We start from the raw sequence: 72,089 nt of genomic DNA on the forward strand, positions 1-72,089 counted from the left end.
CTTGTTACACTACTTTCTTTGGACTTACAGAAGGCATTTCAGCAGCTCAGCTTGAAGTCACAAGCATGAGAAAGAGAATGGCTAAAACTCTGGGGCACGGTACTTTGGAAGTCTTATGCTTACTACAATTTTATTGTATACAGAAATGCAAGTAAAATTCGCCACATATTTATCCTATACGCAGATCCCATTCACTGACAGCTAACACCACCTTCATGAAGAGCTTATCAGATTGAGGATTGAGTGAATTCTATATCAAATCAGGTACTAATAAAACTGGACTAAGTCTAGGATCAGAAGCAGAGTCACCTAGGAGTACATTTCTTATCACAGGCACCTATGGTTTGATGGGCCACATGCCTTGCATGAAGCTCACAGCCAAAGCTCTGCAGACTTTGGATCTGACAGCCTCTTTCTACCAAAAAAAAAAAAATCTCAGATGTGGGAAAGGACTTATTGGAAGATTTCTCTGAGGTTCACTCAATGGAGCTGTTTTTCCCCCTCTTCCCTTCTCAAATGAGAGAAATATATAATACAGTAACCATAACTATTTAAAGTTTGGTCTGCTCCGGTCTGAACACCCACCGTGTCTATTTCTAAACCATTTGCCCTTCCCTAATTCTTACAAACCACTTTACAACTCAAATCTAATCAATAACAACTGTGTGAAACAGCACTCAGACAGTAAAGAAGTTGGAATTCCCCTTAATAGCCCTTTAAAGGAGTTTTAATTAATTCCATGCGCTTCTGTAGGATTATCAACTTTACAGTACGACTGCATGTGAAAGCTTTAAGACATTTCACTTATGTCTGCAGGATGTTATGCTACAAAAACTGGTTTTCATGGCTTGTCGCCGCTTACCATTAGCTTCTTGATTAATCCTAAATTCCCCCTCCACTTTACTAGCTGTCTCTGCAGTTTCTCCTACTGGTCACTCTTACTTCCCTTCTCCAAGAGCTTTATCCAGCTCTTCGCAAAGGAAATTGAAGGATTTTCACAGATGGCACTGGGAGCTCGGCAGGATCATTCCCTTCCTTCTGCTACTCCTTGAAGAAGCGATTTAGCTGAGACTGTACAACAAACGTACTGTACAACTCCAGTTAGAAGTCAGCAAATCTTTTTTCTTATCCAGATGCCCGAGTTTCCAATACATCCAACGCATCTCTTCTCTTTCATCACCCTCAACACCTCTGAACTCCTGCCTCTCTTCAGTCCTCATATTCTCTCCATTCCTTCAATTGCTTAACTTAGGTCCCTTTTCTAGGATCTCTTGTACCTGACTTCCTGCACCTTTTCTCCCTTGCCTTCTTCCAGCTCTTAGTATTGCTGAGCAATTAATTTCATTTTCATTAATCACACAAGACTTGCACTAATTATTGCTCAGACAAGAAGATCTGAAATAGCATCAGAGATGAAAAAGAGGAAAGAAAGGAGAGGAAGAGAGAAAAGATTTGCCTTCCCCCTCTACCCCCCCCATCATATTTACAGCCAGTGATTTTTCTTAATGAGCTTATGGAAGGAAGGCAAGTGATGTTAACGCAGGAAGCCTGAGCACAGTGTGTAGTTAGAGGCTAGAGTTCATGAGCTGTCCAGAGCATGTTTTATCAGGTCACCGAGTCAGCTGCACTACAGGGCAATTTCTCTTTCTCAGCATTAACCCTCAACTCCGAGTCCCTGCTGGAAAGGCCTCCCCCTTCACAAACACTCCAGGATAAGATGATAAGAAGATTACAAGTAAAGCCTCTCTTTAGCAATTCCACATCTCCTGTCAGACACAGCAAGTTAAATTACAGTGCAGGCTGCAAATGCATTGATCATCCACTCAGCTCCTACAACCCAGGGGTGAAAAGATCCATGCCGAGGATAAGTGAAGTAATTTCAGGAAAGTTTATTTTAGCTGGGAGGGGTTAAACAAGTTCAACGAGGCAAGGCTTAGGGAGGGCGCTGGAGCCAAGTTCAGCAATGTCTTGTTTGTGCAGGTACAGGCTGCGGGTTATACATGCCACAGGTGTTTGGGTCTCCTCTGGCACACTTGTACCATGCCATGCAAGCCGCAAAACCTCAGTGATGATGGAAAGCCCTCCCGTCATTCCAATAAAAGCCTCCACACCTTTGCCATAGCCAGAGAACCTTCGATAGAGTAACCGCCGCTTTATTACAGTAAATGTCTGCTGCTGAATCAGAAGAGGACTTCTTACATTCACAAGAGCTCCCCTTTTTAAATAGGTGGCAATAGTATTCATTTTACCTATAAAAACTATAGTGTTTTATGACAGAAGAAATAAACCTCCCTGAGCAGTTTTGATAGAGAAGGCAGGATCGTCCATTTTAAAGATTAAAAAAAAAAGATTATAAATCATTAGGAGTGCTTATGAATTCTATTCATGACTGCCTTCTTTATTAAAAAGACCCATTGTAAAATGGAAAGTTCAGAAGGCTTGGTGGTGAGCGAAAATGAATTATAATGACATCACTGGGTCATGAACTAGGCCCACTGGCTACTTTCCAGAATAAAATTGACTGGAGAGATCAGATGAGCCCATTTGTACTGAGAGACATCTGGGTGGCAGCCAGAGAATCTGGGTTCAAGCTCCCTATTTACAGAACATGCTTCCCCTTCCCCCTTCACTACCAGGAGTAATCTGGATTTCCCAGGCACAATGTGTGGGATAACAATGTCACTCAATTCAGATTCCAGGAGGATTTTCACCCAGAAAAGTTCATTATACTCCTCACTTGGTGAAAGGCCTTGTGAAGAAAACTAACGTGTCAACATCTGGCTGATGTGTATAGTGCATTCTCATTGCACTGGTGATGGGAAGGTTTTACCTTCAAATAAGCATAATTTGTCAGACTTTTTCCATCATATTTTCCTCCTCATCTCCTTCTGAGATAATAAACAGTGCCTGGAACTGAAGAGAAACTCATTTTTGCCAAGAAATCATTTGTAAACCTTTGAGGGTGTCTGCTAAAAACACAAAGGGACAGCATCTTCCCCTTTTTTTTTGTCTTAACTTCTTCAGTTGTCTTTCTAAATGCAAAATGAATCTCAATCAAAGCTTTCTAGTGTCATCTTCACCTTTCCTATTCCACAGTTCACACTTCTTTTGATATTTCTTGAGACTTCAAGGAAGCTTTTACCTAATACTGTAATACCTATTATCTGAAATACTTAGGTGCACAGATAGTTGCCAAAAAGCAATTGGATGTGAGCAGTCCAATAAGGTGGAATGGTATATATTCAGGGGAAGAAAAGATGTCTGACCATCTGACCTTAGCTATGGCACCACCTCAATATTAATATATTTTACACATGCATATGATAACATTTTACCTTCCTTATGATCCTGCAGGGAAGTTTCTCCTCTCCCCATTGAGGATTATTACCTATTCAGAGGCGGTTATGATTATAGATACTTATGAAGACAAGAATAATTGACCATAAAAAACCTTTTATATTCCCACAATTATTTTTGCATTGACTAAAAGTGTCAAGAAAATCTAGTTTTATTAGCAGGTCCTTAATTTTGCTTTCACTTAACTTACAACTAGATTTTCTTTCCCACCCAAAGCATGTTTTCATTTAGATGTGTTTAGCAATGACGCAGAAGAGCAATTTGTCACAAGATTCCAACTGGGAGTAAATGGATCAACTATCAAAGCAGATAAGATACATCAGCAAGGGTGGGAGGGAGGGGGCTTAAGGAAGGTATTGGTATCAAGACCTCATACACGGAGGAGCATCAGAAAACACCTTTCAGAAAGTTTCATAATGGTCATAAACAAGTCCACACAAAAACAGTAGTCTGACAGAGACAGAAGTAATAAACAGCTCAATTCCACAATGCTTTTGGAAAAGAGGAACTGAAAAGCTAGTTCTGTTTACCGATCGGACACGCAGCAGATACAGTTGCTTTAAACCAGTTTCAAATCACCCAAGAAAGATAGCAGTCACAATCCAATAATAAAGAAGGAATCACTTACCCTTTTCCAAGGATCATGGTTCACCAAACACTCCGAAGGAGGCAATCTCTAAGTAGAAAAGCTTCTCTTGTGACTGCCAGCCCTTAAATGAGGTTAGGGATTGCACAGGTGAATTGCTTCCACCTGTGCTCCCAGGGCTGGCTCCACCCCTTCACCAGGTGCTTAATCACTGGTTGAGGCCATGACCTAACAGTTCCCATACAAGAAGACAGTAACTAAACTAACATTAACAGGGACTACATATGATATATGAGTGGTCAGTAATAAATTTCAGAAGTGTGACAGCAGAATAGCAGATTCTCAAGCACACATCTTAGAATCATAGAATCACCAAGGTTGGAAAAGACCTACAAGATCATCCAATCCAACTGTCTGCCTATCACCAATAGTTCTCACTAAACCATGTCCCTCAACACAACGTCTAAACACTCCTTGAACAACTTCAGGGTCAGTGACTCCACCACCTCCCTGGGCAGCCCATTGCATAGCCTGACCACTCTTTCAGAAAAGTAGTATTTCCTAATATCCAGCCTGAATCTCCCCATAGGTGAATTAACAGCATTCTTCTAACAGATCTTTATTTAAAAAAAAAAAAAAAGGCAAAAACAACACCCAAAACAAATCAAAGCAAACCATTCTGCCCTTGCAGTAAGTTGGAGATGGTAACTGATAGCCAGACGCACTGGGTCCTGTCTTAGTTTGAGGAAACATTCTGGCAGCTCACTAAAAGGGAAAGAAGCCTGGGCAGAATCTTCATGCTTCATTTATTATGAGAAGCACTTTATCCTTCAAGTCAGCCCCAATGTTTTCTAAAATCCAAATCTCAAAGAATGCGATTTTTAAAGACACTCTCAAGTCTCTGAAAAAAAGTGTAGCCCATTTAGGTCCTTTTGAAAATCCAATACAAAGACAGGATTCTTTCTGAAAATATCCTCTCTATTGTGCAGATTTGGCTGCAGCCTATAACTCATTACACTGGGGCCCTCAAAAATTTAGTGATAAGAAATCCTTATTTGCCAGGATCTTGATAAATGGCTGGCCTAACCTCTATAGAGCTTCATGGAGGCTCTGAAAGCAATCTACAAAAGCATTTCCACACTAATGGCAGTACAGAAGTACTTGATATGGCTCCAGTAGAAAGCAAGTGTGGTTTTCTTCTAATTCAGGCCTGAGGTTTGGTCCAAGTACATCTCTCCATCCGATACCTACTGAGCTCACCATAGAAGCCACTCTATACTATCATTCACTTTTTACTTGAATACAGGATTTTAGGTCTTGGCCTGATACTAATGCAACTAACTGGAAACACTTCAGTAAAATATGCTATTTCAAAGCCAAAATGATTTGTGGAAAGACTTTATTTACTCCTAAGTCAACCATAGTAACATTCCCTGCCTTGGAATTTGGTTCACTTTCTGCCTCTGCTATAGGTTTACTGTGCCAAACTTCTTTACTATCTCTACACTTTGTCTGCTCTTTCCTTTAAAATTTACAGTCCTCAAAGGCAGACCATTCAAATTTCTTAAGCTTCTGTTATTTTATGAGTCACTGCAGAAACACTTGTAAGCTCACGATGTTCCATGGTCAGCCAAGACAAGGCTGAAAACTGACTTCCAGCTGCTGTGCTTGCTCAGTGCAACTGGGCACATACCCTTGACTCTTCCCGAGGTCAAACTTGAAGATTTGCCAATAGTCTGGAAAATGAGACTGGTCTTGAAGTTACCCTTGGACAGGTCCTTGAGATAAAGAGCAGGTGTACTCTGGGCCTTCGTAAAACAGAGATAAATATCCCTTTTCTAATTTCCAAGATGTGTTGCTCCCAGCTAAGAAAATGCAGCTGCTGAGGTTGCAAAAAAAAAAAAAATTCTATCTTTTACCACGCAGGGACATAGTGTGAGTCATTTTTGAGAGCTACCGTCCTATAGGGTTTTATTTTCCTAAAACATTTATAAAGCTAATTTGGATATTTTCTTCATCAAGGGCATAAAACAATGTGACAGAAGAATTTCTTCCTATTAGATTATATCCATGAATGAAAGCTTAATTGTTTAGTTTAAAACTATTTAAGGAAACCTGCACATGAATAGGAAGTCAGGCTTTTAAAGAAACTCGGTCATAAATATAAACAAAAACGTGATGCCAAATAGCAATTACTACTTTGTTTCTTTTTTGAATGACAGCATATCTTAAACTCATTCATTTCCAGTTCTGACGCTGCAATGTGTAAAAATACTACTGCAAATCCAGTAAATAAGCTTTGTCTTTCTCTCTTGAACTTCTTTGGTTTATGCCAACTTTCCTTGCTGTTTTCCCTTTATCTTGTGGAGCACAAAGGTCTCCACCTCTTTTTTAACTTTGTTTGGAACAGCAATTATTCATAACTGCCTTACCTGGAAATGTTTCACAGATAGAGACAGAGATTGTGCTCACCAGTGGGAGTGCTAACAAACTGACTGACGGTGTTTTAAATGCTGTGGCATGTAGAGTCAATGCAGATCTAGATGGTTCTAATTGCTTGCAGTTGTTGAGTGACTGTCAAAACCATTTATTCTTACCGCTGATGGTAAATTTTCAGGGAAATGTCACTGCAGACAAGGAGGTAGATTTTTCAAATGCACAAATGGTAGTCAGGCATCTCACTGCCATTTGCTTCTTTGAAAATCTTGCCCAGCTCTTTAGACAAGCTGCCTGGCAAACAGATGTGCAAGGATGGATTGGACATTTAGGTATCAACACCATCTTTGAACTCCTTAGATGAAGAGTCTGCCAACAATTTTTTGGCCTTTCCTCTAACAGTTAATGTCTTCTAAGATGAAACACTAGCAAGTTCTTTAAGCTCATGTTATTTTAAATACAGGCCAAGACCTTTAACGAATTTGCTTAGTGGTGGCAGAGGAGGAAGAAAGATTTGGTCCTAAGTGTTGTTCAATAGCGTGTCTTGGTTTTCACTGGATGGTAGCCAGGACTGATATTTAAGAGGTGTTTTGCTGATGGACTATCCTACCTCAGTGACAATAACAGAGTAACACAGTCCCCGGCAGCCTATCCATCTTGCTAAATCTAAGAATAGATTCATAAAATCAGACAAAAATCACAGAAGACACTGCAAGAATTTAACTCACCATTATTAAAAGCGAAATAAATATAATCCTCTTCTAGAGCATAGGTTCTCACACTCTGGGGGCAAACAGAGCAGTGTCAGCACTCTAAATTCGTCATGAACCACCAAGCATACTTAATCAAACTTTTAATTGAAAAAACACCAAGAAGACAATAGAAGTTTGACCACAAAGATCATAGCACTTTGAAGGCCACCTGCCGTAATCTCACAGACCACTGATTGCCCTCGAATTTGAAAGTGTTTTTTATGAAGTTTCTCAAACTATCTGAGCAGCACCGTAAATAAAGTATGTCAAGAATTAGTGAAATATTAGAGAAAATTCATTGACTGTTTAGCTTCTAATATTTTTTTTAAAGGCCTGTATTAAGGAAGGGTTTTTGCTATATCTGTTCTCAGCAGAAGCCCAGAATTGCTGTTGAAAGCTTATGACAGTATCTAAGAGAAAAAACAGAGAAAACAGAGAAGGAGAAGGAGAAACAGAGAAACTTCCAAAACAGTTGTCAAATAATGTTGCAGAACTAGAAATGTGACATGGTGATCGGACTATTAAGAAACCGACTGAGAGAGCAAAACTCAATTCATTTATAATTTTGTAATTCACAATATAAATTGAATTTTGAAGATTAAAAAAACCCTAAGATCCTGCTAATGGAAAGACAGCTAGAATATTTTGGTCTACATTTTCTTCAGAATGAAATGACATGTTCTTGCTAGAACAATAACATTTGAATTTTTCATGTTATTTTCACAATACCTGACAAAAGCTTCACTGATCACTGATAGGCTTTTTGATGTCATGAATAAAATCTTCCAATTTCACTGCAATTCAAAATGAATATCTATAAAGTAAGTCTCAGTTTCAGCCAATATTTCTGTTTAATAAAAGGCTCAAAACAAAATCACAGAAATTTTGGTTGAAAACAAGTAGGACTCAGAGCCGGGAAAATAAGTAGAAACTAGAAGCAACTTTAAAGCATCAACAGTGCCTCAAAACTAGTTTTTTTATTGCTTTTTCATCATGTTTCTTTGGTGCTGTTGACAGTGATACAGGGTTGATGCTCTAAGGAACATGCTGAGAACATGACATAGTAGGAAAGAGGGCTTAACACACCTTATTTCCATACCTGAAGACCTTGATGTAGACCCTAGTGCTAGAAACATACTGAATTGTATTGACTACAGTGAGCATTTACGTAGGCCTATAGCACCAAAGATTCAACTTAAGACTTCAATTAAGCAAAATTAACCCCATAATCTATTGGCGGCCTCCACAGCACCTTCTGTGTTCTGAAGATAAAGAAATAAATAAAGAAAAAACATTAATGCTCCAGGAGAGGTGAAAAATCAGCAGGAATATGAAAGTACTGATTAATAAAAATACTAAGCTTTCTGGTGAGACTTCAAAAATCCACTTTAACTGTCCTGAACTTTGGAGGAGGTTTTAGCTTCCACCAACTCTGATGCTACACTGAATTTCAGCAATGAGACAAAAAAACGGAGGAAAACTTACCCTCCAGTTACTCATCTAATAAAGTCCAGCTACTTATTTTTTGGAGGCTGAGATAGGCAAATTTTATCTGGAATAAGCATCTGAACTTCTGGGACGACCTCCAAACCTTTTATGATACCTCTAAAATACACCCTTCTTTTAATAGTCTGTGTGCTCCTTGCCAGTCTTCTACCACCAAACACAGATACTGTACAGCCAGCTCTTTAAATATATTAAATCCCCTGGGAGACACTCATATTCGGAAATAAAGTGGCCTTGATCTACTGTAGCTTTTTCCTCGCAGACCACTTTAGTCTCTCAAATTTGAGAGTTCACCAGTGCTTATATAAAGACTGCATGAGTGTAACAGAGCAATAACTTATGTTCTGATTTCTGCACTTTTTCTCCATTTTCCTAACTCTCCCAAGTGTCCCTGTAAAGAAAAATCTCTGGGAAATTAATAAAAAATAAAAGAAAGAAAGCAAAAAAAGAGAGAGAGACTTGAAATACCCTGAACTGTAAAAGCAGGGCTGCAAGAGACCTTTTGCCTCTGTCTCTGCCCTCTTATGCTTTACATGCAGCCTCATTCTCTTTCATGTAATTAATCCAACAAGTTTTTGAACAACTGTCTAACTTGTTCCCTGAGCCTCGGGTAGAAAATTTTTATCTTTGCTAAGAACAGCATGGAAAACTTTTCCAAGTCAGTTAACAGTTTGTCTCACTGTGGGTTTTCAAAGTCTGAGTACAGATTTACAGCATGTTTTATGTATATTTTTTTAGTCCCAAGGTCCCTTCTCTTCACAGATACATACACAATGTGTCATGTAGAAAATATAAATTGTTGATTGTACAGGCACTTTCCTCCTTTTTAAACCTTTCCAAAGGTCTTTTTGTTAAATACACCCAGACACCGTTTGACAGATGAGGGGCTAATTGCTCTGTGAATTACCTCTATCGATTCCTGTTTCATGTTGAGCCAAACAAACAAAAGATATTAATGCTTCGAAAAAAATGAATGATGACCTTTCTCTGCAAACACAGCTTGCGGCCTCTGATTATTGGTGATTCCAAAGAGCAGCGGTCAATCGCAATAGCTGTAACGCTATGATCACTATAATAAGCTTGCCTGACCTTCTCTGCCATGTTAAGTGGTTTAAATTTATTTGCCCAACAACAGTGGAGCTTTCATTTAAAGTCACAGAACATTCAATTCTACCTAAAGATCCAGGGTATTTTTTTAAAGCTTTACCTGCTTTAAAAAAAAAAAAAAAAAGTGCCCCGCTTGGAAGTGATAATAAAAGTGGATAGAAGGCACAGCCACAAAGTTATTTTAACCTGCATAATCGAGAGTCCTTGTTATGGCTCTAACAAGGAGAATTTTTCTTGATCATTTTGCCTTCCCACTGCTCCACTCGTCATAGAAGCGCAATCTGTTTTGCACTCTCCCTTCGATGGAGTTGCAGTTGGGCACTATCTTTGCACTTATCCCAGCTGGACTAAAAGAAAATCATTATCATTGAATGCAAATGCAGTGCTAAACTCCAGTCCCTGTAAACAAAATTTCCTGAGAAGTGGTTGATAGCAGAATATAGCTACAAGGAAAACTCCTGCAAGTCCTTCATCAATGTTCTCTGCCTTTTCCTGGCTGAGGTTAATCTGTGAAATCAAGTGGAGGCAAACCACAGAAGATGGAGCGCTTATCTTTTTGCTGGAAGCAGTCTACAAATTTGCTGGAATATCCTTTATCTTGAGATTTCCACCTCTCTGGTTTCCTATGTACAAGAAATACGTGCAAGACAATCCTTCGTCTTGATGTCTGCAATAATATTACACTGTATCCATAAAATGGGAATAATAATCCTTAGTCCCCTTTTCAAAATACTTTTCTAAGTGTTGGATACAGCAACCTCAGTAAAGTCCTTGGGAATTCAACATTCATTTTGATCACTGTTATAAGCCACTGTAGCCTGGTATCAAATGAAGGTTGAAATACAGCAACAGGAAAATACGGTCTAAATTTGTTAGAAACAAAACTACAGGATCAGAAATGATTCCTGGGGGAAAGAACGCCAGCAGAATGCTACTCACTTCTCTCAGCCTCATTTTTAAAATTCTATTTACCTGTCCTCTTTCTCTGCAAGGAAGGCAAAATCACTGTTTCTTCTGAAATTCTCTTTTTCCACATATAATAAGTATCAGCTTGGGATCGGGGCTCAGCCCAAACTCATCCATGAGTTGTCCTGCACCCTCCTCTTTCCCCACCCATGGTGCTCAATGAGAATCCGGATTCAGCCTATGTCAGCTCTGTGCATCTCACTTCCAGCCTGCTTTCTAATTCTTCTCTCTGTATCCCCCCAGATAAAAGGGATGCTGGGGAGAAGCAACAAAAAGTCATCAAGGTGATTTTACAGGTAGCACTCAGCACTGCTATGAAAAAGAGACTAAGATTAAGAGGTGAAAAGGAGGCTCAGATGTATTGGCATCCTCCAAGGCAGATTTAAGGAGTGATGTAGACATGCTTAGCTTGGGAAAACTTGGAAGTGCAATAAAGCTAAGTCAAGTGCGGGAAGGTATTACCTGCCAAAAGAAGTGGTGAATCAGGTAGGCAAACTATAGAACAGAATACAGGAAGAAGAAATGTGGGGAAAGTACCCTGAAATTTTCTGTGCAGATATACTGGCACAGAGCATGGCTGCAGAGGATGTTTGTGTCTGTGAAAGAAACTTCTCCCCTAAATGAATTTATTATCAAAATGCCCCTGAGGCTGGAATTTAATTTCAAATAGAGCTTAAGTAATCAGACATCTATGTCTTGGAGCTGTGAAAGTCTGAGGCCTGTTGTGTTGCGAGAGACAGCTCTATCTTTAACATCAAAAATTGTGAGAAAGAGTGCGTTTCAGACTTAACAAAATTCTGATGCATTTATGCATCTATATCAGAGCTGCACCCAAGGAAGGAACAGTCCTTTTAAACTGTTATGTTGTAGATAGCCCTGAGTCAGAATAGTGGTGTAAAGGATGAAATACCAGTGATAGGAACAAGAAAGTGTTCCTTTCTCCCCAGGTGAGCAGCCAAATCTTCATAAATCTTCATTGCAGTTCCTATTCAGCTTGACCATGACAGAAAAGAACAGTTCTTGGAACTAGAACGAAAATACATTTTAGGTTTTGACTTTCAGCATGCATACTACATGGCTAATGTTTCCCCAGAAGTATGTGAATACACTGCGGTGTGTGGAGGATTCTAGAAACTTCCCAGAGCATAGATGATTATTTGGAAACTTTGATTTCCCCTGATGAAGCATTATAATGCAGCTGAATTAAGCTTGGCCTTTTACAACAATAATAATAGTAATAAAGAATAAATACATAAATTGGAGGTATTCTTTTTCTCAGTAAGAATATCCAGCACTTGTAGAACCACATTGTATCAGCAGAGCACAGTGAAGAACAAGTCCTGAAAGAGAAGCACTTTAAATAGACAGGAAACTAAGGCACAGAGACTGAGAGAAGCAAGGAAGAAAGAAAAGGAGGCAGCTTGTACATCTGATCCATGAAACTTCGCTTTCTGAATTCATAATGGCGATTGGGATAAGGAACTTTCACAAACTCCTCCTCTTGCCATCATTCATCATGCCTTAAGCCCAAAGTAGTGAACAAGCAGGTAAATATTCCCAAACCTTGAAATAAAGAGCCATCGGGGTAAGTATTTGTCATGGTTTTATGATTTTCGGTTATTGGTATTCCAGATCATAACATCATGTAGTGAATGTACCTGGTTCTCAGAAGAGAGAACAACCATTTCCCACACGCTTCTGCAGGGGTCCCAAGTCAGACCTGTACCTGTTGATGTAAGAATTTAGAATTTGCATGCAGTCACTCTATCCCTTTATAAGTTACTTTCCACTGCATTTTCCTCAGCAGTAAACCAGGATTTTAAAAAGGAGATGGAAGTAAAAGGAAATTCTCGAGGTCTATTTCTGACCCTAAAAATCACATATTGTGCACACTTTCCTCAGCCTAAAAGTCTCTTTGATTTGAAATAACATCACTGTTTCTGGGTAAAGTAAAACATACTTTGGCCCGGAGACTGGTTTCTGAGCAATGGGCTCCATCAGTGTGGCAGGCTTTAGGACTAGATTTTCACACAAGAGTAGCTCTTCTGAAATGCCATTTCACACCAGCTGGCGATCTGCTCCTTAAGAACAAAGGAAACAAGTTACAGCTAGTCCCCGAAGGCAGATAGCTGGCATTTCCTCCCACTTGTGCCTCGACCAAGTCAAAAATAGCTTCTGTTCAGGAGACATCACACACAGATGCGGATTCAAACCATTCTCAAAAGGAGGATGCTGCTCTACCCAAAACTGTTTCTCTGAGAACACCGATATGCCACAGTTCTGACTTGAACAGGCCGGATGAGATAAAATATGGATCTCCAAGTACTTTGGATTTTATAGGACATCTCCCAGAGGAATGTCTGCAGTTGTTAGCTCATGGGATGAAAAGCTTGTGAAGCTGCATTCCTGCAGCCAGATGGGATATAAGACTTTCTCCCTCAACTGAGTACCTTGCATTTCAAATCCTGTCTAGGTAAATTACCTTTCCAGGGCTGGTTATTTCCTTTCTGGAGACTCCTTGGAAGTAACCTTTAGGGAACTGACTAACTTCTTAATGGCTTGGTCAGACAAGAAGGAAGGAAACTTGCAGTGGTCCAGCGGGAGGCACCACTTCAGGCAGTCAGCATCCTGCAATTCTTCCAAGTCGGTGAATCACAGCAGTTTAACTCTCTTTCAAGGGCAAACTTCTTCCTTTCAGATAGGGCCAAGGTAGCAAAGAGAAGACCTAAAATAGTTTTAGCCAACGTTTGCCTTTGAAAACAATTTCAAAGAATCTCTGTCTGTGGCTAGGAAGAAGTCTAGCCTTGGTCTAGAACAACTGGACAGAGTATATCTCTTTGAGTGTAAAATCTGGAAAATAAGGACCTATTGAAAAAAAAGAAAAATCAGCCAGTAGATTTATTTAATATCTCCATGTAGAGTGACAAGAAAATGCTCAAATAACAAGGCTTTGCTTTTCCTTGTGGTTGCTGGAAATTAGAAGTAGTCTTGATACCTGCCTGATTTCCTTTCAGTATATTGAAACTAAAAGCACCTACAGACCTTGCTAACAAAGAAAGTTCATGCTAGTACCTTAATCAACAGGGCCATGGCTCCAGGGGCTGTTGTGTGCTTTTCTTTACAAAGCAGTGCTTCACCTCCTCACTCAGATGAGTTCACATTTACATTTTGCTGTAGGTTCTCTCTGTTTCCAGTTCAGAGCTATGCTTTTCCAGGTTAACTATAGCCTCCAGACATTTTGTGAAGCTAATGTCTAGTGGCCAGACATTCACAATAAGTTAGGGCATCCTATCCATCAGGATTTGGATCTAGTAGAATAAGGGAAGAAAATAGCTGTGTGTTCCAGTGTTTTTTCAAGTTCCTCAAAGGAGTTTAGAATATTGTAGTGGGTCAAACAGATGTCTGTGGAAAATAAGATATATATAATGGGAAGAAATTCAAAATAAGTTCAGGTGATAGGTGCTTAGAGTTGCAATTCAGATGCCAAAACCAGAAAAAGGCATCAGTTTAGTCTGACCTCCACATAAGAGGCAATGGCTAAGATTACTCTTGAGTCAGTGGTAATGATGGTGGCAAGTAGTAGCCAAAGGGACAAACCTTGTCCTTAGACAGACTTTTTGCTGGTTTTGTTTTGTTTTGTTTTAATCACAGAATCACATAAATATTTCTCCTAAGACAGAATCCAGATTCTTCTCATCTTGATTAGTTATATCCCCTGATAAAGTTCTGTAAAAGCTTTATATTTCTTCCCTACACTCCAGTGATAACTCCAGAGTAATTCACTCAAAAAAGCTGCGCTTCATTCCTGGTAAGACCACTGTGAACCAGGAGGATTCTATACAAAAAGATGTTTGCAAATGAATTATGAGAGAAGTTCAGGAATAACAGAGCTAACTTTCTTTTAAAAAAAAAAAAAAGAGTAAGGAGTAAGGAAAGAAGAATATTGGGTTAAAACTCAGATGACTGAATCAATTTCCTTGAATATATTACAGGTAATATCAATTAATAAAATCAAAAGATTATTAAGAGTCTAATATACTTCCCTACATTTATGTGGTTTGTATAACCTTTTGCAGCTTAGCCCATCTCAGCAGTAAAATTAGAGAAGTTTCACTAAAAAACTGAACTGCCCAGTATTCAAACACTACCCCACTGTTTCACAGGATGCAACAGAAAAGGCAAGCTGTGCATTAAAAGAAAATACAGAAATGGTTGACATCGGAAACATTTTTCTGTAGCAATGTTCATCTGAAATTGAAATAACTATTCAAGATAAATGGCTAATCTTCATACATATGGCCCTTGCTAGAATTAAAATTTATTCTACATGAGCAGAATGAGATTTTTCATTCTTTTAAATAATTGTTTTAAAAAATATTCAAGTCCAAATTATGGACGTCAAGCCTACAAAATGTTATTTTTAAACATCAAGCTGTTTTCTTTTACTTAGAGAGAAGCCAAGGAATAAATTGCTAAATATAGTTTATATGTTGGAAACAGTGACACAACCTTCATTCTCTTCGTGCTGTAAAATATGTAACTTCAAATATAAATTTTACAGAACAGTATTTTTCTCAACAGAGATTTCATTTCACTGAGTGAATCACATTAATAACACTTAGCTTATATAGTGCTTTTCATCTGTGGATCCACCAGCACTTTACAAAACGTAAATTCATTACCAATATTTTACAGTGATGCAATAAAGGGATTTGCTGAAGGTTACACAGTGAGTTAGTAACACAGCTGCTGAAGGAATGAAGTCCCAAAAACTTGCTCCTTACCTATAACACAATGACCTGAACATTAATTGGTTTTTTGCTCTTCTTTCAGCACATGTCACTGGAAAAACACCCTGAGAATTTATTATGCTGAAGTAAACCAAGTCAAGTCTCATACAGCACTTTGCGATCCAGTCACCTAATATTTGTTTGCCATATTTATCCTTCTGCTGGCTACACAGACAGCTGAGAAAGCTAGGTGTGAAGTGTCTATACACAGAACAGTCCCTGCCAAACTAACTTACACTTGAACAAGACCAGGATAGAGAAAATTGAGATATATGTGACACTGAGCATTTGACAACTGTCCTACTGAGTTTGGTTTACCTATTTAAATTTTTTGTGAGTTACCTTGGTAATGAATGGCTTGGCGGAAATGAAAAGAGGAAGAAAAAGGGATGGAGTGATAAGATGGATGTAGGGATACAATACAATAGAGGAATTGCCCAGAACAGTCTTAATTTTTTTCTTTGGTAGAAAAAAAAAACAACAACTAGTCTTCAAGTGCTTTTCTAAATCCCTAACTTTTCGTGGTTTAAGAGTTAGTCTGGCCTCTGCGAACTCAAATGACATCGATGTAAATCTGGAGGAAGTATTTAGTTTAGTAGAGTCACACTGGATTTGCGTGGATGCAATTGTGAACAGAATCTGTCTGAAGAACCAGCAAGTCTAAGCACTTTCATCAGTTCCCAGAATTTTTGAAGAGAAAAGTTTTCTGATACTTCATTTGCATTGTACTTGCTTTTAGCAATACAATAAAATCCTACATATCATACCCCTAACAGATGTGGAGTGGTGTGTCTCTACTTAAATAGAATTAATTAGACTATTGATTCACAGCAGCTGAAAATCCGGCCCTCCATTCTACAGTACATGTCAATGTTATTGCACAAACAATAAGATTTGCTTAACAAAAATATAACTCTGGTCTTTTCAGGTATCACTGATACTTGATTGTTTCGAGTATTGGCTTTCTGACAGGGTTTGGAATGAAGCCATTTTTATTAATTTAGTTATTTTTGCTGATATAAAAGGTCGTCTATCATGTTAATGATGTATCGGTCTGTGGTACCACCGAACAATAATTACAGAATGTTCCTAATAGTAAATCATTTGTCACAATCAGAGCTCACTACAACAACCTTTTGTTGAGCAATAGAATACATTAGGTGAATAGCAATACACCTTTATGCTTACCAATTAAAGAATCCCACACACAGAATTTACATGAACTTTAGAATGAAGTATCATGAATTATGACTGCTGCTTACAAAATCTTGCTAGGTATAGAACTTGCTGCTAATTTTTAACTTGTCAAATCATTTATATGTATCTTTTCAAGTATAATTGGAACTGCAGACAGATTTCCCAGTCTGTCAAATGAGAAGTGTTTGGAAAATTTCAGAGGATCAAGGACTTTGAAAATAGACACAAATAAATATTTAAAAGACCAGCTAATCTATTCAGAATGCAAATATGTCCTGTCACTCTATTACTCCATTTAGAGAGTGATAATTTTTTTTTCTTGTTTTATCCATTTGGTAAAAACTGTAAAAAGATTTTAGTTTAGGAAAGAGGTTTGCAATCTCTAAAGACAGGTAGCACCTGAAGGTTAGCTGTGGAGAGTAATTTGATCACATCCCACTGGAGTGTCCCTTTTAATTTCCAGCTGCTGAATATCATTAGCATACAGCAATAAACCAGAGCAGAAACTTTTATTTTATTTTATTTTATTATTTCTTATACTCATGGAGTTGCCACATGGAACTGGTTCATGAATTAGTTCACCTGAAAATGGATATCAAACCAGAAATAAACTTAAGAATTTCTGGATTTGAATACTCCTTCCACATGGCTTTTAGGGCCCAGATTTGGTAGGTTCAATAATTGTGTAATTTATCCCATCCTACCTTATAGAAGGGTAAGGCCATAGCTGTCACCAATGTTATTCCTACTAAAAAAATGTTTTAGAATAGAATTTAGACAATAAATTCTTGACCGCATGAGCCCAGTAGTGCCTAAACTGGATAGATTAAGCCAAACCTGAAAACTGATCTTTTTGGAGGTTCTGAGGGTTCACTCTCACACTATTTCTTGTGACCACCAGCTTAAGATAGTGTGGATTTTCCACAACACTAGGAGACATCCCAATCCCTCCACAACACTGCCCCAGTGTCAGGCACAAGCCATGTGAAAATGTGAATGAGGGCATTCATCCTCTCTGGACCTTGAACCCCATCCCAGTTACAAGATGCTTACACAGTTTGAACCAGGATCCGTTATCAACTGATAGTTTTCCACAGTGAACTGTTGTACCTTCCATCCCATAGGAGAAGTGACACAGTCAGTGGCGCACACACACACACACACACACACAAAAAGAAAAAAATAAATGAGCTGCCAAAACAGTGCTGTACTCCACCCATATGCCTCAATTATCTCTCCCAGGCCTCTGCAACACCACACACCACATCAGGAGCAGCAGAGGGACTACCAATGAGTAATTAAACCTCTTATTGCTTTGCATGGCTGAGTAGTTTTCATAACAGCACTGCACAAAACTTGAGATTCACAGATTTTTATATAAGCTCCTCAACATTTCTACTTGCCTCTCTCTCCTTTTTTAATTTCAACTGTTAGAATAAACTTTACTGTGAACTGCTGGGAATAAGAGGATTTGAGCAGGCAAATGCTAAGATGATTGTTCATTAAACCCAATGACTTTGAAACTGCCTCTGTGTCAATTAAAATAAAAACTGTCAAATGCTTTAAAAGAGCAGCTTTGTATAATAGGAACTCTGTTGAGTTTATTGGCAAAGAGAGCCGTTCCAGGAGGTTATGCAGAGGAAATAATATGTTGTACTTAGAAACGTCATCCTAGTCTCTCCTGATTCATCTTCAGAAAAGAAAACTGTATGTAACATATATATCAATAGACGTATGCATGCTTAGTGGACAGCTAGAGAAAGAGGGTTTGAGGCCTTTTACTTTTGTTTTTCCAGCTTTTTTTTTTTTTTTCCCAAGCTAACAATTAGAATTGTCAACTTAGAAACCACTGGGTTTTGTTTTGTTTTGGTTTTAACTGGATGCAGATTTAACACTTCGTATAACTTAAAAATGCCATTTTGTTACAGTAGCCAACCAATACGACAGGGGATCTTCACGCCTGTGTGTCAAGTGTCAAACGTAAAACAGCTGTAAAATGGGACAATAAAAAGCGTGTTACTGTAGGATTCTGACAGCCCCTGCACTTGGCAATTAGAGAGCCTTCGTAACAATTAACAAAATTGAAATCAGACTGAAGAAGCAAATGTGGGCAAGCAGGATGGTCATGATGGAAATGCCTTCCTTCTGGAAACACCCTTCTTCTCTGTCTTGTGACAACATGTGTGTGTGCTGTGGCCATCTCTGGACAATGAGAAAACGTATGCAAAGGAAAGAAACCAAGTTTCTCTGAAACAAATGATATCGGGTCCTCAAGAGGGCAGTGACGAGAAGGGAGGGGAAAAATCTTGCAAAAAAAAAAAAATTAGAAAATTCAAATGTCTCTCCCCCCATACCAGCACACACTACCCACTCCTCACCGTGTTCTGTCCAGAAGAAAAATCCCTCAGCCACAATGGTTGTTTTTATTAAATTCTCCTCAATAAAAAGCTCAGGCAGGATTTATTAGGTACTCAGGGCGGACGTTTAGTATTTCGCCAGTTATTAAGTGAAAATCAATAGAAAGCAAAGAAAATGGAAGTCACTGCACTGTTAGCACGCTGTTGTCGCCCAGATATTATGTCGGCTGTCTTGTAGATTCATGACAGACGAAAGCGGCCGGGAGAGAACTCTTTCTGCTTACATTGCAGGAGCCAAAGTGGGGTTATTCATTAGATCAGGCAGCTGGCCAGATGGATTTCCAGTTCAGTTTTACCATTTATCTTAAAAACGCCTGTATCGAGTGAGAAAGAACACTGATATTATGTGATATCGATGGCAGCTTTATGTATCTAAATCAGGATTTATTGTTATTTTGTTCTGAAGACCTTTTTTTCTCAAGAAATACCATTTCACTGGAAGAAAATAATAGCTAAAACCTTGTCAAAGATAACCTTTCATGTTGTTCGTGCACCGCTGGCTGTAAAACAAATAGAACCCAGGGTATAAATAGGTTTAACCACATCCTTACAAATCATTCCCTTTAGGATATTCTTTCTCTTTTTTTTTAATGGTACAAATGTGGGGTTTGGTCATTAGTTGTTTTTCCTGCCAGTAATTTAGTTATAAATAACATCAGCATTTGTTTTAATTGCATTAAAAAACACTTGAAGTTGTATGTTTCTGGAACACCAGAGCAGAAGGGTTTTTTTTTTTTTTTTAAGTGGGTGGGTTTGGGCAGGAACTTTTTCAGAGTTTTTTTGCCTTTTGCTTTTTTTAAAGCTTCTCTCTCTGTTACCAAACTTTTCACCCAGATCATCACAACAGAAGCAACAACAGCTGTTCTACCATAAAAAACTGTGTTTTTAAGAGAGAAGACCAGATCTCTGAAAGAGATTAGCTCCTGCTTAGGCATCTATAGGAAAAGTGCAGCATTTCAGAAGTTCTCAACATTCAGCAAGTCCCATTTTCTCCAGATCACGTAATTCTTTTGCAGTCAGGATGGATTTATTCCTGCCCTAATCAAGAACATTGTGCTGAGAGGCCCAAAGGCCTGCGAGGCCTTGGGCTGCGGCCCTCAAAGCACCATCTCTCTCACAGATGTGTGATCAAAAGGGCTGCAGCATGAAACATGTTTTACCTTCCCAAAACACCAGGGGCTTATTTTGAACCACATGCAAATAGACACAGGATTCAGCAATCTTTGCCTCTGAAACTGTTCGTAGGGCTTCTTTGGAGGAACAGTGCAGACACGCCATAGCTAGATGGTGGCAATCCCAGCATACATCCCCGCATATTTTTTGTTCACTAATAAACCTCTGCACTCAATAACCCAATACCAAAGGCATCAAAAATATAAGAAAATTCAAACACATGTTGTGAGTCTTTCAATTATGTAGAAATTAGTTGTGAGAGGTGAGGATAGGATGGATGTCCTTTAAGGTAAGGACAATGAAGATATGGTTTAGTGGACATCTATGATTGCCCACAGACTGAACTGAAAAAGGCCCAGTAGGACATACGAAGAATCTTGAGACCTCAGTCACCTCTGTGGCTCAGACTATTTTTGCGTACAAATGCTTTAATTTCCTTTCCCTCCTCTGAGCATCATGATCAAGCTGTAGATGTCCCTGTTCATTGCAGGGGAGTTGGACTAGATGGCCTTTAAGGCTTCCAACTCAAACAATTCTATGATTCTATAGTCTTGATTCTGTGTAAGCCATGAGTTCAATCCATCCAGGTCCACCTCTAACCATGCCAGCATCATCAAAGCTGTCCTGACCAGCCTGTGCCTCTGCCAGAGTCTCTTTAAAATGTGTTTGCTATGACTCAAACATCAGCCTCAAACCACAACTTTTAGTCAGTCATCCTTCAAAGGTTGTGAAGCCTGTGGAGCACCGGAAAAATTAAAAAAGCCACTTTGAATCAAACACACACAAGAGGACTAACAAAGTTGTAAATAACATCACAGCCCTGGCAGGAAGAAGCAGAATGCATTGCTTTACAGTTTTTTTTTTTCTCTTTTCCTTCTGAGAGTGTCAGCCTGTCACCATTTCAGTGACATACTGGACAGTTTCCCCCAGCTGAAGTATTTTTCTAGGATCTTTGAGTTTTTAGATTCCCTTTGAATCCACTGTACCACAGGAAGAGGAAACCATTGTATCTAGGATGGAGTTACAGATGCATGTTCTTCCCCTACCAATAGCTCAGCTATTGTTATCCTGCAAAATCCTTTGATTTAGCACCAAAACTTGGCCACCCCCACTGCAGTCACTCAGAGAAGTAGTAGCAAAAGCAAATGATTTTTCCCAGCCACAAACTCTGCAGGGTGGAGCAAGCTTTAAATTTCTGCGCATATTAATTTTTCAGTTTAGTAAGTTTCATTCTTGCTAGAAAATCTCATTGAGTTGCTTACAGACAAACCAAATGTGGTGAAAATCAAGGGCTAATGAAGGATCCTTAAACTCTCTGTACTGGTGAACATTCACAGTCAAATTATTTTTAAAATAATTTTTTACCTGCCAAATTACATGCAGTTCTTCGGATTCACCCAGAGCCATTTACAAGATTCAGGACTACCTGAAAACAAACAAAAGAAATAAGACCTTACTTGGCTAGACACATGCATATATTTTGCCAGATTCCATGTGATGGAAGCACAGAGCTATGCTTTTGACCAAAGAGATGTGCAATGGTCAAATAAATTCTGAGGTAATTTTTTCAATGTAGTTGTGGTTGCATTATCAGAACTTTTCAACATTTACAAATTATTTTTGTTTTGTTAGAAAAAAAAGTTCCATTGTTTTTTCTTCTTTTTTTGCTACCCACTTCCAGTGTCTTCTGGTAGTGGCTATTTGTAATGAAATATTCTATTCTCTCTTGCTTTTTTCTTTTTAAATTGACTTTTAAAATGCCACACTTCTGATGAAGGTAAGGAAAATAGGACACATTCCATTTACTTCAGGGTGGAAAAGCTGTCCTACTCTGGAAGGGTATTACAAATACATTTTCAAAAAAAAAAAAATTAGCAGTTAAAAATGCAAAACAGATTTTCTAGTGTTCTGTGGCTTCTTATCTCCTGATGTTAAGTCTGGTTCACCACCAGGAGATGAGCAACCCCCAGCCTATGCCTTATTTCTTCATTCTCATGCCATCTTCACTGCCTCTCTGTCTTCGTCTGTCCTTCTCACATGTGCACCTCTGCGTTTTGTGAAAACAGCCAGATTTACACTCAAAACTCCACCAGGAGACTCTTGTAGTCTGTACAATGTTGGACAGAGTTTTCCACTTCAGTCCCAGAGCAGATAAAAGAAATGGCATTTCTCCAAGTAGAACTCAAAACTTAGATGGAGTTTTCTTTCCTTTGCTCCACCTTCTCCAAGCCAGTTCACAGCAGTTTTCTCAGTGAAAACATTACAAAAAATACTAACACCTGATTTGATTAAATCAAGAGTTGCTTTCCCCCCCTATTTTTTTTTTTTTTTTTTTGAGAATTGTTAATAAAATCACACTTCTAAAAAAGCAGGCCGGAATGTAAATGCTGCACTAATTTAATTACACTTTGGCGCTGGGAGACACTAATGTAAATATTCTGGTGAGTAGGCCTAAGACACTTGAAGTAATTACTTAAAGGCTTCCTTTCAAAGAATCTCCCCCTTTTTATTAAATGCCTTTTAACATTAGCACTTTCTTCCTGACAAATTAAATGAAATTTCATTACTCTCCCTGACTTAATGGCATGACGCTGCCTGCTGAAAGTGCAAGTTAACCCTCTCTGGACAGAAGCCACAGAGTTGGTGTATTCTGGTTGTTTCTAGGTGTCACCATACAGCCTGAGCATCCTCCCAGCAGCCCATCATCATCCTCATTCTTGTCTACAAGTTTTGCTTTACACTCCATATTCCAGAGTGTCTCAGCTATCAGCTCACAGCTGTTTGCAGACCAGATCAACTGCTCAGAATGGGATGGTACCCAGCTCTTGAGTTTCTCCAAGTTCAGGGAAGCTCAGCTTGTCGCTGGGCGCTTAGGCTATAGGATCCTTAAGAGACATATCCATGAAATTCAAATATTTTCTGAAGCCTTTTTATAGAATTAATAGAGATCTAATATCAAATTTATATTTGTTTTGATTATTCGACCTGGTAGCCCATGATTGCAACATTTCATGACACTACAAAACTTTCTAAAATATCACAGTTCAGGCACCTTTAGCATCAGTAGCTTTTCATGTACTCACAAAGGGAACTGAGAGAGAAGTTATGTTACTAATCAATACTCATGTGAACAGATTTAATTTTTGATCAAAGTCCACTTGGCCAGTCCATTTCGTAACTTTTTTTTTCCCTTTTTCATTGATTTCTCTTTAAATTAAATAAAAGTTGGGCCAGGTATCTCCTCTTTTATTTACATACCCACATAGCACACAGAAGTCCCATCAGACCAGCTTCTGGGCAAGGGAAGTAGCAAAAAACTGCACCATGCTGGTTACAGATTGTCCCCCCCAGCAACAGAAATTCAGCAAATTTTTTAAAACATCCATGAGAGCCAATGTTCATAAGCTGGCAAAGAAAGCAAAGAAGCAGCAAAACAACAGCCCTCTGTGCATGACAGTTCCCTAAAGGGAATTGCATCTTTCAGATGTTTCCCAGCATCACTTCCAGTAGCCTGGTAGGTCGGGGCTCTCTTGGACCTCTAACAGGTTCACCATTGGAGGCTGCAACAGTTTCACCTCTCAGACAACTTCCAACATTGCCAGGCTGCCACTGCGGTAGCTGCTATTTTTCTTCTTCTTCTTCCCTTTCCCTATAATTTTGAGATTACCAAAGGACTGTTGTAAAGTCAGCCAGCCACCAGACGTGCTTCACACTGGCATTTCCTACACTGTGTTTTCCTTCTAATTCTTCATCTCCTGAATTGTTGTCACACCAGGGTATTGCTTTGTGAGAAGAGGCACAAACAGAAATATGGCCCTTTGCTGTGGGGTTCAGTTGTTGCCTCCAAATGGAGCTGATGGAGGGTAGGTGGCTTCAGCTGAGCATCACCATCAGCTGACATCCCCAGGCAGGGTTAAAGCAAGCCAGCAAGTTTGCACTGTTTCATCCCAGCTGAGAATCTGGCCTTACATATAAATAAGGAAAAAAGTTCGACTGCCATACCCAAATCAATCCTGTCCTGTTCGTTGAAGCTGCCAGCAGCAGAGGAAATTTATGCTAGTTTTAATAATGGCTTTAAAAAGTTCTTTGATGAAAAATTACCTCTGGGTCTGCCTCTTCTGAGCATGCTTCACCCATAGTACATGAGTTACTGGTGCCAAGTTCCATCTTATCACAGATGTCCTTTTTCAGAACGCAGAGTTTTCGGGACTGAAAAAAAGGGCCTTGCAAACTCAAGTTCACATGGAAAATTTTTTTTGGCAGGGTCCATAGGTCAACCTATAAAGAAAGAAAATATCTCTGTTTTCTTCTGCAGAGTTATCAGATTTTGAAAAGAGAGCTTTCTCCTCTTGTGAGGTCCAGGTAAAAGTTCACCCATTCCCTGGCTGCTTGCTTCTGACAAACAAAAATTAAGGACCTGAAAATAACTATTTTATCTGAAAAAATGCTAAACATCCCAAAACAAACATTCAGCTGTGCCGCTGCCAAATTCCACAAGTAAGAGAGCTGCAGGCTGAGGCAGCTCATGCCTCGCTGGGGAATAATGGGTAAAGTTTGGCCAGCTGCCCCTTCCAGGCCTTCGGGGACACACAATCCAATTGCAGTGTCTTAGCGGATGTGAATTTCAAGGTTACACCTGGGTGTTCAAGGGCAGGGCCAAGTGTAATCGGCACTTAGATCATAGATTAATCTTATTTGCCATCTATTAGGTTTGATTCTTGCTTCCCGCTCTCCCTCCCTAAAGCCAGGATTATTGTGATAGTTTAAGATAATGGATTCTAACGGAAGAAAGGTCACGCAGGCATTGAGATTTGGAACCTTAAGATAATATGATTAATCTAAAAGCTTCTTTCTAAAAGGGGAGGGGATACTCTCATACGTTTAATTGAGGGGAGAGAGTGAGAGAGAGGGAGAGAGGGATGGAATTAACAACATGGAAGGAGGAGTGAAGGATCCTACTTTTTGTCAACTGCAATTAATTAACACAGTAAGGAAATATTTTTCATTCATTTTCAAGCTGATAAACCAGATCTATTTTTTTTATCCCTAAAAGTGATTATTATTCATTCTTTATTTATTTTTATGGAAAAATCATAAATTGCTAATAAACATGCATATTGATTTTCACAGCAGCATACATAACAAATGTAAACCATCTGGTGCACACACGGATATATACGTACAAATTCATACATCAAGGAATGGAAATTGCTATATCAATGAGATATTCTAGTATCAAGTGCTTGGCCTTTATAGGTACTGTAAGAAAACTCTAAAGCAGAGAAATAGGTTGTAAGAAGTTTATAGTACTAGCCAAAACGTTCTGGGGACTATAGAAAGAGACTCACTGTCCCAAAGAACCTGCAATGCTATATTGCTGTGCAGTATTACGTAATAAAACCTTTCCTTAGTTATTTATACTGCCTGAGATTATCAGATAAAGGAATTTGTGAACAAAGAAACAGTCTCTTTGTTATTTATGCTGTTTATTTGGTTGAGCATTTGGATAACCAAACATGAAATAATCAAATCATATCCTTATGGTTTGCACATGTCGTTCCAATACCACAGGAATTATAAAAAACATTTTTGAGAAATGTCTGTCATATTTCTATTTCATTTTTAAATCATAAAAATATCTCTCTTAAGATTTATAAACAACCACCAAACACCAATAAATATTTTACAGGCCCAAATCAAAACTGTTATTAACGGTCCTTTAAATCTGATGAGCCTGGCCACCCACTGACTAAAAATAACAAAATGCAAATAATTTTAACTGACTCCTGGCTTTGATGTCTTTTGAGTACCCAAGTTCAAATATCCCATCCTTTCTTTGCTGATCATGGGGATAAGAATTTTTTTGTCAGTCAAAAAAAAAAGGGTTATAATGTCTTGTATATATGACAGTGATTCCACTATATTGGACTTTATCCAACCAAGCAAAAATCATAGTTTTATGGAAATAAATCAGTAGACTTGGGGATGTCGCAGTATTTTGTTCTTGCAGGGAACCAGAGGGGGCTTTGTATGGCTGGTTTCTGCTGGATGGATTCAGAAATTTTCAATCCTATCTTCCCTGAAGCTCTGTGCATCAGTCCCAGAACTCAAGCAGCCTAAATTGCACCCACTTGCTGATAGACCGGGTTCATTTCCCTACAACTCACTTCTCATGGGGTGCCCTTCTGGAGCAGAATCACACTCCTATCCCTGTGAGGATGTAGGCAGTTAGCATGCATCGCATGGAGCCTCTCATTTTAATCCTCTCTTTTCGTGACCAATTTTGTCCCTTTTTACAATATATCCTCTCAGATCCTACATGAAAAGAAGGGCAGAAGAATTTCCTTTCTCCCTGACCTTGCAGTCTAACTAAGAACTACTGGCGAGATTATTCCTAGAAACTCAAGAACCAAACCAAGTGTTACTGCTGCCGTGGCTGAAGGGTAATGTAATTAGAACTTGAGCTACGACTGCTTAATACAACCTGTAATAATAATATATGTCTATCATCATTCAGAGCTATTCTAAGACTCAGAGCAGTATTAAAAGCCATAGGAAATAATTAGTAGTGAAGAGGAATCATGAGTTGCTGGGTGCAGCATTCACACAAGAACCAGCTGCAGATGGCTTTAAAAATGACTGTCTCCAGCATATGCCATCACTGCAAGATCATCTATGGATAAGTTAATATAAGGAAAGATAAAATCTCAGGAATGGATTAAGCTATATATTAAGCTATATAATTCTGCGGATCACTGAGGTTAGGACATTAAGCTGAAGAAGGAGTGAGGGAGGATGGAGCACTTAAGAGCTAAAAGTAGGTATGCACAAGTCAATTGGTTGCTGCAGTTTTTATACTCATTTTGTGAAAATGTGAGTATTTACCAGCTTATATTGCCCTGTAAAATGCTTTAGGATATCATGCAGAGCAGAAAATAGAGACAGATTCTCCAGAGAATTATAGCAGCAAGAGTGGCTGAAGCTGTTGCTGTTGGGTGAATGCGGATCTGCAGTTGCAGAGGGTTTCTACATCTTTTGGGAAGGTACTGAACAGGAATAGGTGGATTGGTCACAGCCAGTGACAGACAGACACACAGACCTGCTGGAAACTCAGAGTCCTTATGACATACTTTGCATGGAGCCGTATTAACTGTGCATAAAAAATTGAGAGCCTCTATGTTGTTCATTACAGTTCTAATTTCCCTCCACAGGAGTATCATATTTTTGATGGTACTTTAGCTATGTTGTCATTACATCCCTCAGAGAATGTATTCAGAGGATAAATGCTGATTATAGAAAAATAAATACATGGGCTAATACATGCTTAAATAAATAAATGATTGCTATACAAAAATGTAAAAAGGGACACAAGGTATAACTAAACTGCATGAAATTCATCGCTTTGGACTGAAGGGCACAATCCTATGAAACCTTGGCCAGGAAAGCCAGACATGATATTCAGCTAGTGCTTCTACCAGTCCACAGGCAATTCCACTCACCTCTGCATATAGGTAAAGGCTCAGTCCCATCCTGTTTTGGCAGTACCTAAAATTCTGTGGCTTTGAGGTAGAGGATTTCACTCATCTCTCTCAGAATCAGGCCTTGTGTTTCTAGAGGAAGGTGTTCCAGCAACTGACTCCAAGTTTCACATTCAAACAGCCCCAAAGTTTTAAAAGACAAATACTAAAAGGTATTTTATTTTGCTTTCCCCCAAATGCAGTTTTTGCGGGAGCTGTGACCCAGACATCTTCCCTGGGAGGTCATTTGGTTGGAGAACCATGAAGGGATCTTTGCTGTGACACTCAGCAAAAGTCCTGCCTCAGTAAAGCAGTATCAGCAAAACCTCAGGCAGCAGTTTTCCTGCTGGTAGACAAGGGACAAATACTTCCCATGGGAAGGGTCCTCTAATACTACCCAGAAATGAATTAACACCTGATGGGTGTTAATACTGGGTACTTTGTCATTCTCACCCTCATAGTACAACCATAACTTTTTCCCCCTAAAGGCCTAACACTCATGCAGCTCCTGAATAGATATCAAAACTAGAAAAAATTTCAAGATGGAAATTATTGAAATAAGTTATAGGATTTATTATTCACTCCAAAAAAAAAAAAAAAAAAAAAAAAAAAGTGAAATGCAAAAGAAACAATGTTTCCTGCTTGGGATAGGCTTTTCCCTCTCTTCTTTAAATCCATAGGGTGATCTGCAGTCTGGGACACTGTGGGTTGCACAGATATCTACAGGCTCTCTATGGAAGATCTCTTTGCTACCCACCACAGACTAGAGGTGTACGTGGAAGTGTTGGTCCCCATTCCTTCTCATTCCTACAGAACCGAGTCTTTAAAAACTGCCTGGATACTTTCAATCAACACAGTGGATTACATTTTAGCAGAATATTTCCTCACTCCTCCCTCATTCAGCCGCTGGGCTTGTGTATGTTTTTCACCTTCTTTGGAAGTAGTTGTCAGTTCTTTTGAGCTTCTCCAGAGAAAAAGCCTCTGCCTAATATATGATGTGCTTATTCATCCCAGACATAGGGCATATCATTCTCGAATGACTGACAAGCGTTCTAAAATGAAGAGAGCTCCAAGTGTGCTCTAATAGTGATGGGAAGCATTTCTAGTCAAACATAAAGCAAATTAATGTGAGCCCCCACTGCACCTTTAATCTGGAAATGTCATAAAGTAATAAGCAGAGTGACCCTGGCAATGTCTAAGGTTGGATTTCAATAGATTTACATCTTAAAGGGCAACTACATATTTTTAAGTAGTCGGTGCCCAAATTCAGAGCCTCATTTCCACCGGTGCAAATCTGGAGGGACTCCACTGACTTCAGGTACAACAGAAATCAGAGGATGATCTTATTTTATCAGCTTTCATGACAATAATGCTCATCCCTAAATCAGCCACCAGCTTCCCCACCAAAAAAAACATTATAATCCTTGCAATCTCTTTCATTATCTTAAGAAGGGGAAGACTCTGGCCCCGCATGTCTCATTTCAAACTAGTTTCATTAGAAGTATATTTAATTAACGCACCCTTTTGATTAGCATTCAGAATGAAAAGCTGTTTTGCACAGCTTCCAAATCAGAAGATTCAATAATACACATGAAAAGAAATAGGCCATAGGTCATATTCCAGCATAGAAGTAGCAGTTTTCATCCAGAAATAGAGTATGAATCCAGAGCTTCCTATTACTGTAGTAATGCTATATTTTCCAGGTAAGTAAATAATGAAAATATACAGAAAATGCTCAAAGCAGCGACATTTGAGAAAATTCTTAAATTTGTTTTACCCACGCACAAACACAAATATGTTGAGAGGACTGGTCATCCATCTCTTTTCTCCATCAAACTTATTTAGAACCTTCTTTCTACCTCCTTAAGACCTAATTAAGATAGAGGAGAGCAAGAAACCCTGACTAGATTCAATATTCTTTGAGCTAATTAGGATGCCTAAAGGGGTGAACATTGATGATGAAGACCAAGTGGCAGAAAGTTTCTTCTCTGAGCTCTGCAGCACCTAGCAACTTTTTCTGATGGAGAAATATGCACCCGGTGGAAAGAAGACTATGTGCATTGGACAGCTAGAAGCAATCTTCACAGTGTTATCTATATTTACATTTGCCTTCATGATCTGTGCTTAGGGCCTTAGGGTCAGCCTAATCCAGATGGCACAGTAAAGCTGAGGTCCTCTGTTAATGTCTGCTCCCATCCTGGTGATCCTGCTGCATGTTACATGGAGCCATCCCTGACTGTAGGAAAAAATCTCTTTTGGCCATACTTCAACATGTTTTCTTTTTCCTAATGGAAAGCCAGCATGAATTGATGTGATTGTACCTGTGGCTCAGGTGACCAAAGCCTAGGAGCAAAACAAAGAGCCAAGCAAAATGACTGCTGCCTCACAGTTCCATCTCCTGCAAAAGCAGAGATCTGCTGTAAGAGGCATCCCATGTTCAGAGAACGTAAACTAAGGAAGCATTAAAAAGCTAATACAATTCAACAATTTACACCAAGATTTCATGTTGAAGACATCTATTTACATCTGTGCTAGGGAAAAAAATGCATTTTTTGCATTAATCCCCTACTCTACTTGCCATTTTCCCTAAAACACAGAAAATTATCAAGATTGAAAAAGAGAAGAAAGGCATCAAGTAGCAGACGTATCATTGTGTTTGTGTGCTTTCACTCAATACAGGATTACATTTCATTTTAAATCATTCCAGGTTTTGGAAAAAGAGGAAAATAAAAGGAAGAAAAAGGAAAAGACATTGGGATAATAGGCTTTTCCCTAGGGGTTCCAAATAAAGACAATTTTACAATATTCAAATAGGAATGTCAACCAGGTAGAGTTTTGCTTCTTGAAATTCCAGTCACTAGTGCCACTCCAGCAAGGAGGCTGAAAGATAAAGGTGTGCAAAAGCATCAGCAGGGGATGGTTAAGCAGGGGAAGGGAAGATGGATCCTTTGGATCATCGGGCACAGACTGGCAGTGTAGCCCTAAGGCTGCTGCAAAGCACCCAGTGTTCGGAAGCATCAGGCACAGCTCCCTGTTTAAACCAGCAGGATTTGCAAGAACCACACACCTCTGGAGGGATGGGGAAGTCAGGCTCGGAAATGTTACGGTTTCCCCCAATGTAAAATGGGGTTAATCATACATCCTTAACTCACAGGGGTGTTGTGAAGATTGATCAGTTAATGTTTGTACAGAGCTTTGGAAATGTAAAGTGCTATATAAATGCTAAGGATTATTATGTTCCACTCTTTCTCTGCAGCTGAACCCTTTGGGGAAAAGCAAGAAAAATCTATTAAAAAGTGCGACTTGCATTTTATATCTCTGCTTCTTTTTCTCTACCTTGATGCTTTTAGTAACTTGGGTGAAGGCGGGGGATGGTGGAAATCTTCAAAATGGGTTTGAGGGCTCATATTCTGATTCCTCTGCCAGTCTTCCTCACCATTCATACATATTTAAGGTGAGATCTGATATCCTTTTAAATACATACATATACTTGCAGTTAGTGTCTGGGTTCAAACTAGATTTTCTAATGCACAATTTGTCCCTAATCCATTCTCTAACCTCTTTCATGGCAACAAGGCCGTAGAGCTCATCAACCAGAGCTGCTTGGGCTTTATCTTCCCCCAGGAATTGGCCACTGGATGATTAGCCTGGCATGTAGGCTAGTCCATCCCTAACATGAGGTTAAGGAACATGTTTCACCCTGTGAGAAGAGGTGTCTCACTCCCACTGACTCCCATCTCTGGGCCCGAAGTGTAAGTTCCATGGGTAGAAGATACCACTGGAAGATATCCTTAAATTTTAGGTTGTGGAAAGAACCAAAGTGCATGAAGGGAATTTGGCCTGTCAAGACCAAGAGTATCTCCTGAATTACTGGGCCAAATACTTTCTGTCAGCTCATGCAAGATAATACAACTATACCCGAAGAAACCTCCTCTAGAGCTAAAGCTCCTGTCTGCCACATAAAACCTTTAAACCACACAAACATAGGGTGGCAATAAGTGTGCGTGAATTGTGCTCTGGGCACATCCCATAAGAGGGATGACTCCTTCCTAGAGGTCACCCACACGAAAGATTCAGCATCTCACTCATCCTCATACACAGTGAACCACCTCATCCTCTCCCAGCCATCCTGCCACTTTCAATTGGGCTTTTAATACACTGAAACCAGTGGAAAGATGCCTGTTGGTCATCAGTGACGGTAACCTCTTCAGAGGCAAAGCTGATTAAGTTGCTTGTGATCGCACAAGGATTCAATGCTAAACATGAGCAGCTGGCACTCACACGCACACACCAGCCCAGGGCAATTCACAGCAAGTAAGCTGCATCTCCCGAAAAGAAAAGAAAGAGGAAAGCAAGACCCAGGATAAGCATTTCCAAATTAGAAAAGTATCAGGGTGGGGAATTAAACTTTCATTTGCAACAGTAATTAAAACAGAGGATTTACAAAAATAAAGAAATTTAAAGAAAGACCAAACTGCAATACAAATAGTCTCAATAACACACTTTGTCTCATACTGATGTCACTGCAACAAGGTTTTAATAGAGCAAAGGACCTTTCTTTTAAGCTGTACCCCCTCTCAACTAAAATCCTCTGCAAGTAAAAGCTTTATTATCTCCAATTTCTTGGCAGCCACTGGAGGAAAGGTCACTTAATAAAGTGCATTTATTCCTCATTGCAGAAAAACAATATGTCATCCCTGTGTTCATTATTTACCAAATTGTCGTCATTTTTTTCTTCACCTGCTAGGCTTTTGGCTATAAAAATAAATAATATTATAAAACCAAGCCAGAGATTTTCAGGCAGCATCAGAATTTGTCAAACCAACTCAGTTCATAGATAGTAAAAGAGAATGAAAATCAGAGTGATGGTGCTAAATGATTCATCTTCAGGAAAAGATATACAGTTAGAAATGCAGACAGGGAAAGGACTGACTTTAAATACACTGAGAGCCATAAACCGTGAGCGTAAGCACTGATAATAGCTCAAAATGCATGATAGATAAAGGCTAAAAAAAGTTTTTAAAAAGGAAAAGTACAAAAAGAAAAAAAGTATTTTAAAAAGGACGACATTGCATCATTCTAGTATTTTCTAACCCTGTGATAATGAGGCACTTGTCCAAAACAAAATTTAGATTGGAATCTTCTTGTTAAGGACCAGAGTCTATTTTTTCAATTAACCTAACAATTCATTGAAAACAATAAAGTTTTAAATCTCCAAGTTCATTACAGATTGCAGGATCTTTGAAGACAGCATGTAAGAGAACAAACACTCAACAAGTTTCAGGACGTAAGTTCCCAGGCACGAAAAAAAACACCAAAACCCTTGTGTATTACAGATTCATACATTCAACTTTGTAGTCCTTATCACAGTGTTTTCCAACCCCAGCCTCTCTGTTTCACCCATGTATACCCCCAGTCTCGAGAAGAATGAAGCTAGGATGAGGTTTCAAATATTACATATTGCAGCACTAGTTTTCTCTGCTAGCATTTGAATTTTTATCCCCAACATTTTTCAAGCAACTCTAGACAGAACTAATAGAATATGCGCCTACCACATCTGTGACTTTTTAATTTGTGTATGTTGCATCCTACTTCTCTCCATCTGCTTGTTGTCTTTAAGCTATGATGGTGCAGCAAGTCTTACACGAGCGGATGATGAGGGATGGAGTCTGCCTACATTCGAGTCTGCCTACATTCCCTTTCCAAATCAGTCCCCTGAAAAAGCATATGGCCCTCTGTCCTCCCCAGTGCCAAGGTGTAGGCACTAAGATCTAAGGCTGGGGTGAGATTTTGTGACAACAAGGCATAATTTAAAATACACCAACATCCCTGCGTTACAGATGTAAGTGCAATAAAAGGGCCTTACCTGGAGGCACCATGAATTTCTATTTTGGTTTTAAACAGTTGGACTGGAAAAACCTTGCTTCTGCATATAACATAGCTACCTCCAGGCTATGTGGTGTAGGTGGAAGTTTGGGGTGCATCTACAGTGTAAAACCAAGCCTCTAGGGGGTTAATATGCCATCTTGAATAACTCCTTTGGCTGAAGTTTATTAAATCCAGCCAGCAGACTGTCTGATTGCTAATAGGATTTCCAATGTAATATCTCCTTGTAAACAAAATACTGCACTTATCTGCTGTACATCTACATTGCACGCGTGTGTGTGTGTGTGCGTGCGCGCGTGCGTGTGTAGCCCCTTGGATCTCTTCTCTGCATTTATTAAACATCAGGAAATAATCCTCTCATGGTGCAGCCAAAAATAAAATGTGAAAACTCTTTAAAGCAGCCTGTAGGACACAAAGCAAATCCCCATAAAGAGCAGGTCCTTGGAGTAAAATGTAAGTTCTTCAGAAAGCACATAAAGACTTTTCGCCTTTTATCCATACTGGGAGCAGTGTTATCTTTCTTTCCCCTCCATCCACCCCTTCCTCTTCTCCCCGCATCCCACAAATACACACAGATTTGTTCTGCCATTTGATCTCATGCCTTGTGCCCCATGCCCCATCACATCACAGTGGCCAGTGCCCCTCTGAAGTGTGCTCATTCTGTCACCCTCACGCAGTCAGCATTATCAAGCATTTTTATTCTCAAAAGGGCTCATCACAACGACCATCACTTCTGACCACCACAGCGCTTGCAGGGCATCCTGTGTTAAGTTGTAGTGTGCAGGATTTCTTTAAGCTGCCATGGAAACTAGCACTAATGCTTTATTGTAACAGAGATAGAAGACAACTCGATTGCTTACTTTTTCCAATTTTCTTTCATTTCACTATGCATTTTCATGAGCCTGTTTTCTGTATTTAGATTCTCTCTGCTTCCAGTAGAACAAATTACCTGCATAAGTTGATCTGATCAAGATATGTTATATTATCAGATAATAATCTCTAATATGTCACTGCCATCTTAAGTCTATGTATTTGAAATAGAAACCAGTAATGTGAAAAGCCCCTGTTCCAATCTAGCTGAGAGTCTTACAACATGCAAATCCACAATTACAAAACTAGAAAAAAAACTCATGCGATATTATCGACATTAGCTAGTGATACAACCACACATGTCACTTTCTTGTTCATAGGTAACATCATACAATTTTTCTCTGTCTCTTCCCAAATGCTCTCACAGTAAGGGTGAATCTACAACGTAAACAAGCAGCAGCAGAAGCCATAGTCATGGTGGTACTCTGGAAGGAGATAGTCAAGGGGGTTGTTGGAGCTTTTAATCAAGACATTTTTCTCTCTACGTCTCAGGGCTCTGTGTTGACAGCAGTTGTAGTAGAGAGAACTTTATTCCCATAACTTCCAATTAAAGCATTTGAGCCTCAAGCATGAAAACTCTCTGAGTTTTGCCCAACACTCAAAGCCAGCCAGGATGGAACAAACATCACCAAAAAGTTTTGCTGCTATGAGTTCAGCCTAATCTTTTTTTCCTAGCCAACAGAAATTGTCTCTCAAAAAGTATTTCAGGAGTTTAAATTCACTGAAGTGAACACATAGAGATGCAAGTCAAGTGAATTCCTCACATCCAAACCAGACACGTCATAGTTTTGCCGGCAACCACAAAGACAATGCTGACATCACCTTTTTTTGCTCACAGGTAGCCATTTTGAGGTCTTTCTTGTGCAAATGAGCAAGTGAATCCAAATTCTGACAGCAGAATTGAGGCATAGACTCAAAATCTAAGAATTTAGCACATTTCTTGGTTGCCAACTCATAATGACAGCTATTATACAGAGAGACAGCAGGAGTTCCCAATCTTAGCCTAGAAACACACAAGCAATATTATTAAAAAAAATTAAAAGCAAGTAAGACTACTAAATAATAGCAAACCTCACTTATCAAATGGCTAATATTATCTCATTCTGCAGTTTTAGCCAGCTCTCCCCAGTGATCTGCCAAATAAATACCATTCTTTGTTTCATCCAGATTGATCTTCAAATCAGTCTGCCCTCCACCCAGTTTCTATCTCCTGAAGACACTAAATGTATCATTCCAGCACATTAGTGTAATTGCCTATAATAGAGATGTGCAGTTAGAGGTAATTTACATGCACATACGCCTAACAGTGCCCTCACATACTCATTGAGCGTAAGGGATGGCAGGTAGAACCTTGTGAATGAGTTAGATGAGCGCTTCCACATTATTATTCTCTATATATTTCTTAAAAGAGAAAAAAATAAAAGGAACAAAAGGAAAAAACTGACGTCAACATCATCTCCATGCACTTCTGCAAGCTACCACATTTTCACTTTCAGTAGATCACCAGCTTTGCAGGCAGAACACCATGGTCACATGCATATCTAGAAGAGCTTCGGTGGATAGTTCCACTGGTACAGGCCCTGCAGCTCATGGTAGACTAAAATGATCAGAGTAAAGGCAACCTGAAGACTTCAATAATTGCTGAACCTGATTGTCTGTCACGTAATTGCGCAACCATTCCTTATGCAGAAACACAAGGTTCAGTATAAAACTGAAACGATTTTCTGCATGAAAATGTTCATAAAATCCTCCCAAATACTCTCCTCAAGGTCTCCAAGTATAACAGAATCTACAACCTGTCATAGACTGAAAATGCAGACAGGTAGAAACAGAAAATCTAAAATTGCATCATTTTAGGATGCAAATTTTAGATTAAGTTATTAATTCCACTGCCTCAACACCCTATGCTTCTTTTATATCTAAAATGTGTAGCCTACTTCCTCTTCCCAGTTCTCCAGGCATTTTTCTTTGGCACATTGAGCTCACTCCAACACACGCATGATAACATGGTATTCTGAGGCAAAGCAAAAAGTTAGTTAATGAGTTAAAAATCTCTGAATCTGATTTTAAACCAGACCAGATTTTACTTTCGATTTCATACAGATCATCTACTCCATTGAGTCACAAGGCTGAAAATAAATCAAACCAAATAAACCAAATTTAAAATATGATTTTGTGCAGCTGAGATTTCTCTTTTATATCACACCGAGTAATTTACAATGTAAAACTTCTGTCACAGAAGATCCTCATTTAGTGATTTTTTACGGATCTTGCTATTAAGGAAGAAGGAACCAAGAGCCTATCCTAGAGGAGGCATAAGGCAGGCTGTTTCTGCTGAGAACCCACTCTGGAGCATCAGGTGCTTTTCTAGCCAGCCTTCAGAAAGTGCATGTTCAACATGCTTTTAAGTCTTCCTTTGCATCATAATTTTAAACCTCATTCCTACCAGCAGCTCTCTTGTGGCTGGATCCTCTCTCTCTCACACCACAGAACACCCCTCGAGAGGGGAAGAAATCTTTGCAAAAGATCCTTCAGACTCTATAGGAGGCTTTAGGCTCAGTGTTGATGACTTTGGTGTCAACACACATCCTAAGCAAATTTCTTCTCCCTATTCCTATGGGAGACCCTCCACGGAGGGAATATTTTGGGCAAGAGAGCTATGGCAGGGTTGTAGTCCCTGACTTGTCATCACAGGGAGGTATATTCATATACCGACCTAGTCGATATATGATGGAATAATATATATTTTTTATATGGCACAGCTTTCATTCCACAAACCAAAATGCTTGTATAAGTAATCACTGACTATTAATCAGTATTAGTGGTATAAATGGATTGGACGGAGGCAAGCAAATTTACACACACTTAAACAAGAAGCTTCCTCAGGGACTTCCCTCTTCTTCTTTGTTCTCCAGAGACAGGTACATTTTCTCTCTCTTTCTCCTGGAACTTCATCTTTATTGATTTTATAATAAACCTCTTGTTTCAATGATCAGCAATTTTTTCAGATACAGCAATAATACTTTGCTCTTATAGAATAATATTTTGCACTCTTGGCTTCTTTCAGCCAAGTATCTCAAGCACTTTGCAAGCTTCACTTACTTAATGCAGATCAATTACAGGCAGCACCTCTTTTAATAACTCTGCTTTTCCTTCAAGGGAATTGCATTTGGCAAACTTGAGTCGTGGCTCAGTGTTAACATAAACACACAAATAATCCAATGCAAACATAAACGACTTCCCTCGTTTACAAAAGGCAGCATGGCACATGGTATTAACCACTAATCCCAGCTTCTTTAGATTACTTTCCTTTTGGATTCCCCAGAAATGAAAATGTGCTCTGATTTTCCTTCCGTTATTTGTTGGGCTGGAGGAGCTGTCACTAGGAAGCCTGACACTACTCCCACCTCTTCTCGAGTAAGCTGTCATCGAGGCCCTGACAAACTACATGGCTGAAGCAGGATACCTCAGCCTCTTCTTTCCCATAGTTGGGGTTTCTGGATAAAGGAGAACCACCACTGTTCTGCACATTATAAAACTTTTAGCAAGAGGCTAATGAAATGCAAAGCTTTCTATAAGACCAGCACTAGCCTTCCTATCAAATCATCTGAAATATTTATTTGCCCTCTTGAATAATTGATAGGGGCATCAGCTCTCCCGGTCAATTGATTTATTAAGGGACTGTTTGGAATTAAACAGCTTAAAGATATTAGATTTAGCAGCGACCTTGCTTGTTAGCATATTCATTTACCTACGGGAGCTCCCATTAGATATTGTTAATACATGACGTCCCCAGTCACGGCCTAGATCTCCTCAAATTGCATTAACACTGGGCTGTTTAGCCACAGAATAACAGGTTTGATTGAGTGCTTGGTCTTGGTGTAATTAGATTTTCCTAGAAAAGGGGGGGGGACTATTTTAATGCTGTGTGCGTTAAACTAGATATGTCATCAGCATTACTGTAATTGGCAAACAGGATCTTGGGAGACCTGGCTGTGTGTGAAGGTTTGTGTTTATGACTTGTCCTGCTATTGTCATAGATGCCATATAATAGCCCTCTCGCTTGCATATGCACGACACTGATAGAAAATAGCTGGCCTCTGTAATAAGCATCTCTTTTGAAATCAGTAGGATATTCTATACTAAATAATGGGATCAATTTATTGTTAGTTAAAACTGCCAATTATTCCTCTCACTGAAAAGGTCACGAGACTGGTTGATCAATGATGGAAATGTAGTGTGTGTTTGCCCATGTGCTCATTCTATGGATCTGTAAGATGTACATACATTGAGATGACTTCCCCTCAGGTGCAACTCTTTGACTTGTCCACTCTGAAAACTTACTGGAGAAGTTTTTACCTTTACATTCCTCCTGCTGCAGTTTTACACCACTTCCACCAGGGCACATCTCCACTCATTTCAATTATTCCAGCATGAAATATAACAACATAGCAGTGAATTGAGCACTTCATTTTTAATTGCATCCACCTTGCTATAATTAATGATGGATGCAGGTATCAAACACATGCCACCCATGTCTAACTGTAGGTTTCCTTGGGGTCAAATTATTCCTTCAGAAGCACATGCATGAAATTGCCATTGGCTTCTGTGCCAAATCCCTATTATAAGCATACCTGCAATTCTGTGAGGTGTGCTGGACATCTCGCTAGCAGAAACACATGGAAGCACCGGACAGAGTTCAGGGAAGAGCAGCAAAGATCACAGGGTACAGGGAATTGTCATAAAACCAGAGCAAGCACAGGCACTTGCTGTGACTTAGAAAGGCCAAAACAGAGAAGCATGGTTAGAAGATGTACTCATCTGGTCTGTAAAGTTCAGAGTTCTCAGCGTGGTCAATGGAAGCATTGTTTCCATTACCAGTTTGATTATAAAGATTTAGGATGGCTCATGAAAACACAGTTGTTCACAGTCAATTCAGGGAGCTAACAATGAGCTTGTGTTTCAATAAATTTGGAAACTACTGATGCAGTTACTAGGAACACAGAATTCACTTATTCATAGGAACACGCATACGTATATGACAACAACTTGTTAGGTAGAACTTGGAACTAAAGTTACAGGTCAGGAGCCTGGTTATAGGACAGTGTCCTCACTAAAGGAACATTTATCACTATAGAAAAACAAAAGGAAAATAAAATTTGCCCCCTCCCCCCAAACAGCACTAGGAAAGGTCCCAAAGGATGTACCCGAACGTGAGATGAATCCACTGAAAATAAATTTTCAATATTGTTATCACATTTTCCCTAATTTTGTGTTCTTTAATGAATAGATTTGCTCTGCCAGTTCTTCAGCAAGTGGGGAATCCAGCCTTCCTTTCTTTTTTTCCTTCCCTTTCAGTGGGACAGAAATACTGGAAATGTTGTGGGAATGTTTTTTTTCCCCTCTTTTTTTTTTTTTTTTCTCTCCGTAAAGCCAGATTATTTCACATGCCAAAGTACCATTCTTGGGAAAGAAGAGATTTCCAAGAAGGGTTCCATGCTCAGCCAAAGCAGTAAACAAAAAGAACAACAAAAGTCATTTATTCCTGAATAAGGGGATAAGGAGAGTTGAAGTTGGAGGAGAAGACTCCAGGCAATAAACTGGCAGGTGACTGGCAGAGACAGCTGCCTGAATATTTGAAACTGAGTTTTGTAAAATGTATTTATTTTATTTGCGCTCAAACATGCACTTATTAGTAACACGATCCTGCTGCTAAACGCCAGGTCAGGACAAGGGTGCTTTCCAGCCAGGGCTGCGGAGCTGAGCTCCAGGCACAGTTACTCCTCCTGTCCCATATGGGCAAACCAAGGCTGGGGAAAGATGACTCTCTGTTACACAAACGAAAAACCAAAATAACTCATATTTTCTCTACAAGAAAGGCACCAAACTGGAATAGAACAGCCCACCCCCTGACTTCTACTCAGGCCCAGAGATGTCAGTATGCTCATTTACATTTGCAGGACCTGTGACGCTGCGTTTCCCTGCTCCCAGTGACCCTGGAGCTGAAACAAAATGTAACAAGTAATATTTATTTATTTTTCGATCTCTGACAAACATTTTAAGTATTACATTTTGGATTTTTAAAGTAGTACTTAAAAAAAATATACGCAAAGTCAAATATCCCTCACATTTAGGTGCTGGAAATCCCAAGAGGACCAGAAAGGGAATCTAATCTTAAATGCAAAGTGAAACTGGCAACCTGACTCTCACCCCCTCTCCCCCCCCCAACAGTGAAAGGAAAACAAAATAAAATTGCTATTGCAAGCAATAAATAACCCAGTAGATTTTTTTTTCCATGTAACTAATATAGCTGATTTTTTTCTAAATGGACCTAGTTTTAGCTGCTTCACAAAAAATATTAATGGAAAGGAAGAGGTAAAATACATTTCTGAATCTCAAGTTATCTGCAGAATAACCTTTAGAAGGCATCAGGTGTTCCCACGCCACTGATCAAGCCTTTACACAATGACTCTGCACCCAAAGCCACCTTCGCTCACAAAGCACAGCAGTGCACAAGTAGCCCCACGTTAATAATCAAATAGTCCCGTGCCAGCAATCAATTCAGTTCAGTGGTAAAGAATTTCTTGCTGTAAATAAAAAGTAGAATAAACTGGAACTAATGATTTATCCCATGTTTTCCGTGAATAGCTATTTCACTAGGCATGACATTGAACGAGTAAAAAAAAAAAAAAAAAGACAGACAGACTGGAAGTTGAATATAAACAGAGTGCAGTTTGCATTCCTGGGCTGATGTTCTATTTTAAAAGGCAATTTTGGTGGCCTTTTTTTTTTTTTTTGTAAGGAAGAAAATGAATATTTTTCCAAATATTACTTTTATCATTGGTTTATCTCAGCTGCAAGAAACTATTTAAAATAACCGTGAGCTTTCTTTTTTTAACGTCTGCAAGAAAAGCAAGTATTCGAGTAGCACCAGCAGAAAGCACTGACCAATCTTTAATCACTGCTTACTGATTTAGATCTGTTTTATTAGCAAGCAGCCCTTTTCCAGAAAGCTGTTTTCTTGGCAGCAAGCACAGACTATTTACGGGGACAGAGGGCCGTGTCCTGCAGCCGTCCCTCACCACACCACCTCCTCTGGGGCAGCCCAGCCCAGCAAGGCAGTGGGATTTCAGTGCCAGAGTTTGATCTGACAACGCGCATCTCCGCTAAGTGTGAGTGAGTGCTAGGTAGGAAGTACAGGGCTGGACACAAAGGACCCAACAGGGCATAAAAACAATACATATTGCACACTGTGAGACTCCTCTCCTGGGCAAGATGAGAACTGAAGAAGGGAGAGAGAATTTCACACTTGGCGTTGAGAGATTTCCTCCGTTTTTGAATTGTTTACAATTGTTTAAGTGTCAGCATAAAAATAATGGATTTTGGGAAAGAGACCTGCTAAAAACCTTCCTTGTTTTAAAACAGTTTTTCACTCCCTCCCTTCTCTAGTCACTATTTGTCACAGTCAACTACTGAAATCCTCTATTAATCGCTAAATCCAGATAATAGCGGAGGTGGGTTGGCTGACCTGTGAAATTAGGTCTGCATGTAAAAAGGAATTGAGCTGTGCGAGCTTTGGAAATAACTCTGTCGGTATTTACATTAGCATTTGAACATCAAAGATCTCCCCTGGGCTCCTCTAGGTGCCTCTAATCCAAGTACCAATCAAGCAACTCAGCTTTCCGAGCCAGCCAGCCAGCCCAGCTGGGAGACCCTTGGAGATATCCCAGCCAAGGGCAGGTGGAAAGCTCCTCTCTGGATGCCAGTCCCCAGGTTTTTGTAAGAGCAGGGCCCCAGGAAGCAAACTAACTCCGAGAGAAGAGAGGAGAATCAGCATTTTTATTTCACAGGAGAAACAGCCTATCCACCTGGTGGGCAAACGTGTGCACAAATTGTAATTACCATCTTAAAAAGAAGCCTTTAAATTCACCAGGCTCAGCAGACTCCATGAAAGTTGAAATTAAAAGGGAGACGCAAACTGATTTCTGTCGGTTATTACTAGTAATGCTATGCTTTCTGAAAAGCTTTCTCCTTAAGAGCTCTGAAGGGCACTGCACCAAAAGCTCCAAGTTCACTTGTTTGCACGTGCACAACCGCTGCCATTACAGCTGTACCTGCAGACCTCAAAGCACCACTGCCGCTTCGGCAAAAGCCCCGTGGTAACCTGTCCAATTCTTCCCATTTTACAGCTGGGAGAAACAAGGGCTCCAACAAACACCAGCCACCGCTTTAACTCAATCCTGTCTTACTTTCACGTTATTCCCTGTAGAAGACTCCCCTGAAGGTCTGGTAATCCAGATTTCCACTTGCCTAGCCTAAACCAAGGCATACATTCCATTTGACAACAGGTTAAATTTTACCCAGAATTCTTTTTTTGGAGGAGCAGAAAGGCTGTATTACCTCCCTATTAGCTCCAGTCTCTAGGGGTATGGGGGGGCTCATTTACCACCATTTGCTAATAGAGTAGGTGAACTGCACAGCATCAAGTGTGCTTCCTCCCGAGGCCCATTCCCAGACACATTAGCTGCTAAGCTAGAAAAACCCAAGGTGAAGGCAGATCTAACATCTTCCTTAGGATATTATAAACAAATTATTTTTTAAAAAATCTAGAAAAAGTCTCCACAATGGCCTTGTAAAAAGTTGGCATAGATTTACCAGCATATTAAAAGTCAACATGATGCAAGGTAGCAAGGGAAACCTCCTACCTTCAGACTGCCCCACCACCTCTTATTTTTAATGGACCTTTACTGAATTTATTCAGAGGGAAAGAAGGGGTAGAAAAGAGATCACCTTTAAGGTTTTTCCTTTCTTTTCTTGCCTTGTTTTTTTTTTTTTTTTTTTTAAATGACAATAGAATTTTTTTTCCTAAAGTTGTATTAGGGATTCACTTAAGCAGAAATGAACTGTAATATGCAAATAGTTCTAATTGGACTGCTAATAGAGCGTGTCTCTGTTGTTTTTTTGTAGGGAGTTTTATGCCTATGTAATCAGTGCAGACAGCCGTTAAGTAAATGAAGAGGCAACTAACAATGTCAGAAAAGAGACCGGGCGGTTCCAGCTGACACTACCCTAATCTTCCAGGACCCATTAAATGGCAGTTTCAACGCATTACCTACCATAACATCCTTGAATATCACTGATTTTATTTGCAGTATCAAACATTCCATTTCATGCCCCATTAACAGTAGGAGCCTGGGCTTTTTGACGCAGCTAAACATTTTACTAACTACCTGGACTAAGTAACCAATTAACTTTTGGAGACAATACGGCCAATTAAGCGCGAAAAGGTAAGGCTGTCATCCCCCACTAAAATTGAATTTCCTTTTCCTGATGGCACTTATTGTCAGTGTTCAATTGTTAATGGAGATTTGGTCCCTATTAAAAGGATGAAGCCGAAGGATAATGGGAAAGTTCAGAGGACTTGGTTCCTAAAGAGTAGGTCAGAAAATGTCCCAATTGGCCACTAATTCAGTCATCTTTTCTTCATGCCAGCTCTCTTACTGGAATAGTATTGGCAATGTAACGCTAATCTGACCTACCGCGCTAACACGTTGTGCAATATGGCAGCTCCAGAGACATGCGTAAGCACACGCTGGTAGCTAGGGATCTTACATGGGAAAAAGTAAAAAAATATATATATATAAACAAATAATATAACACTGTTGGATTTTGACAGTTCAAATGCCATTCTCACATACTGAGCTGTTTACCACAGTGGTGAGCCCTTGAGAGAGTGCTTAAGCCAAGGGAGCAGGCACTGTTGTGCTCATTTGAGCCTCCCTGGTTGTTAGACAAACCACAATATATGTGCATTTGTGTAAGCTCTCCATGTTCATCCTCATAAATTACATTCGTTATTTAAATCGTTACCATCAGGTTGAAGCCTTTTGCTCTGTCTTGGGGTCAGGAATATATGAAGAAGGTGACACAGCAGACATTCTAATAAACATAGTTTTTCCTAGGTAGCATAATTCTCACAGATACTGCATAGAGAAAAAGAAAGAAGTTTAGATACCTATTCTATTCCTGGAAAAGGAGGCTTTCCAATTTATAGATCTACTCTGAGTAAAAATACATTATCCCCTACCACAGAAAAAAAGGTTCACGCTTGAAAACATCCCAGCAATGAGCTACTGGGCAGCAAGCTCAACCTTTCAGAGGACATGCACCTCAAGAGGTCTTTCAACAAAGCACAGCACCTTGTTAGTGTAACTTTTCAACATGATTTTAGGGAGTCATTTTGTTCAGAAATGGCCTGAAGGAAGAGGCAAAAAGGCCTAAGTCAGTATGCAGACACAAGAAGTTGCCGTAAGGGCAGAAAAGAATCTTATGCAAATAATTTATAAACAGAAACGCATGGAGAAACATCAGGAAAAGGCTGTAAATTTTGCCTTGGTTGTACCCTGGAGTTGCGTTTGGATTATGGGCCAGACGAGTACATGTGCTTGGCTCTTTGTGTGAGACTGAAGGTGTGTGCAGACAATCTCCCATCACAAAGAAAGCACACTTTTTGATAAATAGAGCACACATCCTCCAAACCCGGAGTTTTGAAGGAGTGCCAGGCCAAGCATGACCAAGGTGTGACATCCGAGGATTATGTTCTTACCAAACTACATAGCATGGAGTCACTTTATCTGCAGCAACAGTATCTGTTGAAGTGCAGTATAATCAAAATACAAGTGTGTTACAGCCCTTGAGAGGAGGCCAGAAAGCATCATATTTTTGAAACTAAATAAGTCCCAATGCTGCTTTTGTGGCTTTCCAGACTTTGTGAATACTTCCATTACATCATACAAAGCTGAAATTCACAATAAAGCACAAGCCTACTCTTCAGTACCATATTTAAATATTAGCCCAGCTGCAACACAGTCAATTTAGACACCTCTTAATTTCATTTCTCAAAATATAAAGTGTCCAAGCAAGAAAGCAAGTGAAATGATTTCTGTCTGCTCTAATAGCCAAAATACAAGTTTTGTATTTCTCTGCAGTGCCTCTTTAAGGAACTACTTGTGGGCAGAACCCAACCTCCATTTTGGTATCTATGGCTAAGTGATGCTATTGGTTCACAGACTAAGTCTTCCAATTAAATCTGGTGTCACTGGGCTTTTGTGAGACCCTGGTTCGCATTGCCTCTATTGGTCTCGTTACTTTGAGTGACTTACTACCCCAGATTGGAATACTTAATACCCAAGAAATGCTATGAAGCGAGCCTTCAAAACGTTCCTGGTTGATCCAGGCTGAGTCAGATATGTGGACTTAACACTTCAGCCTACAAGTTTTTGAATTTTTATTATGTTTTCTCATTTTAACTTTTGGGTTTGGTTTCATTTTTTTGGTTACTTCGTGTATTTTTTTTTTTTAACTAAATACATTTGACTCTTTGTCAAGTCTAAAAATATGAAGATATGTGGCTTTGTCATAGGAGTGGAAACACATTAATTTTAATTTGAAGAAGAAAATGTCATGAACCTATTTACTTTAATATTAAGTTGTAATGGGAAAAATTAAATGAAGAAAAAGCTTTTCAAATGGACAGTTTAAAAGTATTTAATATCCTCCCTCTCTGCACCCTTGAAGATATATGGAGCTAAGTGAATGGCAGCTCAGAGGAGAATCTTGCTCAATGGGAATTTTCCATTATTCTCAACAAAAAAAAACCCTAATACTCATGGGTTCTGACGAAAGTAATAGTTATGAGAAACATATGGCCTTAAAAATAAACCAAATCTTAGGTCAAAAATCTAAACTGCAATTGTGTGAGGACAGAGCTTGTCCGGGCATCAAGTCTGGAGGCAGCTTTAGCAGCAGCTAGGGCTGCTCAGCCCCTTTGCTCTTCTACAGATAGGAAAACACTGTGATCCTCATCACCGTTATTCTCCACCCCAGCAGAACCAGAAACATCTCATGGGCATACACAACCCAGGCTCAGCCATCAAGAGCCATCATCTTGATGCTGCCTTGGCACATGCACCTCCATGGAGAGCACCAAGACCACTTCCCCTGCTGAGATGCCCTATTTAAGGCAATTTTACAACTAAGACTGCTATGCTATTCAGAGATACAGATCCCACAGCAAGAATCTCCTAAAAGAGCTGTTTATTTCTGGCCTCCTGGATAAACAAGTAACTCTAACACAAACCTTTTGAGATAATACTCATCCATCTTTATTTTCTCTTCATCAGGAGCTTTTCCATCTTCTTTTCACCATAACTGCTATAGTTTTGTTTCTAGCTCCATAGCTAACAGTGTTATCAAGCCAAGAAAAAAAAACACAACTAGTACCTTCAGCACTCCATATATCTCATCTGGTGTAATCAGAAACACCTGTCACCTTTGAGCTGAGGTTCCACATTATGCAAATCTGCCAAGTTGATGTAGTTTATGCTAATTAGTAAAATACTCAAGCTTTCACTTCTCTATTGCAAGTCTGTATCTTAGCGTGTATGAAGTGTGGGAAAAGGGAGATTTCACACAGAAATATCTCCCTTTGTTCTAGTTTTTTTGGCAGGAGATATTCAGGGCCTCTGGAGGGACTGGTTCCCTGAGCCAGAAAATCAGAGTCCTGTGGACAGAGAGACTTTATCCACCACCATGCTTTATAATTCCTAAGTTCTTTTCAAAGCTTCATTGGTAAAGAGACCAACTCTATCCTTAAAAGGCTATTTTGTGGAAGGGTAAGGACACCCTTATACACTCTGTGTTTCCCCATGGCTTGTAAAGGTGCCCAGTGCTTCACTGTGAAGCTTTTTCTATGAAAAAGGTAAAGAAAATGTGTAAAGCTTAGATATTGCAGCCTCTATAGATCTGTTTTAAACACCTTCCTCTTGTCTTTGGTTGTTGGATAATGGGTACCATAGGTGTGAAATTCTGTATCAGTTGCAAAAGTACCATGTGCTAGGAATTTCTTGAAAAGTTATTCTGATTTATACAGTGAATTATCCCCATTCTCCCATTCACCAGAGCTGAGATCCTGACCCCACACACAGACTGGCACAGGCCCGTTTGCGGGATCAGAGCTTTTCCTACTTTTATCTGCATTCCTTCCTCCTGTCTCCCCCCTCCCATCCCTGCTTCTCCTCTGTGCTGCACTCAGAGGGTCTGAAACCAGAAATCAGCCTTACTGCTCCGCATAGCCACGTAACCTGAAATCCCACCAGCACTGGGATTTTTTCCAGTTGAGAACTCTGAGTTCAAAATAGACCTCCTTATGTGCAACTGGAGAGTAACTCAGTGCCTGGTCTAATTGTCAGGGGTGTAGGGTTGCAGGTGTAATTAAGGGGAGACTGGAGATGGCCGAGGCTGTAAATCCTCCACTGTCTGCTTGAGGAGATGAGCACTGAAGCTGCCTGGATGCACGCTGTTTGGCAGCTTAACAGCATGTTCATCTTGGGTAGGGAGCATATCCCAGGCCTTTGACACTCACAACAGGAAAAATGCTAGGGAAACTGGATCTGGGACTCCATAAACACCACTGGTTTGGGATCTCATTGGGGTGAGGAGATGCTCTTCAGTCCTAGGTGTCCAAAATCACTCCTCACTTCTGAATATCTGATTGGTCTGGATTTCCTCCAACCATTTTTGATATAAATAGATGAGTGATTTTCTGTGTGTTTTGCAGACTTATACCACTTCCACATCTTGAAGAAACAAATGTTTCCCCTCAGCTGGTTTTGAATTACTTTCCGTTCATGACTTTCTTTAAAAACAAAGGACTGCATTTAGACCTGAGCCTGTTCTGTATGTGGTTCCTTTTAATCCATTGACAAAATTCTACTTTTGACAGCTATAATCTAAATGAAGGAGGAGAAACACAAGGAATTTGCCACCTCTTAAAGCAATTTCATTCCACAACTTAAAATGGTTACTAACCCCTGCAACACTTAATTAATTGAAATGACTCTAGCTGTGGGAATCTGTGGTGAAGAGGTCTCTAATAGTTACATGCAATTTGACCCGGAATTCAGTTAGAGCTAAAAGATACTTGAACAACATTTCTCAAGGAATGAAAAATAAAGACCTTGTTGAATTTAATCAGTCATCCGCACTTTTTTTTATCCTGCCTCTTGTTTTCCCTCAGGGATTTGCTGGACATAATTTTTTGCCAGCTGATGTACACAAAGCACCTGCCTAAGCACAACTTCAGCTTCAGAAGAGAGATGAAACAACAGATACAAGACCGGAGGCTTTGTTATTCAAACTCCAGAAAAGTCAATGTCATTAACAAGTCTAACTCCACTCTAAAATAATTCTCTGCTGATGGGAATGACTCATGTAATAGTTATAAAGATGGTAGCTCTTTGTAAGAGACACTCCCTGCTCATTTATATTTATGATAACAAATTGTGATATCCTGGCCTGATTAATGAAGTTTGTGCTGCACTATATCTCTCAGAAAGGATTCCAACAAGTTTAACAAATCGAAGACTCCAGCAGATATTCAGGAATTGTTTTGTTCGTGGTAAAGATTTGTCTGATTCAGATACAGCTCTTGCTGTATTCACAAGCAGTGGTAAGAAAGGATTTGGAAGTGGAGGGAACAACACAACAAAGTTCTATAGGAAAGTACGAGGGGATCATACAAAATACATCTGATCAAAAGAATGGTTCTAATAAGGAAAAAGTCTCTTTTGCAATAAGGGTGGTGAGGCACTGGAGCAGGTTGCCCAGAGAGGTGGTGAATGACCTCCATCCTTGGAGACATTCAAGGCCAGGCTGGACCAGGCTCTGAGCACCTGATCTAGCTGTGGATGTCCCTGTTCACAGCAGGGGAGTTAGCCTAGATAACCTTTAAAGATCCCTTCCAACTCTAAGGATTCTATGAACTTTAGTCCAGATTGCAGTCATATCCATTATTCCTAACACTAGGATGCACAGGGAATCACAGGCTGCATGATTTTTTCCTCTCCTGTTTGCTAAACATCTCTAGGTTCCTTCAGCATGAGCTACTGCAGTATTATGGCTGTTCTATCCAGCTTGTATTATAAGTTGCACTGTGCCTGGCTGTGTCCCAGTGAATGAGGGGGAATGCAGAAAGCGAATAGGAAAAATGCCCAATATACAATTATATAAGATGTTCAAACTCGCTTGGATTTTGATATGAACCATCTCTAAAACAAGGACCTGCAGAAAGAGCTGCCTTATTAAAACTAACATTGAATCTCTCAAAAAAGATGTCACAGCTGTCCATTCTAACCTAGGGGAAAACCAATACAATTATATCAAGGTATACTGAGGAACCCTTGGTGCTATAAATAATAATAAAGGGTAAATAATAAAAAAATAAAACAGAAGCCCCACAAGTGAGATGTTTTAAATGAAAGGTGATGCACTGTGAACTTAACACACTAGCCCTTTAGCCTTTCTGTTAACAAGGTAATCTGATTGCCATTGATTTTTTTCACCTCTGTTACTAAGAAGGTGATGGAATGGTGTCCACGCAGATGTATTGAATCAGATACTAAACAAAGAGCAACATAAAGAACAATTATCAGCAGCCTCGCCTTCAGCTTGCTGATTATGACATTACTGAAGAGACAAGGTCTGGGTGACTTAAACCAAAAGGAAAAAAAAAATAAAAGAGAGGGAGGAAACTGATACATGTTTACTGTCTGTCTGAACTGTACAGACAGTCCTTTGCCTTTACTAAAATACATATTTTGCCTTTGCAGCTAGATAGGTGTGGGAGTGTGATCTCGCTAATTAGTTTGATCATGTTACAGAAAAAAAAATAGCACAGAGGCAAGGGTCAGCCAGTAGTTTACATTTTTTATCCTGCATAGAGGATATCTTGGAAGTTCTGTATGGAGAATTTTGTGTTTGTGGTTCTGTCTGTCTCAGTGTTTCTAGGCTTAACTTTTGTCTGCATGATGATTAGGCAGATTTCTCTAAGGGTTTGAGAACACACAAGCCACTATGAGGTTTGGAGCTCAATAGGCTATTAATAGGTGTTTATATAGCCACGTTTGAATAACATACAGAGGAATGGTTGGCCAGATTCTTGCAGGGTATAAAATGAGAAAACACCATGCATCCACGTAGCTCTATCGATTTCAAAGCAGTTGGGCCAATTTGCACAGGCTGAGAATCAGGACTGGATAATAGGAAGACTAATGCTGTAAACTCTAACCTTGTGGTATTAGATTTCAGTTTGTCCAAATGGCACAGGCTGTTCCACTTGCATTTCTAGCAGTACACTTTTACCTGACCCAGCCTGTGTTAACAGCACAGCCAAGTAGCTCTAGTGCTCGGCTGCCTTTATGTACTGGTGGAAGTAATGACGCCTAGTAGGTAGTATTATTATTTTATGACATCAGCATAGTATGCCATTTCCTCAAGGGCAACCTATATCCCTTGCCCTCCTCCATATTGGCAACCAACACTAATTGACTGTGAAAGTGGAGAATTCAATGGTTTAAGGTGATCTCTTCTGAACTCCAAAACAGTTTGTGGATGGAAATCAGCTGAAGCAAAACATTGGTTCAATTACACTGTCAAGGGATATAGCTCCTGTGCAACAAAGAGGTAAACACTTAAAGAAGCCAGTCCACTACTATGTATCGCTGATATTATCATTCTATTTCAGATGGGGGAATCGTGTGAATTAATGAAGGCCAACATTGATGTCACCTGGATTAAAAAAGCCACGGTGAACTTCTCTTGCTGTGAGGAATGAGTGCTACATGTTCGGTCTGCATGACACTCCAGCACCCTTGCTTACAAAGGTTAGCAACCTCCTCTGTCCAACTGAGGGTACCATTCAAATCCTGCAATTCACCAAGATTAAGACAGTTTTGCCCTTGAGGTTATATCAAAAGACTAAATTGTAATCTTCTTACTTAGGTCAAACAAAACTTTCTCATCTCATTCCCTTCATTGGTTTATTCAGAACATAAAGCACTGCCTAGTATGAATAAAGAAGAGAGTCTACTTATGCATTCAATGTCCATGCACCTCTGACTGTGTGTTTTTTACTGTGTAATAATTGATGACATGTTCCAAAGACAGCCTAAAGGACAGGTACATAAACTGCAAGAATCCAAATGGACATACCTTAAATAGGATCTCATGATACTGACACTGTTCCTACAGAACCCTAATTATTGTAGAATATTTACCTTTGCTTATAAGGGCAAGAGCTGGTTTATCAGATATGGATGAGATTATTGAACAACAATTTACTATGGCTAAACACACTGTGGACTTTGTTCTTTACAGCTGAATACTATCTAGTGGAAAATAAAGTTGCACGCTTTGTTGTCATTGAAAAAAAGATCTGTTGATCACTCTGGAATGGTTACCTATTTCTGCAGCTTGGGGAAATAAATGAAGCTTCTAGGTTGTGCAGTTAATCCAAAGATCATCATTTTAGCATTCTGTTCCTCAAACACAGAAATTAATTGGACCTGAGGATAAGGGTAGAAAACATTGATTGGCCATTACGTTAAACTACTTTGTAAAACAAATCATCAGATACACAGGTGAGAGGATGCCCCTATTTTAGACTGTTTCATACCTCCCAAATCTGATATAGTCTCTTCTCTAGAAACTTCATCTGTGATATAGCAAGGTAGGGGCCAAGAATGTAACAAAAGTCCTTACCTCGAGATGTCAGAGGGCGTAATGTTATCTGAAACTGCAGCCAGGAATAAATATAAAATAATGAGGGGGAAAAAGGCTTTTGCCCCTTCTAAAGAAGACCTAGAGATTTCTAGTGTTTGTAGCACATGTTTTGTAGTAGCGTCTTCATCCAGAAGAACTACAGGAATTTTTGGATTTGCTTTTTAGACACTTGCTCTTCTGTCGGAGATTGGAAAATTGCTACCTTTTCTTCCAGAGGTGAAGCATGTCTTGATCTAAGGCACTATATGAAAAGCTGAGAGTGATCAGAGCTCCACAAAATTTGTTGTTTTATCGTATATGGAGGGAAAAGTTATGGCTGATTTCAGGAGAAACAGTCTATGACATAGTTTTTATTTTGGAATATAGAGGATAATAAAACACAAATTACTATTCCTAATGAGTTACTCACAAGGGAAGAATTCCATACCACATACCCTTTTGAATACCCATGGAAAAACAGGCTACAATGTAATATAAAAAGATGATCTCACAGTAAATCAATTTGGAGACTCCAGAAAATTACTGGAACCTTCATATGTATAAGTGGTAAAATCTCAGATTATCAGTCTCTCAATTTATGCTTGTTCACATGCAAATGCAGACACCGTAGGGCATGGAACAGTTGAAGAGCATTAGTTTGCTTAGCTGGAAAAAGCATAAGGAGTAATTTTGCCAAATGATGTTTCTTTGAACTATGCTTAGTGAAAAGGTCTACTTGCTTGGATCATGAAAATATTCAGAACTTGCAGATTAGAAAATTCCCAGCCATTTCACAGTCAAAGGAACTTTGTCCATAAGAATCAAAGGATCCATCCTCTGGATAAAAAATGAACTTAAAACAAAGGTCTATATGTTGAACAACTCAGTGGAAAAAAAAATAAGAAAAAAAAAACCTGCCTGTAACCCCAATTCCAAATACATCTTCAGTTTGCTAGTGAAGTACTCCAAAGTCAAGTTAGAAGCTTGGCCTGAATTTTCACCTGAGAACTGCTCAGAAATTGAGAAAATAAGCCTTTCATAAAGAAGCTTAGCTTAGGGCGTTGATTAAGCATTTTTCCTGATTTCCTTCACTTCACTCCCAACTTCTGGCTGTGACCAGAGGCATAATTATTGTAATTAAGGCTGGTTATTGGATCCAACCCAAGATGTAAGAGGATATACCACGTATAAATATATCGTTCTTCTTAATTGTCTTCTATTTAAGAATTTCAAGGTGCTTTAAATTTAATCTCACGGCTCTTTTGTAAAATGACTTTTATGATCTTAGTTGGAAAAATAAAGAAACTGAGGTAGAGACAAGATTTATGTATGATCGCAATAGAGATATGAAATAAATCAAACACTGGAAATGAGCTTCCTATCGTGTAGACTTGTCTTTGTTCTTTTTCCATTAGCATGGCTATTTTCTCAAACTTTTCAGCTCATCACCAACAGATTAAAGTGATTTGGGGAACCATCCAAGTTTCTAGACGTGATTTCCAACTAAAACAGAGACAATAAGTGTAATGAGGCCAAACCTGTATGGACACCCAAAATCAGCATTGAACTTCACTCAGGCAGGAGGTGACACTTGGAGAAGTCTGACCACAGGAGATGAGAAAAATAAATAAAGTACCAGAGTGGATAGGAGACCCTGACCAGAGATAAATGATTCCTCTCCTGAGATGTGTTTTTGTTTTATCACAATGACCTTTCAAAGAAAAGATGAAGCCAGCCTCAGGTAAAAAGAAATAGCCACATTTCATCTACGGTTAGCCTTTGTGACCTCTGAACTCTGCTTTTCTATCTGAACCTATTTCTATGCACCATTTCTCCTCACCATAGATAAGAGACGCCCAAGTGCCAGAAAGAAACTTAGAGCTTTGGCACACAGCTTAGCAAGTCAGCATGACTACTCTTTAATTTGGGAAATTATCCCCCTTGATTTTTAAAATCTCTCTCCTCCTGTGTGAAACGAGAAGCTGATAAACCGTGCACACTGCACATGCAGGAGCTACACTTAAAAAATGAATTTCTGTTCATACCTGTGAATGTTGTGTGCAGATGCACATGTATGCATGCTTTTATACTATGTCTCATTATCATATCATCATTTTTCAGCTATCTCTAACACAAGAGCCAAGGGGTTTGGGAGCACACACAAAAAAAGAGAGATTTCTAAGAGAGCAGGAGATTGGGCTGGGGTCATCCGAAAGGGTAATTATTGTTAAATGTCAGGTTAACTCTGAAGGCCTCGACTCATCCAACTGAGAGCAGATTAGCCCAGATGGAGACATTTTCAACACGGTTCTGTCTGACCAATCAGCGACAGCTGGGATTAGCCAAATACCTTCTCTCATCTGCTTGCTCACAGAAAGGTCAGTTTCTGCTCATTGCTTCCCTTTTAAGATGTGCTTTTTTTTTTCTTTCTTTTTTTTTTCCTTTTCTTCTTTTTTTTTTTTTTTTTTTTTTGTGGCAGCTATATGCAGGAAATCAGGGTTCTTTTATCAGCAAATTAAATATTCAACATCTAAAATGCACTTTTTTTGAGAATCAACTTCATTCACTTTCAAGAGCACTTTTATCTTTTTTTTTTTTTTTTAAATGCTGCATACAGACAGATAAAATAAATATGTAGCTATCAGAAAGTCAGTTTGTACAAAGTGATGTTTCTTCATGGGCTTCACCAGAGGTGTGTTGATTTCTACCCACTGAGAATTTGGCCTGGTATTTCAGCATTGTTGTATGACCACTGTAGGATGGATTCTCCTTCCTCTTTTCTTGTTTTGCCTTCCTATAGGAAGTCTGTGGTAATTTTATTCTCAACATTCATCTATTTAAGAGCCACAGTTTATGTCTTTTATCTGGAAGGGGAATGACAACAACCCCGCCAACCACAAGTTAAAACCAAACCAAACCAAACAAAGAACTCTCCCCGAAACCAACCCTGGAGTGCTTTAAAAACTGATCGTCTTTTATGTAAAGCCTCTTTTCCCAGACAGCTTAAATATGTGCAAACATAAAACTCAGTGATAAAAGGAACAGAAACTGAAACAAAAATCACCTCCAGAATATGTTTTCCAGTAATTCAACACAGGATCCCTAGAAAGACCTTTCACGCCTTAATTATTTTTACAAAAAGTGAGATCCCTTTCCTTCTTATTACTAATTTTGTTTCTGGGTTTCTGATGCAAGTTTCAGGCAGACGTAACAGCAAAACAATCTGAACATTTCACTGACTTGAGTATCACACTAAGATGCCTGCATAACATTTGGGTATAAAGGGACCTTTAAAAATGGGATAGTCACACTTACATCCACTGTAATGTATTTTTTTTATTTCCTTTTCCAGGGCTCTGTAAAAAGGCCTCAGTGTGAAAGAACTTTAGACTTCACAAGAAGTACCATAGGGAGGGCAAGGTCCTGATGGTTGATGATGTTTTGTTACTGATTTCTCATGCAAAGTGACCCAACCAGGGAAAAAGATTGGATATTTCCTACAAGGGCAAAAATGTTTTCCACTACTGAGGGAATGCAATGTGCAAACTAGGACTGTGTTAATATTCTGCCTGAGGTTCTGGGAACCAAACAAGAGCAGCTGCTTGGTAACTCTTGCTCACGGTATTTGCCCCTGGTGAAAGTAGTGAGAATGCTAGAGAAGAGGAAATGGAGAGATGGAACACTAGAAAACAGTTTCTGAAAAGATGAATGAAAGTATGGGTTAGCATCCAAAAGGAAGCTGGAGAAGTCCTCATTTTAGGGTATTTATAGTGGAGTTAGAGAAGGGCCTGCAGCGCACACCAACACAACTGGACATAGGGACTGACAAACAAGTTGTTTATCATGTCTTCTGCTTCTGCAGTTCCAAAAAACATGCAAGTTCCTCTAATCTGGGCTGAAATTAGAACCCAAAATACATAAATAATGAAATACGCCTACTATGCTAGAACTGAAGTAACAATGCAGGGAAAATCTCAGGTGAATGCCACTCCACCTCTAACCTTCAGAGATATGAAATTCATGGATAAAATCTCATGAACTGTCATGAACTGAATCATGTCCTTGAACACAAACCATCAATTGACACAAATGAATGCAAGATCCAAAGCTTTCTTTCTTCATTGGCTGTCCAGATTTTGAGTCCAGGTATGGAAAGAAACATGTGCTGTGAACACACGCCATGATGGAGCAGGGGCCATGCTCTGATCCCAACTGTGCTATCCTGAGGAGTCCGAAGCAGCTGCTAGGCAGGAATACAACATTGCAAGCTCATTTTTTCCCCCTGTAATGCACATAAGGTCTCACACATCCATCCTATCTACATGTAGCTTAGAATAAAATGATTATCATTACAATATTCATGGGAAAGGATGAAGAGAATAACTCGAATTTACACAGCAAGTAAAGAGCAAGTCCTGATTTCCCTTATCCATTCCTATTTTGCCAACGAATGTCACTGATTCTCTGTTTGCCACAGCACAGTGGTTCTCTTTGCAGTATATATCCTTCACTCAAGCAGGTAATATCATCAAAATCAATTATTATTTCAATTAAATGACCCTGCCCATCATCATCACAAATTAAATGGAACTACTATGCAAGCTGAAACCATTTATTCATTTAAAACACATATCCACCATTGCTCTGCCAATTCTTTGAGCTCTACCTTCCATATATATGAAGATGCAGCCAGGCTTCCTATTTCCTCATATAGAAGAGTTCTAACAATCATTGATAACCTGTGAATAAAGCTAAGTTTTTACTACTCAGGCATTCCCATGTATCAAACTCTGTTGTACTATAATGACATAGAACTGTTTCTATGGCAAATATAATTTTACTTCTTGCTATTGTATAGATATAAACAGAAAAGAAAAGGGTGAAATGATTTGCCCAATGGAAAATAGTAGGTCAGTAGCAGATTTCAGAGCAGAACCCAGGTGTCTGGAATTGTAGGCTTCTTGCCTACCCACTGGACCACACTAATTCCCAAGAAGAGCTCAGCCTTGTTATTTTTAAGCTTACTGTCCTACACATCTGCTCATGCACTTCTTACACTGTGCTTCTAGGAAATTAACATATTTAACAATATGTCACATGCAAAAAATAAATGCCTTTGATAAATATTTGAATCAGACATACAGAGAAACCAAATTCTTTTTAGTATTCAGAGCTAAGCGTCTTATCAAAGACCTATTCAAAATATAACACAGCTTCATTATGCAATTATATTAATTTAATTAGCCACCATTTCAGTGGTAGGGAGTTTCTTTCCCAGAATCCTACCAAGAAAGCAAAGAACTGAGAAAGCTTTTAGAAAACTTGGAAAGTGAGGAACCTAAGTTAATCTGTATGTCAGGCCTAAAAAGCAAATTAGTTTATGCATGAATCTAGACTCATACTTGGAACTAAATTCTAACCTACACATTTTTTGCCTCATATATACTAAAATTTATGTCTCTCTATATAGACATGTAGATATATTTCAAGTCAAGCGGAGAAGATTCAGTGAGATAATGAAGATAAGAATCCACAGGAAACAGCTGAGCTCTATTCTATTTTCCAAACCTCCCAAGTTGTAAAGTTGTTTAAGAGAATTCATATTAATTTACTGCAGAGCTAATTTAATAAAAGAAAGTATTTGAGCAAATGACCTTCTTAATACAAATATAAATCATGGTGTTTGCATTCACACAGAGTGGGAACAGGCTCCACCACAGGATATTTAGAGAAGTGTAGAATGAACTTTGGGGTGCAAGGCTCCATTGGACTCTGGGTGTTGGTTTCGGTCCCTCATCAGCCCAATTTGACTGCCACGGGCTGGGTCCGCTAACAGGAAACACTAACTTGATTTGCTGATGAGACATTCCCAAAGATGATATCCCAGCTCAAGAATGGCAAAGCAGAGCAGAGTTTTGCACTTCATTCCATGTCTAACCTAAACCTCCTATAATCTTTCATACATTTTGACACTCTTGCCAATGTGTCCTTTGCCTCAGCAATTTTAGAGCTGCTGGAAATCCTCCTGCAGTATTAAGGTCTCACCTGGTTGGATGAACACATCTCCTGCACATGTCTTGTGCTGCCCAAAGGAGTAAGGTTTCAGAATCTGATCTTCAGTGACTGCTCAGAGCACTTCAATGACTGTGACGCCTTTTTGTGCGTGTCATGGAATGGCATGACAATGGCTGACATACTGACACACCCCATAAGACCATCATTCCCTGAGTTTTGGTGAGAATTACTTTGCCTGTTACATCTGCAGAGAAAGAAATGGCTTCTTGTATGAACAAGGGGGTTATGTCACTGTTATCAATCGTGTAGTAGTGGTCAAACACATGTAGGCAAAGTGCGGACAATACAGATAATCAGTGTCTCTGTCTTCAGTGCAGACCAAAAGGTAACCAAATAGAAACATCTCCACGTGGTCAAGCTTGGGTCTTCCAATCCATAAATAAAGACATTTTGAACCCAGAATCTAAATATCCTCTAACTACCATAATTTTTGAGTACTCTGAGTATGAAGTAGTTATAAAACAGATATTATCATTGTAAAAATAGACTTAAATCATATATTAGAATAACAGACCGATGAATAAGAATTAACCAAATATGGTTTAAAATGGAAAGTGTTTTCCGTTCAAGAGCTTTACACTTCGGAGTGTCTAGAAGAACATTTAAGCCTTCTAAACCAAAATTCTCCCACTACTAAATAGTTAATATTTATAGGTAACTTTGTAATCATTACTATCAACAGACAAAAAGCTACAATAATCCGATTGCCATCACTTTAACCAAAGCCCGTGTCGTAAACCTTGTAATTTTCTGCTGTCATGCTCAGGCACTTTCAACACATTTAAATTAGAAAGGACTATGCTAATTTTGCTTCATAGCCAGGGTAATTGTTGTAAGACATAATTATCTTTTTTTTTTTTAAAGGATCATTTTATTCTCCAGAGTTGTTTAAATTCAGTCTCAGTTACTGCTCGTCCTTTCATCCCTACATTGCATTCTGGCTCCCACCTCCATTAAATTATTCTTTTCATCTTCGTTAGCTGGAGACAACTTAACCCTCCTTTCTGATGGACATTTCAGGCCTCGGCATAACTCTATTAAAAGCAGGAAAGTATGCTAAAGAGAAATCTAGTTCTTTGTTTCCTTCTGACCTTCCTGAAGAGTCCTCAGAAGGTCTGACAGGTTAAGTCATCTTTGATGCCAATTTAAAGTTATAGCCCAGCATATAGCCTTCTTGAGTACTGATGCATCAGAGCATTTTCTTAACAAAAGAAGCAAAGAGTTTAAGCTTGATAATACTGCAGTACAACTAAGCACAAAGAGAAAATGTAGACTTTCCACTAGATAAAGTCCAACAGACAGGGCACTACCTTTAACTCACAGCCAGAACTTTTAGGCCAGATAACTGGTAGAGTCTGCAGTAGATGCACAGTCCGTAAGTCCAGCCAGCAGATGGGGGACTGCTAAGTGCTCAAGCCCGCTTGTGCCTGCTGGCACTGCAGGTGAGAGCTGCTTTACAAACCACCTGCTTTGTGCTGCTGCTGAGAATATCGTATGGTGTGCCCTTACAGCCAGCATTGACTGCTCCCTTGTTATCAGGGCACCTGGAGCTAGAGCTAAAGGAAACAGTCCTGAATGGAAATAACAGCGATACGAGTTACAGATTAAATGCTGGGAACTGAATGGAAGCATTGTTTGCAGTCCAGGTGGACTGACATTGGCACCATGACATCTTCTGATGCCAAATGGAAGACCTGAGCACAAAAAGGTGAAACATTTAGGCCTGATGCCAGCAGACTTTGGCAAGTCATATATTCTTCAGAGCATGTCAGCAAGTCAGTTCCTGGGCATGTTAAAAGGTGTACCTCAGTAATTGAGAATCTGATGTCTCATCAGAGCTTCAAATGTCTCTTGTAGGGTTGCTCTAAAGACTTTCCAGAAGCCAGTTTTTCTTTCCCTTACATTTTTTTTTCTCTGCTGGAAGTTCAATAGCATAGCAGGTGGACATTTGTAGCAACAAAGGCTCAGTGATTGTTGCCACACATCAGTTGTTACAGATAGGGCTCATTAAGGAACATTCTCTGTGCTACAGTATTGGCCCAGAGGAGGTAGTAAATTAGCAGTGCAGTTACCTGGCCTTAGGGTCAACCTCTTGTCCCCATGTCCACTGAACAAAATGTTGGTTTAGGGAGTTTATGGTGGAAAAACTTCTTATCCAATTTTTCAGCATGTACCTACTTAGCCTGATTTGCAGATGTACAATTCAGCTGACAGTGTTCCTGTCCAAGTGATAACCCCACTGCTTCTTTTCAAGTGTCGTCACCACCTTCTCACGTCTTTTTATTCTGCTGTGTTTTCTTATGAAAAAAAACGTCTCCACAGTCTTCATTCTTTTTTATCTCTATTCTGTGCATGCTCCCATACTGTCCTTGTCACCAGTGTATCTGAAAGTTTTCTAGCTATTGGCATGATTATCATTTACCTTGAGCAATTTGCTCTTCTGTCCTCTCCCTAAAGGAAAACATCTGAGCAGCAGAATGGACTCAAACCTCCTGTAATATCAGTCATCACTAGTAACCAAATAGTAACTAATTCAGTTGGTAATAGTCAAATCTGGTTGTTGCAGCCAAGAAAACCTCATGGCACTTGATCGTCTCTTCATGTTCTACTGATCTCCATGATCAGCTGAAGAGAGAATCAGGATCTCAAGTCTATGTAGTTTTGTTTCTTGGCCACATTTATACAGAGCTTAAATTCTTAAATGGAGAGAACGACAAAGATTGGTTGCCTAAATGATAAACTAAAACATCTCAGGATATTTGTCTGTGCCAGCATTGGCTGAGAAAAGGAATACTAATGAAGGAGACTGTTTCTAATTAGGAGCCTCTAACAGTGTCCTGAGACACATCAGAAGTGAAAATTGTCTCTCTGGAAGCTCTGAACTCAGACGTTTTGTTTGTGCACACACACATATGTATACATGCACTCACACACAGACTTCATTTTCAAATGCCACAAGTCATTTATATCACTGTTAATAACTCTGATGAGTTACACATGCAGCTGCCGCTCCAGGCTCTGTGTCTCCATGTTCTTACAGCATCAGGGGTTAACTTAATTCCTGCTGCAGTTGTCATGCTGGAAATGCCTAAGGTTAAGGAGAAATGCCTGGGACCAGGCAGAAGTACTCAATCCTATAATGCTGAACCAAGCAGCAGACCTTGTCATCTGCTCAGTCACAACCGCTGTTTGGAAGCACTTGCAAGAAGCCAGGCCCCATATTAACATTCAGCACTCACTCCTCTGCTCAGCAGGAAAAGCTGAGGTTGATGTGGTTACTGGTACTTGGACTCCTCATGCAAAATAGGAAAAGATTTTACAACAGCCATAAAACGTTCAATCAAAGCATTTCTGCTGTGACCTCAAAATACAGTCTCATGGCAATACCCTTCTTCCAGAGGAACTTCTTCAATCTGGAGAAAGTATCAGGTTCTGTTCCCTTCACTCAGTGTTGAGTGGTAAGACAAAAGTCATCAGAGGACAGAGCCAGCTGTAAGTCACTGCGGAGCTCTACGACAGGAGACAGCCACATTTTCTTCTGTCTGAACTCCCCCCTTCTTCTCTTCCTACTCACCTTGACACCCAGGCTCTGTTATGCCAGGGAAACCATGAGTATATGGACATTTATCAGGCAGCAAATAATCCCCCATGTTATTTGTAAGCATGTCATTTTCAAGAGGTATTCTGGGTTGTTTAACAACATGCAGTGCTTTTGTAGCTGCAGAAGAGGTCCTATGGGCCATTAAGCAATTGTTTATTGGTTAAATATCTCCATTCTCAGTCATGAATTGCTATTTTGTAAGAACAAACATTTCCTTTCAGTTTAATTTTCAAATTTTGAGGTCACAATGATGTGTGCTCTGGAGAGGGAATGAAGTCTGGGACCATGACATTAATACACTCCCAACTTCTATTTCCTTCAACAACTGTAGCTAGACTTCCAGTATATTAATTTCCTTGCATTTCTTGAGCCCTCCAGCATCTCAAGGACAGATACATGTGGCTTCACTTCTTCTTCTAGCTCAGCTGTCACTGATTTTTACCTACAGAGAGATACATACTGAGTTTTTTAATTGGGTGTTACAAGCTCTGCCCTTACAGGCTCCTGACCCTAGAACTGCCGTGAGGCTGATTTTCTTTATTGTTTTTAGTTTTATGTTTTATGCTTTTTTTTTGGTGAGGTTTTTGTCCTTTTTTTTAATTGAGGAACAACAGTCTTGGACAGTTTTGGAAAATTTATTCCATTGTTTGTTTCACTACGGGGACTAGAACTGATTTTGCAGAAGTGTCTTAAGAATAAATAATGTTTTTCAGTGCATTTTTTTCGTTTCTCTGAAAGATGTGCCCTTTGAGATGAAGGAATAGTTTCTGTAACCTCTACAATCTTTCTTCCTTCTTAAAAGTGTCCAGAACTTCTGCAGCATCCATGATGCTGTTCTTTCAACCCCAGAGACTTTATGCCCTGCAGTTTTCTATACAAGCACCTCAGACTGCTTTGCTGATTTGGACAAAGTATGTTTAGCCTCATGCTGCAGGTGACAAACCCGAGGTGTGAAGATCTAAAGTGCTGGAGGTCACATGGCTGAGGAGGGAACATAAGTGAGCACAGCCAGGTCCATGGCATGTGGTCAGACCCCACACACTACGGATGAGTCAACAGAACCAATATGAAACCTGCATAGGTACCGTGTTCCCAGCCTCCCCTCGGTCCCAGAGGTTAAAATCTAGTTTTCTATATTTTGCAATGGGATCACTAACAAGATTGAGGAAAATGTGGTTAAATGGGCAAAGCAGGTGCCTTTGATTCTATCCCTGGCTATACCACTTAGTTTCTGGGGTGGCCTCTGGCAAGTCTATTTCTCTTTTTTCTCCCTCAGACTGTTAATTTACAGTCTCTTTTTAGCCTGAAGGCACAGTGGGGCAGTGACAGTCTCTGCAAAATGTTAGTCCAGTTCCTAGCACGATGACTCACTACACAGAGCAAAAACTCTAAGGCACAACCATAACATTATTTTTATTCTACTATTCATTACCCTCCCTATGAGAGCCATTGCAGCCTTTCGTTACTGTTTTTGCAGAAGAATGAGGAAACAAATTCTGGACTGCACAGTGGGTTTTGTAGTTACATTTTGACCATTTGCAGGGTTGGAAGGAATAGTTGAGGCAGATGTTACAAGCATTCGAATATTACTGCTTCTCTAGTCACTGCTATTAAAGCCCACCTTATCTCTAGGGAAAAAAGGCCCATTTTGATACAGATCCTGCTCAGGTCAGTGGAAATGAGCCAGGTCTTTGGAGATTCTACATACCTGCACATGCCCACACTTTGGTGGCATACACAAGGACAGGGCCAAGGAGAGCAGCAGAGGACAGCAGCAGCTCCATTGCTTCAGAGAAACCCAGTGCCAAGGCTGCAGGGGTTGTAATTAGAGAACAAAGTGGAGTAACTCAAGACTGATACATGCATAAGAGCGAGGCATTTCCAATCCAACAGTGGAGTACTGGTGTGAATGAGGTACACCTCAACCTGCTGGTTTCCAACTAAGTTACCTCTAGTTTCCAATTAAAGCAGCAGTAGCAACAGTATAAGCAGGGGAACAAACCTTCAGGAAGTGGTACGAGCACTATTCCCCCCTCTCCATTGTGCATGGGTGTGGATGTAGGGCAGAGCCTCTGCTGTGTCCTGGGTGCAAACATCACCCTGTGCAAGCACAGCTGGGTCAGAAGGCATTGAGGCGGTCAGTGCCAAAGAAGGGTCTCCTGACATCAGCCACAAGTGAGGCCCCACATGTTGGAGAGGTGCATAACAAAAAAAATACCTGCATCTAAATGAGCCCCTAATAAGCATTTGTAAATCCGAGGTACACAGAGTAATGGAGCTGTGAAGAGCTGGCACTACCTTAACTCACTGACTGTTTACTCAAAAGTTATTTTGCTGTGCAAACGAGCATCAGGAAGACCACCTATTGATTCGCTTTCCTCCCTCTAGACACTTACACTCTATCAAGCAGAGAGCAAAAGAGAGAGCAGAAAGGAGAGAATGAATCTGTTATGTGGCGCAGCAGAATCTGCATCATCTGCATGCTGGAGAGGAACGCTTCCACCTTGCTCCACAAGGGACGTTTCCCTGTGTACGGACACCACGTCAGAATAAATCATCTTTCTCCCGATTAAGTCATCGGAAGGGGCAAAAGCCAGCTCCAGCCTCCCCGCTTGGATTTAACCTCAATGGGTTAACTTCATAAAACTGCAGCTCTTTATTCCAGCCCGCGATTTCCCATCATACTTTAGGACCAGCGAACCGTCCCTTCATTGATGGCACCTTTTGGCTTCACAATAGAAGCCAATTTGTTAGAATTCTTCACAGGTCAGGGGCTGTGTGAAGATGTGGAGGGCGCAGCAGTGGCCGCTGGAAAATGAAGTTGTATTCGCTTGGCAAATTATACGTCTGCTGCACTTTATGGGCCTTGATTTCCTTTCCCCTCTCCCTCTCCCCTTCCACCCCCCTCCCTCCAGCCCCTCCCTTATCTTCTCTTTCTTTTTTTTAAATCGGAGAAGCGTGTATGTGAGCTATCGTCACATATCCAGTTAATGTAGGTTAATAGATTGATTCCAGTGACACGGATCATAATGAACAGTAAATTGTTTTATCTCTTAAGTCTTATTTGGTCAGCCAGGAAAACATATGAGGTAATATGGCTTGGACTAAATGGACCGTATAATAGATCTCCCTCTAAAGAATAAGGACAGGGGTGACAGCGCCTCTTATGATTAATGAAAATAATAATGGTCCTGAAATTGAAATTTTTCTAATTTTTTTCCTTCTTCTCTCTTGGCTGCCACCAAAAACTTCAGCCAGCAGATGATTTGTGCACAATAACCACCTCTGACTTCTTCCTCAACTCCTAATACAAGTTTGGGGAGTGCTGGGGAGGGAGAGTGGAAGAGGGATGGATGGTTGCCTGCATTTCTAAGAGCTCAGCTCAGCAGCAGGGAAGCATATAAACAGACACCGTTCGCTTTTAACCTGGGATTTAAAGCAAGTGCTTTCAGATGCTCATAACTTGCCCAAACATGGGATTTCCAAAAGCATCCAAGGGGAATGAGACTGGAACATCCACCTCATTAATGTGCTCTGAAAATACCAGGTCTTAAGCATTCAGACACATCTGCTTGTTTATTTATGTAGGAGCTCCTTCCTTTATTGCTTATGTGCAGCATTCAGAATGATTTGTCATTATTAATGAATATTTACACTTGTTCAGTGTCAGTGCTGCTTGCCATAATAAACATATAAGAAGGTTATTCCCCGGGTGAAGAATCAGGTTTGGGCAGAATCAGAGCAATTAAAGCAGTTTGTTTGTTTGTTTGTTGTACGTAGAGGTTTGACCAAAGTGCTTCTATTTGGCTAAAGAGTTTTCAAATAAGGCTTGTGAGCATTTATCTTGAACAGCATCAATGACCAGACAGACAGCAGAAGAACTCTGTCACTCATAGATGGATAATCTTTATCTAAGGACTATTAATAATGAGGAAAACAAACCCAAATGGGAGCAGTAAGATATGTGTGCAAGTATCAAACAGTATGACACAAGATGACCAGAACAGCCTTTCAGGGGCACTGGAGAACATTTGTATGTGTGTGCATGTATAAATCCCTTGTCTGTTCCAGTAAAGCCATAAGTGAACAGCCATACAGCGCTGGATAAAAATTTAATCCGCAGTTCTTCCTCCAATAAATTCATATAAAGGAAAACAAAAATGAGGATCTTGAGAACTGTCCTATGGAGCATCTTCTGATATGAGCACGGTGCCATGAGTCAGTGTACATATAGCCACTTACAGCCAGATCTGGATTTTGCACCCCTCACTATTTTTATGGTGCTTATATTTTTTCTTTCTTTCTTTCTTTTTAACCTAATTGTGTTTAAGGCTATAACAAACAACAGTAAGTGTCTGGTCCCTTTTATTCCTCTTTTATTTTCCTTCTTTATGGCTTCTCTGTACTATCTGATTTCACTCTTATAGGATCAATAAAAGGTTCATAACATTGCAAAGTTTCGGAAATCAGAAATTGCACTTAACAAGTGGGATAATAGGGATTGTTTCCTGATGCTTCTGCAGAGAAGAATTCTTTCTCTCTCTTTTTTTTTTTTTTCATCTTCCAATATCTAATCTCAATATCTGCAGTCATGCTTTTGAGTATTACACTGGCTGTCAGCAGGCAACCAGTTCAGACATTCAACTTCTTTGGATTAACATCAAGCTCTGCAGTTTGGGTCTATTAGCAGTAGGGTCAATCACAGCATCAGGAAGCAGTCTGTGCAATAAAAATAAATAAATAAATAAAGGAGAAGAATAAAAGGAACCCTCTGAACTTCAAGAGTCTGGAAAACTCAAACTGAGACTAAACTTCATAAATATCCCTAATCTCTGGTTTAGAAGCCAGGATTGTTTATGATTCATGGCATTTGATGACATTTAACAGCATGCAACCCATTACAGCCCTTAAGTCATTACACAACACGGCAGAAAATGTCATCAGGTGCCACAACAACAAGGCAGGTTATTGGAGGGGCAAGGTTCAGTTCAGATTAGTTCAGGCTTCTGACAGATGCTAGCCCAGTTCCAAACCCAAATTCTGTTTGTCAGCCTTATCGCTCCAGCAGATCATCCTTGCCTCTCTTTCTGTTGTGCAACTTACTCCCTTGCAGCTCAAAATTCAAATTCCCAATTCATTATTTTGCTGTTTTTATTCATGGATTGAATTATTTATTTTTCTAAGATGGATTGAAGTTGATCTGGACCCTTTCTGAACAGGCAGAGAGGTACTTCTATCTGACACTATCCTTCAGTAATTTGGCACCTCAGGACACTTCTGTTGGGCCCCATTGGTAAAGCAGGTCTGAATAGATCCCAGCATCCACTGTTAGGAATTGCTAAGAGAACCAAAAGGGATAGTGACTGACAGTAATGTGTGTGAATAACACGCTTCATAGCCATGTTTCAGGGCAGTACAATTAACCTTAATAAAGTTACCAGCATCTGGAAACAAATGGGGCATTAAAAATCTGTATGAAATATTTAGCTGGAGATCTTCTCATAAACAGCAGAGTGTGACAAACCAAGTTCTAATCACCTGCAACAGGGGAGAATTTCCTTCAAAATAAAGAAAAGTCACAAAAATTCCTGGGAATAATCTTCAACTGATAGCAAAGAGAAGAGTTTTGATAGTGCTGTGTTGATTTGGAGAGCCAGTTTCAGAAAGCATCACCTATTAATATTGAACAAAAAGCATTGACTACCAATAACAAAGTCCTGCTGGGAAGCTGGTAAGTTCCACCATTTATGTGTTCCTTTAGTGCCTAAACCCTACTAATGTTTCAAATCAGAGTAGAAATTTAAGAGAAGTGTTGTGGGGATGTTCCCATTTTCAATGCTAAAATCAAGAGAAGCATCTACAGAATGGCAGGAGAGTGAGTATTTTGGGTAAATAGATGGCAACAAAAGAAGGCAACAAATCTTTGCAGCCTGAGAAAACTTTCACTTCTGGACACCATTTTGTGTTTCCATTTGATTTATCTGAACCAATTTTGACTCCTTATAACTAATTATAACTGAGCTATCTTTTAGAAACTTTCAGGTGGCCTAAAGTTACATGTAGTAAAGCCCAAAAGCAACATTCTCATCTGTTGAAATTGCATCTTGTCTACTCAAAAATACAAAACTTATGGACAATTAGCTTATTTATTCTGGGGAAGTCTTGGGGCATAGATATTTGATTCAATGTGTATATCTTGCATAATAACAATATACATGTATCAAGTGCTTGCGACTTTCTCTTCCATTTCAGAGGTGGGTATATATACACATTTACACACAACATAAACTGCATCATTTTGTCTCTTATTGAAGAAAAAAGATATTAAAAAATCCAATGACTGATTTTGCTTCTCGAACCAAGTTAAATATTTTCTTGTCAGTATGCTCATAACTTCAGACTGCAGAGGTCATGGCCTTGACTTTCTCCTTCAGTTGGTTTGTGAGTGGAATGTCCTTGAGATTAAGATTCCCTTTGTTTTCCTTGGGAGGGGCTTTGCTTACTCTGGCAAGCAGCTGAGACTTGCCAAGGTCCTCCAGACTCTGTTTATTAGATTTTTATCTTCTTATCAGAGTCTTCCTCCTTAAATCATGTCAGCATTTTACCACTCTTCAGGGATTCCTGGTGTTTTATTGTCTCTGAACTGCTTGGGAGGTGGGGGTGAAGGAAGATATCCTAGCAAAAATAACATTTATATAATGGCAGAGATGGGAAAGACGCAACTGTCTCCTTAAGCTTCTCATTCTGACCAAAGGTACTGATAACTGGCCAGGTTCTACAGATTTAATTAAATCTGTATTTATACAAACTTCAGATGATTTTGTTGAGAGTTTTGTGCCTGGTAAAGGACTTTATAATTTGGTCTGGAATTCCTTCCCAACTCTGACATGAGAAAAATCCAGTACAATTGGTTATTGTCATTATGTTGTTTTTCCTGGCAAAGCAGAATTTATTTTCATTATTATTTTCACATTAAAAGGTCCGTTGTGGCTTAATGTAATAATACCTACAAATACGCAATCTTCTGCATTTAATTTCTACTAAAATCATCGATGTCTATCATTAAAGATGATTCGTATGAGTCTACATATTACTGGTTTAGTGCGTATAAATGTGCGTACTCCAAAAGAACAGAATCTCAATTTTATCTTCAATTAAAGATCTTAAAGATCTCTATAAATCTTAGTGTATAGACTCTCCCAAATCTGCTTTGGAGTAAACTAAACATGAAAAAATTCCTTTTCCCAAGGTCTCAGCCAGGGAGTGAATAAATCCTTATCATAAACAAAGCAAACGTAGGACATTTCTAGACTGAGAGCTTTAAATGGTGCAGGGGAATGTAAATGATTCATGACAAAGACATAAGCAAATCACAGTTTGTGCCACCTGTGCCAACAGATTAACAGTGGCTGAATCTCAAAATGTTTGAAAGCACAAAAGTTTATGGTGTGAAGTTGAAGGCTCACTTTCAGTTCTGAGATGCTGATGAAGAAGTTAACCCTTTAAGAAGGTGATCACAGAAGAGGAATCCAAAGAGAAAATTCAGCGATTGGTTCAAAATATATGAACAAGTCTGCACATGGTGTAAAACCGTGAATCATCATTAAAGGTATTTGCCTGTTGGCATCAGTTAAAGATGTGCCCAGTCTGGTAATATACCAATGTGTATATTAGATATGCATAGACAGACAGACCAGATTTGTACTAGTCTTTGAAATATATTCATCTTGGGATTGCTGTCACACTTTGTCAGGAGAATGAATCAGTGGGACTGTTCATACTTTTCTGCTTTAGGTAACTATTCTTTTGATAATGAATCTTTAATGATAATTGCTCTTCTAAAGAGAGCATTTTCTACCCTTGTTAAAGCAATACTTTCTTGTGGAAATGTGCTTAACATTAAAGCTTCAAGACTGATGTACTTTTCCAATTGATAAAGATCTCAGTAAAGGATAGAGACCTGAAAATTGGGGATAAGTGTCCAAAACACAGAAGATAAAAATTAATTGTGAAGAAAGATGTATGAGATGGTATTTCCGATGCTCTCTACAAAGTATTAGAGTAACGTCTTTAGTCATAATGCTAAACCTCACCTTAGCTAATTTACTATTCTTATTGAGTGTGAAAATATTCTTTTAGCCATCTTTCATATGGGCAATGTAAGGCTTCAAAATACTTCAAGTTTGGGGATAAACATAAGTTATATCATTCCGTGATTTGGTAATGAATCTCAGTGACCATTCAAAAACATTATCTTAATAGACACAACCCAGTTATGAAAAGTTTACTTATGACTACCTGAATTTAGGAAACCAAATGAGCTACAGATTTGAGCCTGAATCAGAGGGACTGGGAAAGGAAACAGATGTCACCATGCATGTGGGTAGATCACTTTGCAACCTTGAACATGAAAGACTGCATCACAAATTGTGAAACGTGATTCTGCTACGCTTCTCCGACAGCTAACAAATATTAGGACTGCTTTGGCTTTCATTTATTTTAAAGAGTTTGAATGATAAAGGATAATCAGAGTCCACCGTGTTCCCTCCCCTGCCATTGCTTCACAAAGATGTGCCCCCTGTATATAACGTAAGGAAGTGTCAATATTTTACCAGCAAGTTGTTTTATGACAGTTAGAGCCCTGTGCAGGAACTGCTGCAGCATGTGCCCGAGATGTGACTTGTTCAGTGAAAGTATATTTATGGGATGGAGCATGTGATTTTAATTGCAAGTATGTTCCTTCTTCCTTTTAAATTCCGTGTGTTTTCACATATACCATTAAAAGTTTATCATATGAGCTTTCTGTGCACTCTTTGGCATGCCTTCCAGAATGAGAGGAGAAAAAAAAATCCCTGCTAGTGCCAACAAAATCACATACCAAAAATGAAAAACAGATAAGGCAGCAGATTCAGCATGAAGTGGAGTGGGAGAAGGATTTGGATAAGAGGAGATCCAAACTCTTAGGCTTTCCACACTCCACTCATTCTTTTATAGACTTGCTTTTATTCCCCTTTTCTTTTTCCTTTTCTTTTTCCTTTTATTTTCTTTCTTTTTGTCTCTGTCTTTAGGATCCTCTCTTCTTCATTATCTGACTTCACGTCTCCAAATGCCAGGCGTTCAATTCTATTGCCCAGAAAAGGATGAGGGGGTTCAAAAAGGAGCACGGTGACTTCTACTCATGTGTTTGAGAGAGAAAGTGTCTTTCTGGGCAGCTGAGCATTGCCTTTGAAAGTGCAGAGGGAATAATAGTGCAGGCTTCAAGGCATTAGACTTAATAACCCTCAATAATTCAGGCTTCTGGATTTATGTGCACCATATAAGAAAACTTAAAATGATTTTACTATTTAAAAAATTGTCTGTATTTTTAATGAGCTCACTGTATATTTCAGTGGGAAACATTCAGTCTCCTCATTTCTGCTTCAGGCTGGTGGTATTTCACTAGCACTCTCTTTAAAAAGAGATGCTCATGCTGGAACAAACTATAAAAAAAGCAAACAAAGAATTGAATAACTACAATTTGTTTTTTGCCAGTAATTTATGGCAGTGCCATCTGGTTTTGCACTTCTTTTGCCTTTCAGTGTAGCTCATTTCTTAGCCAGAAATGTTTCTTGCCTTGATGAACCATTTGACAAAGTTCTAGTTCATTTTTGTAGGCAAATTTATAACAAAGAATCTCAGGAAAAAAATATATGGGGAATGACATGTTTGCTTCATAACAGATCAACACCTCTTAAACAGCTCTGACATAATTTCTCCATGTTAGTTTATGTGCTCATTGTACATACTCTCTATCATCACAGTCCCTGAGTGGATATATGAAACATGAAAAATGAATCCAAGCCACAATGTCCTGCAATGGAATCACACAATAATTAAGGTTGGAAGAGACCACTGAGATTACCCAGTCCAACCATCAACCCATTTGCACCATGCCCAATAACCACGTCCCTCAGTGCCACATCTCCACAGCTCTTGAACGCCTCCACGGATGGTGACACCACCATCTCCCTGGGCGGCCTGTGCCAGTGCCCAACCACTCTTTCTAAGAATATTTTTCTAACATCCAACCTGAACCTCCCCTGGTGCAACTAAAGGCCACAGCCTCTCATTACCTCAGAACTGAACTCCCCTAAAAGTTGAGGAATTCGGTTTTGGCAGCGACAAGTGCTGACTTCAGCCACAAGGTTACAATTTACATTCAGAACCACAGGAAAAAGAAAAAAAAGTAATAAAAGGTAATCTCACAAGTTGTTCA

At 39.4% G+C, this 72,089-nt stretch overlaps 1 long non-coding RNA gene across 2 annotated transcripts; it reads right to left on the minus strand.

The window, feature by feature from the left end:
* Nucleotides 19,107-58,255, minus strand: LOC110403850. 2 transcript variants are annotated; one of them, XR_002441849.1, is made up of 4 exons: nt 58,204-58,255; nt 24,389-24,565; nt 21,653-21,713; nt 19,107-19,428 (listed from the first exon to the last, which is right to left on the minus strand). It is a non-coding gene; the product is annotated as an uncharacterized LOC110403850 (long non-coding RNA). The 2 variants fall into 2 exon arrangements; XR_002441850.1 differs by lacking the exon at nt 58,204-58,255 and adding an exon at nt 46,700-46,805.

The sequence above is a fragment of the Numida meleagris genome, chromosome 9 (genome assembly GCF_002078875.1).
Source record: "Numida meleagris isolate 19003 breed g44 Domestic line chromosome 9, NumMel1.0, whole genome shotgun sequence".
Classification (NCBI taxonomy): Eukaryota; Metazoa; Chordata; class Aves; order Galliformes; family Numididae; genus Numida; species Numida meleagris.